Here is a 60,948-nt window from a genome sequence, read left to right on the forward strand (position 1 = left end):
GATTAAAAAGGAGGGATTTAAAAGGTAATTGGACCCAAATTGTATGGGCTGGACGGTTGGGCAAGAAAATCAGCAAAAAAGACAAGGAGAAACAAGGGCAAAATGAGAAATTTTGCAAATTAAACATATAAAACAAGACAAATTTGAAAAATCTAGAGATATCATCATTTTTCTTCAGCAAAAACGCCATGGGAGGTCTGAAAGCTGCTGGTTTTTCATACTTTGACATATGTGAGTTCAATTCTTACCCTTTTCTTTGAGATTTTTATGTTTTTGTGACATTTACAATTAGGTCCAAGTGTTTAATTCATTAGTTTTTTATTTTATGAACAAAATTAAAAGCTATCATTGATAAGTGTTAGCTGTTTATGATGAAATAAAATGAATTTGAAGCTTTGATTTTGTTGTTTGATGATTTTATCAAGTAATTTCAATAGATATTGATTTTAGGACCTAATTGTGAAAGAGTTGTGAATTAAGGTTTAGTGTTAAAATTCTGATTTTCAAAGATTGTGTAATAGTTTAGAATGATGGAATAAAATGTTAATTGAGAAAAATTATCTTCATAGATGGGCTAATTGAGCAAGGACTGAATTGTATGACCTTTGAAATTTAGAGGAAAAATGGTAATAAACATCTTGAACTAAAACAATATTGGACAGCTGAAGTAGACTAACTTTTAAAAATCACCATAAATTGTAGAAATCGAATTAGAAGATGAATTAAATATGAAATTAAAGCTTATTGAGTCTAGTTTTTCATAGAAGAAACAGTGTAAGCAATAGATTTGTAAATTATGAGATATAATGAATTTTGTGAGACAATGTTAGAATGAATTCGGGTTCCCCTGTTTTGACTTTGGAAAATCACCAAAAATTGGAGAAAATTAATTAGAGTCTCAAATTTATATGCTTAGAATCCTTAATAAGTCTATTTTCAATAGAAATCAATGGGAACATTATCTGAGTTTTGTACTGTGATATAATTAATTTTTAGTGAAGAGAGGTCAGAATTGTTGGATAGTGAAACAGGGAAACTTAAATGAATAAACTGTACTAATTGGCTAAACCAAAAATTCTTAAAATTTTATGGTGGAATGATATGTGAGTCTAGTTTTAGGGAAAATTTACAGATCTTAATTTGGAGCTCTGTAGCTCGAATTATAAATAATTGAGTGACTATGACTCATGTGAATAGATTGATGTGAGCATTAATAAGTAAATTGTGAAATCGTACTTACAAGAATGTTATATACATTAAGGATGTGGAATGGAGAGGAGGAGGAGGAAAAATATATATGAATATTCAGTTAGCATGGCTAATTTGCATGTTTTAAGCTCATGGACTAAATTGAATAAAAGTAAAACTTTAGGGGTAAATTTGTAAAAATGTCAAAAATGACCAAATTGAAGGGAATAAATTGTTTTATTATCTAAATTAATAAATTGAATGAAATTAACAATTTAAGATTGGGTGAAATTTGTGAAAATGGTAAATTACCAATATGCCCCTAAATCTTGGTATTTTTGCAATTTAGTCAGGTAGGTTCGGATACCCTGAATGAGCATGTAAATATGAAAATTTAAGTATTGTATTGTATTTATATGATATTTTGAATTGAATATATGAAAAGGATGTTACATGAAACATGAAAATGAATACTAAATAATATAAATTAATTGAAATTATTCTGAAAATTTTGGTAATGCCTCGTATCCTATCCTGGTCTCAGGTACGGGTATGGGGTATTACATGGCTGGCACCAGAGTACAAATTTTTAAAAAAAAAAATTTGGTGCTGGCCTGTCAATGGCCGACACCAAGTACAAAAAAAAATCAAAATTTTTTGATGCTGCCTTGTCAGTGGCCGGCGCCAGAGTACGAGTTTCATAAAAAAAAATTTTGGTGCTGGTCTGTCAATGGCCTGTCAACCTGATTGAGTTGTTCGCGAAGATAGTTGAACCAAATCCAATTCAAGTTGTAATTCTAACAAGCCAGCGCTCTGGAATTGATTTTGATCTTAACGTCTCCTGGGAAGATCAGTCGGGTTTTTGACGGTAAATGCCAACTCTCGAAAATCCAAACATCGGTGGATATTCGTATAATAGCACCAAATTTTTTTTTCAAACTCGTACTCTGGTGCTGGCAATTGACCTGCTAGCACAAAAAAATAATTTTTTTTTTGTACTTAGTGCCGGCCATTGATAGGCCAACACCAAAAAAAAAAATTTTGAAACTCGTACCCTAGTGCCGACCATTGACAGGCTAGCACCAAAAAATTATTTTTTTTAAAAAACTTGTACTCTTGTGTCGGCCATTGATAGGCCAGCACCAAAATTTTTTTTAAATACTGGTATTTTTATATACCAATATGATACGATTTAAAAAAAAATACCCTGGTGATGGCCATTGACAGGTCAAAACAAAAAAAAAATTTAAAGCTTGACACAATTATCAGGCAATAATAGGTCTAAAATATGAGTTGGTGGTGGCCATTAACAGGCTAAAACCCCTATTTTACTGTTCATTTTAAGTCATTTTTGTGATTATTTTTGAACCTGGTTCATTTTTATATATATTAAAATTTTTTGGGTCAATTTAGTAAAATAGTCTAAATTATTGATAGCACAAAAAAAAACTTAAAAGATTATTAATAAGAACAAACATAACCAATTCAGAAAACCATCGGTCTTAACCACGTTGGATTTGTATTTTACATGGGTGCAAGAGGAGACTCTCCTGTAACCTCGAAGCTTACCATAGCACTCAAAACATGACCATGGAGCATGTCAATCCCCAGCCAAGTCCTTATTTGCCCAACAAAAGGAACGAAGCACAACATTGAAACCATTTTGTCAAGTCAGTGTCGATGGTTGGGTAAAAGCCCATCAGAAGGCCACACATTAACCACTGTTGCTAAGGAAAGCCGCCACCTGCTACCCTCATCTTCTCCAAACAAAGGTGTAGAATGAAGAAGGCAGGCAGCTTTAGAAAGCAAAAACAACGTCAATTCTGCCCATCAAAGTCAGATCCCCACCCACAACTAGTGAGCAAGGTCAAAGAGGACATCATCGGCTACAATGAGACCCATGGCGGTTTACTTATTTTTCATTAAAAGCCGAAGAGATTACAAACCCAAGAGGTTCCGGTGAGACCTCCAAAGGAAGCCAGGCCCAGCCTCCGGTCCGACTATAAAATATCAAGTTCAAAGTTCCGGTGAGTCACCGTTAACAACCGAGAAGGGAGGAGAGTTGTCGGTGAAATCAACATCGTCAAGGCTGTTGTTCCCACGTCCAACAGATCACCGGAAAGGAGCCTAAGCCAAGGGCGGGTCCAGGATTAGAAGCTTTGTCTGTACTGAAGCTGTTTTTGCTTGTAAATCTCTTATATTATGTATATGAAAGTTTTCTCATTGCCCAAAAAAGGTATCCTCTGTTATGAGGCTAAGGCAAAGACCCAATTGCTTGGCGAGGTTCAAGCGCCGTTCCTTATATTTATTGCTTTGACACTTTCATCCCTTCATCTTATGTTAATAGAGCATCACTTCTGCGGATGGTCAACTTTTTAAGAGATTATCTCTTAATAGATATTATCTCATTCATTTAAGATTCAATTATTCATTTATAATACCAAACCAAATGAAATTTAAAAATATATAATTTAAACAGCAATTATTTTCTAATTATACATGAGGTTTCGTTTGTTTTTATTTCTAATCAAAATATTTTTAGAGCAATATAATATTAGCAGTAAAATGAATAACTCAAATCATTATTTAAAAATTATTAATAGAAAATATACATTTTTTTGTCGGCTAAAGGATTTTGATTTCTTGAAAGTGAAGCAAGAAAACTGATCTAACGTTTTCATTTTACTAGTATTTGTTTGTGTTTAAATTTTTTTTCCAACATTCACCCCACTATTTTCAACCCTCTCTCTCTTCTCCTTAAAAAAAAAAGCTAAACTTAAATCAAAACAAAGAAATACCCCCCAACTTTTTTTTTTTTCAGTTTTCACTACCAAGTCCCGACCAACTAAAAAGAGAATTAGAGAGAGAAAAACATTGAATTTTCAGACGCCTATTACGTGGCTCTCCTTAGATCCACCACGACTACGCTAACATTGTCCGTACTATGCCTGGCCAACGCCAGCTTTGTCAACAACATGGACGCATCAGCGCACGCCTTGTCCGAGATCTCTCCTCCCATCATCGACCCTACAACCGCCTCTCCTTCCGGCGACAATAGCGGCGCCTGTACATCACACTTTCCCCTCAAACACATGCGCGCCACCCCGCATGCAGTATCATTTGATACCACGTCCCATAAACCGTCACTCGCCAGAATCAAACATTCGTCCTCTGCCGTTCGATCAGTAACTGTAACCTCCGGCTCACAGCTCACGTAGGGTTTCAAGTAATTATCACCTGTGGCGTAGACAATGTTTTTCAAGTTAGCGGCGAACTCCTGATGTTAAATAGAATGAAAGTTATGATCTGCCTTTTAAATAAATTTTACCTATGGCTCTTGACATCGCGAGGACTCCCAGAACTCGAGGACCATCCCAAAAAATAACCCGACCTCCCGCTTCTTGGATCCGGTTCAGCTCATCCGGACGATCCGGCTGTTCACACGTAGGGGAGAAAGGAGGTTTTATTTACTTAATATCATATTATAGTAAACAAAATTCCAAATATTTCTTCCAAATTTTGGCAGTTAAAACATCGAAACAAGTCCAAACCATCAGATTAAGATTATCTCATTGTTTCCGCATGATATGCATGAGCAGTGCACCTAATCTATGTTCTACATTAAAAAGAAAAGAAGATATTTTCCGGAGAATATCTTATTCCTTAAAGCTTGTTGTTTGGTTAACCAGAAAAAGAACCAAATTTTTGTTATCAAGAAAGAAATACGGATACAGCTAAGAAACATTTTCTTGTAAACTGGTAGGATTTATCAGGCTTCAAACAATTAGAACTTTTTTACGTTAAATTAACAGAGCTAACTACCGAGTGCTAACCTTATGATCGGACGATAAAGCAACAGGCCTGCCGTTACGACACAAAACAGCTCTCGAATCACCACAGTTAGCAACAACAACTTTATCAGGCGTTACGATAGCGACAACAGCTGTAGATCCAACCGCATCACACTCGGGTGACTGTAACTCGCATCGGCAATTAGCACCATCCACGCTCTCGTTCCACTTTATCACTTCCTTATCCATGCGCGTGAAGCTACGCTCCATAGCACCTTTCCATTCCTCCTCACTGGCTAACTCTTCTTTCACCAGCTCATGTAAACGCTCTCTGCACCTCATCGCCACCTAATAAACAGTAACCAAAACCGCCAAAAGCATATTCAATTTCTTCAGAGATTAAAAAAAAACCAACAGAACATCTATTTTTAACTTCTAAATTTTAGAGTCTCGTACATGAGAGCAACCGTGACCATCATAGACGCCAAAATAGTGGCAGCCAATGGCGGCAGAGTCCTGGCCTTGACGATGGAAAGACGGATGAATAGCGACGGCGTCTTCCATGTCTCTTCTCCTACCACAAACCGAAGCAACACCGAATTTAGGATGTAACTCTGAATCGATTTCAGGTATCAAAAGCGAGGGACTCGAGTTACTTTTCACTATTGTTCCTTTTGTTTTTAGTCTTCCATTTTTAGGTTTAACAGTTCGCTTTTTTCCGTCCTCATAGGAGGCACAATTTTCTACAGCGTTTTCACAGTCCAGAGAAAATGATGCTCCGTAACCTTGCAGGTTCTTGCGTTTCCGGCCATTCTCAGCTTCAGATGGAGCCACGTCGACGATTTTAATTCGTCTAATCTCCATCCTACGCCTCCTTGCTGCACGTGAACTCGGCTCGCGCGGTATTGATGCTTCGCCTTCGCTCACAACTCCGTAACAGATCTCCGCCATAGCAAGGACTAGAACCACACCATTATTATCGTGAAAATCTACGATAATATCAAAAGATAAAACTTCTATTCCTAATTATCGCTTTTTTTTACCTAAAAAGAAAAAAAAAGGAACGAAAGAAAAAAATCAACGCAAAATCGAATACGAAAATGAAATAGAAAAGGACAGTCGCGCGCTCTACAGAGGGAGGCATTTAAACTGAAGAAGGTTTGGGTATGTGAAGGAGCTCCATTTTGGGTTGCCACGGGCAGCTGCCCGATATCGTCCCGGGTAGAGCAGAAAACAGGTAGTACTCTATTTTGTACCGTGACGTAGTGCTCTTGCCCCTAAATGAACTCATCTCCACCGCTGATCTCACATCTCTTGCTCTTTCAAATCGACCACGTGTTTCTTTTAATCGGTACCTTCTTACATGATCCAATCAGATTTCAACAGCGCTCTTCAAGGAGCTTCCTTTCCTGACACGCATGTGGTCCTCCCCGAAGATTGTTTTATTTTTAATCTTCCCATTTTGAACTCTTTTTAAGACGCGAGAGAGAGGGGATTAAAGAAAAATAAAAAAGAATTGGAGTTGCTATCCACGTGTCTTCATCGTGGAATACGAGATAGAGCATGATTTTTTCTCTCTCACTCAAAATTCCAACTTTATTCCGCTTAGGGTGTCGTGGGCCAATCAAACCCATCTACGTATCAGTTGATGATTTTGACTTGTGGGTCCCATGTCCATATAGTTGACGCCTGTGTAGATTAATATCAAGAGCCCGGTTTGGGTCATCAATCTAGAACACGTGTCTAACCCGACCCGAATCACGACTTTAATTTAAAAGGTCGGTCCACAGAATTTATTATTTTTACAGTTTTGGCCCCCCAAAAGGAAGAGGAAGAGACTCTTTACCGTACACAATTATAAAGGGGGAGCATATTTTCAGGTAGGCAGCAACAAAATCACACAAACTGGATTCTGCTGGACACGTGGGGAATATGGATTGGAAAACGTGTGAATGAGAGAGGGGAGAGTAAAGGTCGCGTAGGGACCACAGTGAGAGAACCCTTGGAGATGGGTACACGTGTAAAATCAAGCTGGCAAGCAAAACTTGTAGTAACTGAAGGGAGGTTTGCATGAAGTCGACACTTTGAAGAAAAAAAAAAGGTGAGGTTGCCACGTGATTGTTGGGAGTTAACATGTAAAAGGAAAATGGTAACCAGAGTTTAGTTATCATAGAACCACGAGTAGGAATGTATGGTTAAATTAGGTTGGGTTTGGTTTCAAAGGCCTAACTTCTCTTGTTTGGAAATGAAACTCCACCGAATTCTTACCTCAAGATGAAAAAAAAAAAGGAAAAGAGACAAATGGCCTTTGACAGAACAGAAGAAGATATTAATGAGGAGAGACTTGTTTAATATTTGTTGTTTCGTCTTTTCTCCTAGGGGAACGAAAAGGAGTGCCGCGTGGCTAAAAGGGTTTGAAAGGGAAGATAGATACGTGGAAAGAAGAAGATGACACGTATAGGGGTGGGGAGTAGGAAGGGGGAAAGAGGGCAGGAAAGGGTGTTATGGTTTGATGGAAAATAAAGACAAAAGTTTTGATGAGTTGAGGTAGGGGAGGGATTACGTGGTAAAGGGTGGGGGGGAATGCATGATTTTGATTACATTTGGCGCTACCGATCTAAACTTGCATGCATGCTTGCATGAAGAATAAAAAAGGTGGGGTTGTAGGGTTTTGCACTTGACACCTTGCATGTTATATCTGGCAACCTCGAACAAGCGGATTTTGCAGGGTTTTGGGGTTCCTTTTCTTTCTTTATATTAAATGTTTGTAGTTTTATATCATCTTTGACGCTCAGTTCCCTCGAGTTCGAGAGACAAAGCTAGTAGGCAATTAAGCTTTTAATACTTTTTTTCTTTTCCAAAAATCTAATGTTTCATCATTGTAATTTACACATTTCTAGGAGACGTGACCATGCATTTAGGATTTGAAATTTTGTAGAATGGAGTAGTTAACAATGCTGAACCCTTAATTAATTAATGAATTCTTATAGTTTATTTGGATAGTTGCAAATCCCAATAAAGCATTTATGTACTCGAAAGTTTTCCCATTTGATGATTATGTGCCCGAAAGTTATGTTAATGACTTGTTTTGAGAAAGTGATAAAAGAGTACTATTCATCAATTAAATGGCCATCTAAATCATTAATGAGGTTAATTTTAGTAATTTTGAAATTATATATTAACTACAAGAAATATGTATTCAGATTTAATTGCGAAAATATAAAATAATCATTAAAAACGTTAAATTAAAATTTATTCATACATATTAAAAAAACAAAATCATTGAAACCATATTTTATACAAATTTATATTATAAATAGCAAAAATATTTCTATTTAATAATTATATTTATATTGAAAATAAATTGTTAAAATTGAGACAAGTACCAATTATAAATATCTTGGTTTTGAAAAGAAAATAATATAATAAAATTAATCAAGGGTAAAAAGAGAATTGAAGGCCAGTGAGGTGAGTTTCCTCGCTAGTAGACATCCAAAGGGCTACTGTGTCGAGATTGAAAAGAAAAAATTCCATTACAAAATTGTCAAGGCTTCATCGCATCATCACACCAGTGAGATAAATGACCTTAAATATATATATTCATTTAAAAATAAGCACTACTAAAATAGATACAGCTTATTTGTAATTAATTGTAAATAACTATTAGTATTTCATCAAGAAGAGGAGATTTGCTTACATCAACATAAAATTGGTTGAAATTTTAAAATAGTTAGAAGCACGTACGTAGTTAAAAATAATGTGATAACGTTACCATGATATTGATTAATGGCACGAGGGTTGTCGTCACATGATTCAATTCTTCAACCAGCATTTATGCTCTCTATTGGTTTGTCAATAAATTATAAAGTTTTAGGTAGGCAAGTGACGTGTCACTGAACTTTTGTTAATTTTATGTAACTAAATGTTTTTGTTTTCTTACTTGTTATCGCATGTGTCATAAAGGCACTTGTCCTAAAAATCGGGTTGCTTACATACATATATATTTTAAAAAAGTGAAAACTCTTATATGGGCACCTGTTTAAAATAAGTTGATATTCTATTATATTTTGAATATTGTATATAAAAAATAAAAAAAGTTCATTCAGGGATCAAATTATAAGAATTATGAAAATAAAATGTTTGGTATAAACCAAAGGCGAATAAAACTAGAAAGGAATCGAGGACTTTAAAGTTTAAATTCCTATCAGATAAAACCCGAAAAGGCCTTGAAATCAGGCCTCTCCCTCCATTACTAGATGGAGTAATCACTTCTTTAAAAATATCAACCAACATTATTATCCTTGTTGGCGTTTAAATGGTTGAAAACGTGGAATATTGAATGTTGTAATGAGTTAGGTTTCCTCTCTCTACTGCCTCATTAAAAGAAGAGGCCCCTGCTTAGATTGAACTTATCTGAGGCTTCCTTAATCATATGCAAATGTCACGGAGGTTGGTAACCATTTATTTTGAATATATGTGTTGATACACAATGTAACGGCTTAATTTTTAATGGTGTTAAAAACGGTGATTTGAGATCATTAAATCCAACAAGTAAGATTGAACAAGATAGTAATTTAATATTTATGAGTCAAGTAAGGATTTAGAAGAATTTGTGAAATGGTAAATTTGGTGAATTAAAAGAATTTATTAGGGTAAATGGGTCAAAAATGAGTTATCGAGACCTCAAATTTGAAAACCAAGCCATAAATATTTTTATAAATATTTATGAAGTGTCATTTAGTTAGTATTAAAGTTTGGTTGAGAAATTTTAACGTTTGGGCAATCAATTAAAAAAAGACTAAATTGTAACAAATGAAAAATTTGCTAGAAGGTTTAAATAGCTCAAGTGTTAAAATAAAGAGGATTTAAAGAAAAATTAAGCCTAAAAGTGAATAGGCTGGACGGCAAGGGCAAGAAAATCAGCAGAAAAAGAAGAGAAATAAGGGAAAAATTGGAAATTTTACAATTTTAACATATAAAATAAGGACAAAATTGAAAAAACTATAGATCTCTTCATATTTTCTCAGCCAAAACGCCATAGGAGGTCTGGTAAAACCTGGTGTTTCATATTTTTACATCATGTGAGTTTAATTATTGCCTTTTCTTGATAATTTTTATGTTTTTATAACTTTTATAATTAGGTTCACTTATAGAATTCATTAGTTTTTTATTTTGGTGGGTGAAATTGGAAGTTACCCTAGCTAAGCAAGGGAAGTTTATGATGAATTATTATGAAATTGAAGTTCTAATTTCACATTAAAGTGGTTTTATTAAGTGATTTTGATAGAAGATGGTATTTAGGACCTAATTTTAAAAAAAGTTGTGAATTAGAGGTTGGTGTTCAAATTCAGAATATCAAAGGTTGTGAAATAGTTCATAATGATAAAATAAAATGTTAATTGAGAAAATTTAGTTCAATTGATTGGTGAATTGAGTAGGGACTAAATTGTAAAAAATATAAATTTTGAGGTAAAAGTGTAATTTTGAAAATTAAAGAGCATAAATTATGAAGTAAAATAGGAATGAAATAAATGCTAATTAGTGAAAATATTTTACATTATAGAATAAGAATCCAAAGAAGAACGAGGAAAAAAAAAGTTGTAAAATAATCCCTAAATTTTAATATCTTCTACAAACTAGCCGGGTAAGTTCATATGGTTGAATTTACATGTTTATTTGTGAATGATTGAATGATATAATGTGTTATTATATATGAATTTACTGTGGGATTGTGAAAATTATGTTAAAATGAAAGAATAAGGTGGAAATTCAAATTAGAAAAAACGTAGGATTGAGTACGTTCGTATTGTGACATGTGATGAATTGACGAATAAGACCACGGTTGATCCATGGCTATAATGACCCAAAATTCACGAGCATCAAAAAAGTGCAATATCGGGCCTCCGTTTTAGTGAAATGAGTTCGTAAATAGTTATTAGAAACATTTATGAAACTAGTGGTGTGCCTAATTAGGTTCTAATTAGGTGAATTTAGCTTAATTAAGAGTAATTAATAAAAAAGAACTAAAATGAATAAAGGGTAAAAGCTGCATTGTAGTTAAAAGAAAATAAAAATGATTAAAATGGCAATTAAGTCATTAACAAGAAATGAGGTGGCGTATATGTAATAAAATCTAAGATTTTTATGTTATATTTTAATTATATAATTAATTATTTAGATATAAATTATGTTAAATTAATTTAAAATAATTATATTATAAGATTTTTATATGATAAATAAATTGAAATTATGAGAAGTGGATGGTAATGATAATGTACAAATGTAAAATACATATGTTTACATTTGTAATACATATATTTGTTATTAAATAGATATTTATTATTATAATTATTAATCATTATTATTTAATTGATATATATTATTATGAAATAAATAAAAATAAAGACAAATGTATGGTAATAAAAATATACATGTGTAATAATTATATTTGTACAATTATATATTTATTTTATTATTTTTATTTAAGTAAATAGATTTTTATTATATTAAAATATTAAAATAAATAAAATAAGGACAATTGGATGGTGATGATGATAGACAAGTGTAAAATATATGTGTGTACAAATGTAATATAAATATTTGTTATCAAATAGATATTTATTATAGTAATTATTATAATATATATAAGATATTAAGTAAATAAAAGGGGAATGAAAATAAAGAAAAGAAAGAAACAGAAGGAAAGAACAGAATAGCAAACGGGAAAGAAAGAAAGGAGAAAAAGAAAAGAAAAAGGAAAAATTAGGGATTGTAAACTTTAAGCTTTAAAAGGTAAGTCAATTAAGTCATTTTTACTTAATTTTGATGTTTTTGAAGTTTTAAAACAAGGTTTTGATAAAATTAAGTTAATATTTTGGAAGTTCATAGGTTTTCAAATATAGCTCATGTTGAACAAAAATATGAAATAGGGGTTTAATTGAATGAATTTCAAATTAGAAGTGCTAAAGGGGTTAAATTACAAAAGAAGTTATAAGTTTTATGATTGAGGGATTAAATTGAAATAAATTTTAAATTAAGGTTTTATTATGAATACTTGATAGTTAGATTGAATTTGATAGAAATTTGAATAAGAATGAAGTAAGAATTAAGTTGGTAAAGTGAATGAGTTAATTAGGACCTAATTGAAAATTAGGTGTAAATTGAATAGAAATTCAATTATTTATTATAATTAGTACTGTAATTAATGATATAATAATTTTAATTTTTATAGCTAACAAGGAACCTGAGGCATCGGCATCGAAAGGAATGGAAAAAGTTGTCGAGTAGTAATCGAATAAATCTGGGTTTGTATTACTGTAATTTAAATCTATTTACTTAAATAAAAAGTAATTAAATAAATATATTACAATGGTACAAATATAATTATTACACATGTATATTTTTATTACCATACATTTGTCTTTATTTTAATTTATTTCTTAATAATATAATATCAATTAAATAACAATAATAATTAATAATTATAATAATAGATATCTATTTAATAACAAATGTGTCGTTTCAGGTACTATGTACCGTTTTAGGCACAATGTGCCTTACTGGTGTGTTTGGTTGGATCCGTGTATCCGTCTGAGTCCGAGTTATGTTAATAGGGTTGAGTAAATGAAATGAAAAAATCGAATGAATTTGATCGATTAAACTATAGAAAGTGTGAAAAAAGTGGAATTATGAAAAGAAATGTGAATTGTGAATTGAAATAGAGATATGAGATTGAAAGCTTCAACCAAAGGTTCATGAATTGATTAAAGATAATATAGATGATATATGATGCCATTTGATGAAAGACTATTGCCGAGATATGAAATTAAAGCATAATTAACACATATGGCTTATATTGTTACATGTTTGATGTCTATTATTTATTATAGTATTTATAATTTGAATTATGGTAATACCACTGAGTACAAACATACTCAACGTACGATTATATTACTATAATTCAAATTATTTATTATTAAATGTTAAATTTAAATTATGTATATGGTAAGAGAAGTATGAGTTAGTGATATTGAGATATTTGAAATGTGTTTATGATGAGAAGGAACTTAGAAATGCAAGAATAGAAGTTCATTATATGTATGTGATAATGTACGAAATGAGATAATCAAAAGTTGAGAAATGATGAAACGTGAATGAAATGAAAGTTTATATTGTGATAAACTTATCTCTGTTTGTGTGGCATTCATATGATATTATGTGTCTGACTTGTTTGGTTAAGTAAATGCTATGAGTAAATTTACTCAAAATTCATGGAATGTATGTTTAAGTACACTAGTTTGAAATGGATAATTGAAAACTTCGTGTAACATAATCATGTATGTTAATTTGTTTGAAGTGAATTATGTAATTGTGATGATATGATGTTGATGATAAACGCTAAGTTATATGTGTGTATTTATGAGAACTCAGTTAGAGGCTTTACGACCTCACCCTCTTTTCAATGTAGTATTTTATAATGAAAATTTACAAAAAAAAATGTTGAATAAGTTCACAAATGTGAAACTAATGAGTATAGTAATGGAATAATTAATAATGCAGACGGAGTTGAAAATAGTTTGACAAGTAAATACAGTTTTAAAAAAACAAAAGATATCAGATTATTCTAAAGATCATTCAGATTGCGTAATATCACGGTTAAAGAAAAAGTTAACCTCGGCTAGTCGACTTATTCAAATACAATGTCTGAAGTATGTGTTTGCTGAAATTTTTCCCGAATTGGTTTGTGTTAGTGAATGGAATGATGCGGGGTTCATGGTGACAGAATTAGTAAAAAAAAATGATAATTGAGTAGTAAAGATGTCTGTGTGTGATAGTTACAGTTGAAACGAATATGATCATCTTTTATGGGTATTCTATATATTCTTTTATCCTCAGAGATATGTCTGTGTGGTTGTTCAGTCTTTGGTGGAGTTCTGATGTTTTGAGAATGCTAGTTAATTATGATGTTAGACGAAAGCCCTATTGGTCTGGTCGGTTTATGGTCGTCATTTCTTCATCTTCTTGGAATTCTATTTTAATATGTTGGAAATGAAGTTAATGGTAAAAATTTATGTGAGACTATTCTTATGTTTCTACTGATTATGATTTTGTTTTATACATGCGGGAAATATATTATCTCTGTTATGATGGAAGTCCAGAGTCGGTAAGCAGTGTTTTTCTTCTGGCTTTCTTTGAGAAATTATCAAGATCTTTATTATCTTCTTGTGAGTTAGATGTACTAGTGATTGCACGAGCGTTACATAATATCTTTGAGTTCATGTTCAGATGTCTATTTGTTAGCAAGTAAGCCGAACATTAAGAACATTTAGGATTATTGCAGTCAATGATAATACTAGTGTGTTATGAGATAGAATGACTGTAGATTTCGAATTGGGATTGTCATTAACATCGGAAAGGAAAATGTTATTTAGTTTATGGTTGTTCATTTGACAAAGAAAGATCTGTATAATCATTTCAGTAGGTACAAAGTTTTCATTTGACAGATCAGCTGAGTATATGTATCCCTGAGAGGGTAATTTAGAATTTTGACAGTATGTTCCAACATTGTGTTCTAGAGTTCAAAGGTGAATGGAAAAATATATTCGAGGTTAAATCAAATTGTGATTCTGAGAAGTTAGTAAAGGTGTTTTATGAGTGTTGAAAGCAACTTCTTCTGGTAAGATTTTCGGGGACGAAAATCCCTAAAGGGGGGAAGAGTTGTAATAGCCTAATTTTCAGTGGTGTCGGAACAGTGTTTCGAGATCACTAAATCCGACAACTGAGTAGGAAATATTATTAATTTAGTGAGTATAAGTTAAATGTGAAGTTAGGAAAAATTTTGAAATAGTGAAATGTACAAAAAATATATATATTAAAATAATTAGAATTGAAAACGAGGTATCGAGACCTCGGGAATTTTAAATCGAGCCATAAATATTTTTATAAATATTTATGGAGTGTTAATAAGTTAGTATTAAAGTTTCGTCGAGAAATTTTAAAGTACTGATAGCTAATTGAACAAAAAGGACTAAATTGTATCAAATGCAAATTTGTGGGAAATGATTAAATACCTTAAATGATAAAAGAAAGAGGGTTTAAAAGGCAAATAGACCCAAGGTCTATTTGGGCTGGACGGAAAGAGCATGAAATCACCAAGAAAATAAGGTCAAAATTGGAAAATTGCAAAATCTACTTAATAAAGCTAGGACTAAAGTGGAATTATCTAGATTTCTCTTTATTTATCCGCATTCTCATCAGCAAAAACACCATGGAAGAGTTCCCTTAAGCTGGTTTTTCATATTTTTACTTCAATTAAGTTCAGTTCTTGATTATTTCTTGAATTTTTTGTGTTTTTGTGACTTTTACAACTAGGTCCATTTGTTGAATTCATTAGTTCTTGATTCTATGAAAGAAATTGAAAGTTTCTATGAATATGTGCTGGAATTATATGATGATATGATGTAGAATTAGAGCTTTAAATTGTTTATATGCTGATTTTATTGAAAGAATTGAATAGAAAGTGAATGTTTGGGACCTAAATTGTAAAAGAGTTTGAAGTTAGAGTTTTATGTGGAAATTCTGAATTTCAATAGTTATGAAATAACTTATAATGTCTAGGAAAAGTATTAATTGAGAAAATTAGTTTAATTGTGGGGTTAATTAAGTAAGGACTGAATTGTATGAACTGTGAAATTTGGGGCAAAATGAAAATCAACATTTTGCACTAAAACAGTTTTGGACAGCAGCAATAGTCTAACTTTAAAAAATCTCCAAAAATTTTAGAAATCTAATTAGAGGATGAATAAAATATGAAATTAAATCTTATTGAGTCTAGTTTCTTATAGAAGAAACGGTGTAAGCAATGGAATTGTCAATCATGAGATATAATAAGTTTTGTGAGACAATGCAGAATGATTTCGGGTTCCCGTGTTCTGACTTTTGAAAATCATAAAAAATTAGAGAAAAATAATTAAGGGATTAAATTTATATGTTTAAAATCCTTAAAGAGTCTATTTTCAATATAAATAAGCAGGAACATCATCCGAATCTCGTACAATGAGATAATTAATTCTTAGTGAAGAAGGGTCAGAACTGTCAGACAACAGAACAAGAGAAACTTTAAAGAATAAACTGTACTTATTGGCTAAACCAAAAATTATGAAAATTTTATGGTAATAAGATAAGTAAGTTTAGTTTCAGGGAAAATTAGCGGATCTTAATTTTGAGTTCAGTAGCTTAAGATATAAATAATTTAGTGACTATGATGCAAATGGACAGTTTTGAATATACATAAGTAAATAGTGAAATTATTGATAATGTTACTTGTTGCATGTTATATAAAATAAGGATGTGAAATGGAGAGGAGGAGGAGGAAAATATGTATGAATATTCAGCTAGCATGGCTAATTTGTATGTTTTAGGCTCATGGACTAAATTGAATAAAAGTAAAATTTTATGGGCAATTTTGTAAAAAAAATTAGAAATGAACAATTTGCATGAAATGAATTATTTTATTATTTAAATTACAAAATTGAATGAAATTATTAATTTAACTCAAGATCAGGGAAAAACATGTTTTAAGGATTAAATTGAAAAGTGTTAAAATTATGAAAAATTCTGACATTTTATGGAATTCATAGGTTGTTATCAATTTGTATGAGAATAACGGCTTGAAATAAGGATTAAATTGCAATAATTTTATTTTATTTTAACCTAAGGATGAAATCGTCATTAATTAAAAGTTTAGGGGTAAAATGATAATTTTGTTTAGAGCATTAGTTGAATGTATTATAACATGAAATAAATGAAAACGACGATCAAAATTCTTTATAAAGATCCGGATGACTTGAATACGAGACGTGAATGTGGAAAAGAAAAGATATCGGATTAATGAAATATCTGATAAATGAATCGGTAACTCCGGTAATGCTCCGTAACTCTATTCCGGTGACGGATTCGGGTTAGGGGCGTTACAAAACTAGTGGTGTGCCTAATTAGGTTCTAATTAGGTGAATTTAGCTTAATTAAGAGTAATTAAGAAAAAGGACTAAAATGAATAAAGGGTAAAAGTTGAATTGTAGATTAAAAGAAAATAAAAAGGATTAAACTGACAATCAAGCCATTAACAAAAATTGGGTGGCATATATGTAATAAAAATCTAAGATTTTTATATTATATTTTAATTATATAATTAATTATTTAGATATAAATTATGTTAAATTAATTTAAAATAATTATATTATAAGATTTTTATATGATAAATAAATTGAAATTATGACAAGTGGATGGTAATGATAATGTACAAATGTAATATTATATTATTATGAAATAAATTAAAATAAAGATAAATGTACGGTAATAAAAATATACATGTGTAATAATTATATTTGTACAATTGTAATATATTTATTTAATTACTTTTTATTTAAGTAAATAAATTTGAATTATAGTAATACAAACTCGGATTTATTCGATTACTCTTCGACAACTTTTTCCTTTCCTTTCGATGCCGATGCCTCGGGTTCCTTGTTAGATACGAAAATTAAAATTATTATTCCATTAATTACTGTAATAATTATAACAAATAATTGAATTTCTATTCAATTTACACCTAATTTTCAATTAGGTCCCAATTAACTCATTTACTTTACCAACTTAATTCTTACTTCATTCTTATTCAAATTCCTATCAAATTCAATCTAACTATCAGGTATTTATAATAAAACCTTAATTTAAAATTTCTTTCAATTTAATCCCTCAGTCACAAAACTTATAGCTTCTTTTACAATTTAATCCCTTTATCACTTCTAACTTGAAATTCATTCAATTAAACCCCTAATTCATATGTTTGTTCAACATGAGCTATATTTGAAAACCTATGAACTTCCAAAATATTAACTTAATTTCATCAAAACCTTGTTTTAAAACTTCAAAAACATCAAAATTAAATAAAAAAGACTTAATTGACTTACCTTTTAAAGCTTAAAGCTTCCAATCCCTAGTTTTTTCTTTTTCTCCTTTCTTTCTTTCGCGTTTGCTATTCTGTTCTTTCCTTCTGCTTCTTTCTTTTCATTCCCTTTTTATTTACTTTGTATCTTATATATATGTTATAATAATTACTATAATAAATATCTATTTAATAACAAATATTTATATTACATTTGTACACATATATATTTTACACTTGTCTATTATCATCACCATCCAATTGTCCTTATTTTATTTATTTTAATATTTTAATATAATAAAAATATATTTACTTAAATAATAAGTAATTAAATAAATATATTACAATTGTAAAAATATAATTATTACACATGTATATTTTTATTACCATATATTTGTCTTTATTTTAATTTATTTTATAATAATATAATATCAATTAAATAATAATAATTAATAATTATAATAATAAATATCTATTTAATAACAAATATATGTATTAAAAATGTAAACATATGTATTTTACATTTGTACATTACCATTACCATCCATTTGTCATAATTTCAATTTATTCATCATATAAAAATATTATAATATAATTATTTTAAATTAATTTAACATAATTTATATCTAAATAATTAATTATATAATTAAAATATAACATAAAAATCTTAGATTTTTATTACATATATGTAGCCTCATTTCTTGTTAATGGCTTAATTGTCATTTTAATCCTTTTTATTTTCTTTTAATCTACAATTCAACTTTTACCCTCTATTCATTTTAGTCCTTTTTCCTAATTACTCTTAATTAAGCTAAATTCACCTAATTAGGCACACTTTCTAATAATTATTTGCGAACTCATTTCACTAAAATGGAGGCCCGATATTGCACTTTTTCGATGCTCGTGAATTTTGGGTCATTACAATAGCAAAGTGTGAAACGTAACGTATAATATTAACTATACTGAGTTGTGAAACGTAGGTATGGTATCATCCATACTGAGTTGTGAAACGTAGGTATGATATCAACCATATTGAGTTGAGAAACGTAAGTATGGTATTATTCATACTGAGTTAAGAAACATAGGTATGACATTTCCCATACCGAAATGTGAAATGCAGGTACGGTATTTAAATGAGGCAAACCATACTGAGTTGTGAATCGTGGCACTGAGCAACGACGTACTCAATTTCGTAAGCCGTTTCCTAATTTGATAATAAGTAATACAAGAGGAGTGAACCAAATGAAAGAGATTGAGTAGTTGTTAATTTTGAGCTCAACTATGTGAAGTATTATAACAGTGGTTGTGAATGGTAGGGAACTTTAGTAAATGTTTTGTTATTGTTTGGAAATATTATGTTTGGTAAGCATTACTTTTAAAGCTATGAACTTACTAAGCTTCAATAAGCTTACTTGTGCGTGTTTGATATTTTTATGTAGATTGAATTAAAGGGAAGTTGGTAGATCGGATCATTACAATAGAGCTCACTATCCAGATCAATTCAGGTAGCTTTTTGTTTTATGTTTAAAGATTTATATGGCATGTATAGAGTTTAAATGAAATGAAGTAAAGATGTTATAAACTAGTTAACAATATTTTGCACTAAAACAGTTTTTGATTAGTAGCAGTAGTTCGACTTTGAAAATTCACCATAAATTTTAGAAATCAAATTAGAGGTTGAATAAGATATGAAATTAAAGCCTATTGAATCTAGTTTCATATAGAATAAACGTTGTAAGCAAAAGACTTTAATATTATGAGATACTTGAATTTTTGTTAGACAAGGTCAAAGTGATTTCGAGCTCCCCTATTCTGACTTAGGAAAATCATTAAAAATTGTTAAAGAATATTTATGAGTTATAACTTATATTTTTAAAATCCTTAATGAGTCTAGTTTCAAAATAAGCAAACGGGAACATCACCCGAATTTCGTACTAAGAGATAATTAATTTTTAGTAAATAAAGGCTGAAACTTTCAAATAACAGAATAATGGTAACTTTGAAGAATAAATCGTACTTTTTGGCTAATCCATAAATTCTGAAAATTTTATGATAGAAAGATATGTGAGTCTAGTTTCAAATGCTTTTTACGGATCTTAATTTAGAGTTTTTTAGCTTAAGATATAAATAATTTAGTGACTATGACTCGAGTAGACAACTTTGATGTGAATATAAGTAAATAATGGAATTTATGGGTAATTATTCTGTAAACTTCGGTAACATCTTGTAACCCTATTCCAGCAACAGATGTGGGTTAAGGGTGTTACATACAATATCAGTAGAAGTGGAAAAAGAGGGGGAAGGAGTTCTAATGAAGGAGCAGATAAGAAAAGGATAATAAAAATGAAGTATCTGGAGTGCCCTCCTCCTCAAGAGGGTTCTTTAGAAATATATATATAGGGGGTTTATCGGTTCAAACTTTGGGTTGGATTATAATATATTTTATTTTTTTTTACAATTGTCACCCCTATTCTAAATTAGTTTTTAAATTCCAAACTCTAATTATAATTCTAAATTATCAATATTATATCAATAAGGTCCTTTCGCTATCAAAACAATTAATTTAACTGTTAAATGGAACATCAAATTTATGTAGCTAAATTTAAAATGAAAGTTTAAATAATTAGAACGGAAAAAAACATTGAAAAAAAGAGAGTGAAAAATAAATTGTTTATAAAAGTTTCAGAAACCTCAAAGCTAAGATTTTTAAAATATTTATTTTTACAATGTTCAATTTTTTTATTATTTTAAATTATGTCGCATAAGATCTGATATATCATATAACATTAACAATTTTGGTAACGAAATGACTTAATTGATATATCTTCAATAGTTTAGAGATGCAATTAGAATGATTTGAAGTTTGGAGACTAATTTAGAATGAAGATGTTTGGTACAATTAACTTTAAGAAAAAAACGTTTCATAAGTCCGCTCATAATAAATTTATTTTTTAAAAATATTAATTTAACCTTAAGAGTTAGGTAAGAAGATAGTCTTTTCTATATTAATCAATGATCAAGAGTTCAATATTCGCTTTGAGTATGAAACAACTTTACGAGCTTATAAAATATGGAATAATAGTTACTGAATTCGCTTTAATGGATACCTTAATAAACAAGAAAAAACATTAAATTTATAACAAGTGAGAATTTTGGATAATTTAAAAAAAAAACTTTAAAATATCTTCATTAATTCTAGGTCTTAGTGTAATTATGTTAGTGTTGGGTGACGTAATCTTTTTAGTTAATGGTCGAAGATTCTTATCCGTTGGCTTTTATCGGCATTGCATGTTGCAATTGTATGAGCTATTTACCACCCTCAATGCACATGATAAAGGAGGTGAAGTTTGAGTCCTGGGATATGTAAAATAATTTTAGATGAAAATATAAATTTTATTCAATGTTAATATAATGAAGTTAAATAAATGTTTCATTATGTAATCTAATGATGATTTTTAGTAAGCTCTACATTATTATTTATATCAGCATAATAAATAAGAGGTGTTTATGATCTAAGTAATATTTTAAATTTTTAAAAATTCTTTCTTGAAGTTTAAGTTTAAATTTTTTTATACAAATTCACTTTCATGCTTATTCAAGATTGATAAAACAATTTGATTAAGTTAACTGTCAAATTTTTAAATAGTTTATTATTAGTGTATACGTATTATATTATTTATATTATTTTTTTAAAGATAAATTAATACATTTCTAAAGAGGATAACTAAGATGCTCATAGACTGGTCAAATTAGCTCGTCATAGAACATATAATTTATGCTTATTTGAGGTCTTCCCGTTAAGGAGTAATTTAAATTATGTAATTAATGTATTTACTCTTCCTTTTGTAACTTAACCTTTGATTATGTTAATATAACTTTTTATTGGCTCATAATTATACTCCATGAACATAAAAAATAAAAATGAAAACATATACTTTTGATTGAATGCCAAACTTTTTCTGTCGAAGGATTTCTTTAGAAAAAAGAGACTCGACCCATGCATCCTCATGCAAGTATGATTCACAAAGTTGACAAAATCTACTATGAATTATTTCATGATAGAGTTTATAAAAACCTTGGATAAATATCATTTAGTGGCGACGAGACACCATTAACAAAGACCTGCAATCCAGTCAGTGTTTGTTTAATGCAGTAATTTATTCAAAGGTTTGATCTATGAAAGAAAAACCCATTTGCTGTGAGCCCACCATCAACACAAATAATTTGGCCCGTTATGAATGAAGATGCTGGAAGGCAAAGAAATGCTACCAAATGGGCAACCTCTTCCGGCTCTCCAACTCGACCCAGTGGTGTTCGAGAGACCACAGCTTCCATGAACTTACTGCTACTCAGAACCTGCAAACAACAACTCACACTTGCAGTAATTCAATTTAAAAAAGTACTCCAGAATTTGAAGTATGGTGGTGATTGGTAAATTAAGACATTACTTGTTCAGTAAGCGGGGTTCTGATGAACCATGGGGCGACACAGTTGGTCCTGATGTTGTCTTTTGCCCACTCACATGCCAGTTCCTTTGTTAATTGGTTCATCGCTCCTGCTTGAACATACCGCTAATTACAGGGCTTAAATTCAACTAATATATATATAAAACATGATTTTAAACAGGTAATTACGTACCTTTAGTTGATCCATAGATAGATCCAACATTGATTGAGAATACACCGGCAACAGAAGAAACAAAAACAATGCTTCCACGTCCCGATGCTTTGAGAAGGGGATAAGCAAGTTGGGAGAAGTGGTAAGCCGATTCGAAATTGGTACTCAACAAAGTCGAAAGTTCTGTATTTGTATATTCCGCAGTTGGTTTCCAATCGTTTGTCCCCACATTGTTTATCTACGAAAGCCCAGCTCATGTCAAAAGCTTTACCTTTTCTCAACTCTTCGATTCATACAAGTGTTAATGTAATTTTTTATCCATGAATTTGATGATTAAGACTATTATTTGTATTTTTTTTCATTCGATAATTAAGTCTATTTTAATATATGAACTTATCGGTATCATCACTTAAAAAAATAGTATTTAAATTTTCATATGACACAATCTCAGAGTATCATGTCATCAAATTTGGATGGAATCCAAGTTTAAGAACAAAAATTAATCTAATTGCCAAATTCAAGTACATAAATATTAAGTTGAGGGGGAAAATTATATTAACCCTGCCTATAAAAAAGAGGCGAATACAATGACAACCTTGGTGTAATTTCTTACAAGCCCCTTACAAATGTTTTAAAATTCTACTAAAAAAATAAGGAAAATTTATGTTTGGCCCTCAATTTTTTAAATATCTTAAATTACAGAAGTAAAATAGGGAGTTATATTGTAAAATTGTTAAAAGAATTTTGGCTAAATTTAATTAATTAATATTAATTTTGTTACTTTACTCTTTAATCAATCAAAACAAGTATATTTTATGTTATTTTTAAAGTTAATATTGTTCATGTTAGGCTTATAAAAAAGTTAAAAACTATAATATTTAATACAATATATATACGCAATTTTATGTTTTTTATTGTAATTAAATAATTTTATAATATTTTAATTATCTTAATTAGATATAATGTTTTTGAATAATAAAAAAAATATTTTTATTTGAATCAAGTACGAAATATGTAATTATCAATATAAACATTTTTATTTTCAAATTGGGCTGCAGTAAATAACTTTCACAAAAGGGAACTACAGTATAATAGGTAAATCTCAATTTTGACCTCTCTTGATATTATTTCTAGATTTGTCTTTGCTATAAAGTATATACTTTTTTACATGTATTCAGAGACAAATAATATATAATTTAATTTTAGGTAAATTATTTTCGTATAATTTTTGTTAGGAGTTGACAAGCCTTCTATAAAGATTTGATATAAGTTTTATCTAAATTCTATCTAAATTTAGACATAATTAAATAAATAAGAAGTTAAGAAGGCATATAAGTAAATTAAATTGAGACTTGAGACTTGAGACTTCCTACCAAATATAAATTAATAATGAGAAAAGTATCCTAAAAATTAAATGTAACTTACGAGGATGTTAAGTTGGGCATTAAACATGGAGGAAACATTATTGATGAGGGCTTCCCTTTGAGCCGGAGACGTTGCATCACATACGGAACCGAAAACTTGAAAACCCTTCATCTTCCATTCTTTCAAGCATTCATTCAGCTGATCTTGGTTGCGGCTGCATGTGTAAACTGTTGCCCCCAGTGCTGCCAGCTCCTCTACAACAGCCAACCTAAAACCGCAAGTTGCAGCAACACAAACAAATGTTTTAACTCAAAGGTGGAATAATTCACGACTGAAACATGTAATCATTGTTAAGAGAGGGTTACCCAATTCCTTTAGTTCCACCCGTCACAAGAGCAGTTGTTCCTTTGAGAGACCATCGCCCTCTACTTGAAGTTGAATCCTTTGCCATTGGTTACCGGTCACTCTCTGTCTCTCCCATCTTTCCAGAGTCAACAGCTTGAGGAGTTGTTAAGTACAGCGAATTTTATGATAAGCCATTAGGTGGCTGCTTGTCTTATGCGACAAATAAACAAATTTATTAAAACCAGTAACATTGTTTACATACGTATTGCATTATGAATGCTTAATGTGTATATTACACACCACAAACAAACAACCAACACCTATATATATATTTTTATATAAATATATAATATATCCAGGGAGACTGTCGTTTATGTGTGCCAATATATATATATAATATACCTAGGAAGGCTGTCGTTTATGTGTGCCAATTGCAATTAGAAAAATGCTTGTAGACCATTAATGCCGCAAGATTCGACAAATTTGGTTGAAAACGTTACCTCTTATATAGATATGGTTAAAAAAATTCAAATATTTAATTTAATAAAAAATACCATAATTGCCAAGGAAAGTTTGCTTTGTAAGGATTTTAATGTTGGTAAGAAAAATATTTACTCAAGAAGAGGGAATCAACTTGTCCACTAAATTACTCAAGAAGGCTGATTTTTGCCCTGAGATATTACTTGGTGGAATGATTTACCTGTTCGATTGAAGAAGTTTGCTGATGAAGACCGACGGAAATCCGATCCGCCATTGGATTGACGTCTAGAATCGTTAATTAAAACTTCCTTGCAGATTTGTTTCTTTAGCAGAGGGTGAGAGGCGACATTTTGTTACTTGCTGGTAGCTTTTTGGTTAGTGAAGGATTGAGGACTGTTTTTTTTCTTTTCGTTTTATATGTTCTCTTTATTGTGCTTTTATTACTCCTCTTCTCTTCGTATGGTTCATTTTTTAATATTATATGGGCTACAGAATAATGGGAGAGAAATAGAGAGGTCTTAAATAACAAAATTGGCTACAAACCACCCCATTTTCCAATAAAAAACTAAGTAGAAAAGCAAGGGCACGGAAACTTTCCTCTCCAACATCATCAATTACAGAGCATATGACCAGTTGATCCTTAAGTCGATTTCTAGTAATTTGTTGGGTAAAAACCATTTACAGACATGCCACCGTCAACACAAATAATCTGACCGGTTATGTAAGATGATGCAGGCAGGCAAAGGAATGCTACCAAGGATGAAACCTCTGTTGGATCACCGAGTCGTCCAAGAGGAGTTCGAGAGTACACCTCTTCTAAATATTCTTTGTTGCTGAGTACCTAGAGAAAGTAGTGAGATCAAAACAAGAGAGTATTCCTAAAGCTCCAAAACACAGTGATTAGTATGTGACAGATTATGGAAGATGTTGATGTCGAGAGAGGAAGATTATAATCAGAAATGATGCTTCGGTTTTCATTCCTTAAATCACATCCGTGGAGCATTTGCTATTGACATTCAAAATGGCAAATAAGTCATTCCCTGTAAACCGCTTCATCGATTCAAGTATCATTAGCCTGGAGCTTATCTTGAAACTTGGCAAATTCAGGTTCACAATACCAGGAAACTGAGCTGTTAGAACTAGGACACTGTTTAATAACTAAGAAACGATTCTTTCCAAAAACGTGTATGGTGGAGTAAGTTTAAAAGTATTCTCTGAATCTCTTTAGTCACCATGTTCAGTACTATGTTAACTTGAAACAATCTAAGTATGAAATAAATGTTGAACAGGGAAACAAGCATGTAAGCTATCATGCCGACGAATCAAAGCCATTGCCTATTACTATTTATTACCATAATCCAACATAATTGTGAAAATATAATCAGGATCCAATTCAAACTTCAAAAAAAATTGTACGAGTGAAAAGAAAATTACTTGTTCCACCATGGAAGTTCTGATGTACCAAGGTGCAACAGCATTACTCCTTATGTTATCTTTTGCCCACTCACAAGCCAAGTTTCTTGTGAGTTGATTGATAGCTCCTAGGCATCAAAATACACCACAATACCCAAGTAAAACAAAAGGAAATAACCATTTGATTATACAAATTGGTTCCACATATCAGTATTTTCATTGAATTTATCTTAAATGTATACTACCTTTAGTTGCTCCTTGAAGTGACATGGACTTGAGTGAAACAAATCCAGACACTGAGGAGGTGAATACAACACTTCCTGATCCTGATGTTTTGAGAAGTGGATAAGCAAGTTGGCATAAATTGAAAACAGATTCAAAATTGGTTGCCAAAAGAGTTGAAACTTCTTCAACTGTGAAATCTACCATTGGTTTCCTTATATTTGTCCCAACATTATTAATCTGTAAAAACAAGCTGCAGTTTAGTTTTAACATATAAGAATGCAAAAAAGAAGACCCATTCATTGGTAAAAGTACCATGGAGGCCTTGTATCAAGTTGGATTGCATTTAGCCCTCTTTACTAAAAAAAAGCAAATTAGCCCATGAACATTAGATCAAATAGCATATTGATTATTGTGTAGAAAATTTCATCTGTTTTTACTCTTAAAAACTGGTCGTGATATGCCACATTAACTAGTTGGTTGTTCCAGTTTTTATCGGTAGAAATGGATAAATTTTTAACGGAAAGAACAGTTGAGACTAACTTGCTCATATTTTGAGTGAAATAAGGTAAAATGTAATCTTACTCCTTACTGTTCGTATTACTTTTAACAACCCCCCCCCAATCCGTTTTTAGCAATTAGTACACCAAAAACAAGCCTTATTTGGCTATATTGCTGTAACTCTCACAGGCAAATAAACAAACATAACAGATACATTCAAATGAGGAAAGACAGAAGCTTACGAGGATGTTGAGCTTGCAATCAAACAATGATGAAACCGTTTCCATTAAGCTCTGTCTTTGTGCTGCAATGGACACATCGCAAATAGAACCAGAAACTTCAAAGCCCAAACTTTTCCAGTCTACCAAAGCCTTGTCAAGCTCATTTTCATTACGTGAACAAGTGTGCACTCTTGCTCCAAGTCCCCCCAATTCCTCAACTATGGCACGTCTAACAAAACAGAAAAACAAAAACCAATCCAAAAAAAAAAAAAGCTCAAAGTTTACTGCTTGACATTACATGGCAAATACAAGGACAAGCTTTTTCATGTTTATAAAAATGGGGAATTTCTTGTTTTTACCCGATTCCACGTGTGCCGCCAGTTACCAGGGCTGTCATGCCTTGGAGTGACCATCTGTTAGATTTTATGTTACTCAGCGCCATGGTTCAAATTTGATTCAAAATTGGACTTCGGTATTGAAGTGAAAAGGAAGCTATGGGTTTGAAAACGAGAATCGAATGGGTGTTAAGTTGAGGTTTAAAAGAAGAAGAAAATGGATTTTGGGTGTGAGTGAGACCTGAGGAAGGTGAAATGAGAGCTTGTTTCATTGTTGAATGATGTGCTACGGCCTGAGGGGGCTTGGCTCAAGCTCTAACTCGCCTTCTAATAGAACAAAGCAGCAACTCGGTGATTAATGACCCAATAATTGTCACAAAAAAGAAAAAAAAAATCGCTCTCACTTTCTTTTAATCTTCCGCTATTGAAAAATGCTATGCTCTTATTCTTCCAAAGTTTTGATTCCCAATTATTTGGGTTAAGTATCTTTTGCTTAACTGGCACTTAAAACTCATACGGCCATCTTTATTTTCCCATGGGAATCACCAGTGAAATCTGCACCTCCTAGCACACTGATGCAAAATATGTTCAACTTCTTAATATTTCAACATTTGCTGAACATGAATGTGCTTAAAAACAATGAATAGTTGGAATGCTTTAGAAATCATATAGAAATAAGATCTAAAAATTGCGAAAATTCTACAAAAACTTGTGTTAATTTCAAGTCTCCCCATTTGTTATGGCCCAAAAAGGAAAACCGTACATGAAACATCGAGGTCTTACATATTACTTAGTTCTTTACCAAAAATATAAAAATGACTAGTATACTTTGCTAGCTTTTACGATGCACGATGAACCATACCTGCTTCTGTCTACACCATTAGTCAAGCTAGAAATGGAGCAGGGCCAATAATAGCAAGGGACCTGATTGTTGACTATATTATAAACATTCAATTAATTACTTAATCCTAAGCTGTCAATTACAGATACTATCTTTAATGGTAATTACATTACCTTCTTTTAATGACAAAAATTTAAAAAGAAAATTATAAAACTAAAGGGCAGAGGCTGCTTGTTCCTTATTCAGGCCCGAGTCTCACTGAAATTTGGGTTTATTGGATTTTATTTGTTGGGTTGTGTTGTGTTGAAGGCTTAGAATTGGACCAAAAATTGTAAGAATTACCCTTATTTATTCCAGTCAAAAATAAAATACAGCCATTGTGATTCTTAGGATTAAAATAAATTGTAAAAATAATAATATGAGTGATTTTGGGCGAAAAACTCGATGAATTTATTTTGAAAAATAAATGGGACATTTAATTGAGTAGTTCAATAAATTTATTTTTAGAAATAAATCTAATCACTATTGATCTTTATAAAAATTCCGACTAAAAAGCGGTTTTTACATGAAAAAAAGTAATTACTAAAATAAAATAAAAACAAATTATTTACAATAATGTATCGTTTTTTACATGAATAAATTAATTACGAAAATAAAATAAAAATAAGTTGTTTACAAGAATGTATTATTTAAAAGACAATAATATTTTAAGAAAATAAATAATAGAATAATAATTTTATTTTAAAAGGGGTGTCGCCAACAAAGGGGTGGCACTCCTTTTATATTTTCTAGTTTTATAATATAATTTTATATTTTATTAGCTAGTTTTATATTTATATTTTGTAGTTTTATAATTTTATTTTATTTAATAAAAAATGTTTAAGTTTTTTTTATTTTCATATTTTTATTATTCTTTAATATTTTATGATTATAAATTTTTAAATATTTAGAATAATAACTAAATTGATAATTTTTTTTGTAAAATTGACATAAAAACATTAGGGTAAGGTACTTAAATAGTCACTTAAGTTTTTTAGCGAATTTTTGTTTTGGTCATTGAAAATTTTTATTATTTAAGTTTATTAAGTAAATTTTTTAATTCTAGTTATTTCACCATTAAAATGTATTTGGTCACCAAACAAAACGATATAATAACAAATTTTACCCCTAATATTTTATAAATTCTATTAAGTTGATTCTATTTCTAAAAAATTCGATACATTTCGCCCTCAAAGAATACACATTATTAAAACATTCAAAAAATTATAATTATAAAAATAAAACCACTCAACCATTTTTTATAAAATTAAATTAAATTATGAAATCTATAAAATATAAATATAAAACTAACTAATAAAATATAAAATTATATTATAAAACTAAAAATATATATATAAAAAAAAGGAAGGTGGTAAAAGTATGGGGAAAAAGAAGTGCCGCCCCCTTGCTCGCGACACCACTTTTAGAATTAAAATATTATTATTTATTTATTTCTATTAAAATATTATTATTTTTATAAATGGTGCCCAATGCTCAAAATAATCCATTCCTGTAAATAATATGTTTTTTTAACCTGTTTTTGTAATATTTTTGTATTATTTAAGTTTAAAACCCGACTAAACGATTTTTTTTTATTCAAACTATTTGTCAGATCATAAGCGCCGGTATTGAGAGCTTAGCGTAGTTCTAGAAAAAGCGCATGTTAACAGAAAAATAAAAGAAAAAAACTGAAGAAGCACTTGAATTGCGCCACGTGGCTACAGCCTTATAAACGGATGCAAACCTATTTATATTGCACTCTTTTAATCTCCTTTTCTCGTCCGCCCCTTTCTTTCTATCCGTTCTTTCTGTTAAGCTCCGATTCATTCTCCAAAGTCCAAACCCTAGCTTCCCTTTCTCTAATTTCACTCCTTCCTTCAAATTCCATTCACATGCTTCTCTTCTTTTTCTCCTAAATCATTTTCCTATAAAATAAATCCAACAATTATTTCTTTGTTCCAATAATTGAAGAAAAAAAGGAAACCGAGGAGCTAGATAGAAGATTCGAGAAAATATGACGTCGTCAACAACGAGCGCGGTTTACATCCACGTCATCGAAGACGTCATTAACAAGGTTCGCGACGAGTTCATCAACAACGGTGGACCAGGCGAAGCTGTCCTCAATGAACTCCAAGGAGTAAAAGCCTTCTCCAATTTCCTTTTTATTCCATTTTTCTAAAATACGATTTTTAGGGTTTGATTATTTGTTTTGGAAACTAGTAGGTTTTGGGACTTTATGAGTTTAGATTTGATCTGATTGAAACTTTAGGGTTTGTTAATAATGTTATTGGAAGGAAATGATCTAGTTGAATTGATTACATGGAATATTGGGTTTTAGCTTTGGGAGACGAAGATGATGCAAGCGGGGGCAATATGTGGTCCTATAGAGAGGTCTACGGGTCAGAAGCAACCCACTGCTGGTGGCCCAATTACGCCAGTGCACGATCTCAATGTCCCTTACGAGGGGACTGAGGAGTACGAAACTCCTACGGCTGATATGCTTTTCCCTCCGGTAACGGCTCTATTTTGACTGTTTTTATTCGATAAAATTGCGGTGATATTTTTTGTTTGTGATTTTTAGATATGGGGGTTTTAATTGTGTAGACTCCGTTGCAAACACCTGCTCCTACACCGTTGCCAGGAAGTGCAGATGGCTCTATGTATAACATCCCTACTGGAAGTAGTGATTATCCTACACCTGTGAATGATGGTGCTAGTAATGCTGATGTGAAAGGTGGAAGGCCAAGCCCTTACATGGTAAATGCTTTGTAACTACCAGTCTACCACTTCCTTTAGGGAACATTGTGCTACAGTAGTTGTAATTTTCTAATTGCCACAGAAAGGAAAAAGTAGCTGTTTGGCTTGTTGTAGATTTATTTCTGATATATTTTTATTGCTTTTTTGTTCCGCAGCAATCTCCTTCTCCTTGGTCAAATCAAAGGACCCCACTAAGCGTAGATGTTAATGTTGGTTAGTATGACGTTAAAAGAGCAATCAGTTCTAATGCACATGGTTTGTTGATGCTAACTACTATTTCTTGTAGCTTATGTGGAAGGGCGGGATGAGGTGGACAGAGGAACCTCAAATCAACCCCTGACACAGGTAACTCCTGTTATGAGCAACATTACAATTCCATAATGGCATCTGGTTTTTTTATGGTTTGAAAACTCATGGGTCATGTGAAAAGGGATTGGTGTCGCAACACTTTAATCTGAATTTTCTGGGAAATATGTCCATCAAAAAATGAACTGTTGTTGCGTAAGTTGGTGATTAATTTTAATATTGGAGAAAATACCAGGACTTCTTTATGATGCCTCCTGGAAAGAGAAAACGTGAGGATTTTGCTACACAATATAACAACGGTGGATATATACCCCAACAAGATGGAGCTGGGGATTCTACATCTGAAGTTGCAAAGACAGAGGTTAGTGGTCCTTTGTGTAATATATCTACAAATCCGCATTTATATTTCGTTGAAATATCTGGGTTAAATAGTAATATTGAAATTAGAGTTTTATGATTTTTCTGATTCATTTGTACTTCCCGTTGTTCTGTAAAGAACATTCCCAGGATTAAAAGAATGTGTTCTTTAGTATCTTTTGGTTGACCCAGAATGCTCTCATAGGTTAAAGGTCTTGGCAGTCAGTATGTGGCAGGTCTTTGAGATAGTGTGACAAGATGAGGTTGCTTTTCTCAACTTATAATGATCCCCTAACGTTTTAACCTGAATTCTTTTATCCATTATTGTTAGATCTGCTTCAGACATGTTTTCTTTTTTTTTGTCCCTTCATTCTTTTCTTTTTTTTTTATTACACCTTTTATCTTTTTAAAAATGGAAAAGCAAACTTACTTCAGGCTCTGAGGTATAAGATGAATATTCGTAAGGATACTTTATCATTCTAATTGTGGTCATTGTGATAAGATGAGGTTGGTTTCCTCCAGTTATAAATGATCCCTCCACCTGTTAGCCCTATTTTCTTTTTCTCCATTATTGTTAGATCTGCTTGTGACAAGCTGTTCCTTTTTTCTTTTATTCCTACGTTCTTTTCTTTTTTTGCTTATCTTCTATCTTAATAAAAATGCAAAAGAAAACATAGTTTAAGCTCTGAGCTATAATTTGATAAATGTTTATAATGAGACTTCGTTATTCCAGAAGGGTACTTCTGTACCAGAATCGTTGTTGGAATATGTGAGTTTGGATTTGTTCTACACCATTCTTAATCACATAGTTCTGAACTTCAGGGAAGTAAGGGTTGTAATTTCCTGGGTAGACATGACTCAGCAACCACTGGCAAAACCAATATATTAGCTCACTTTGTTACATCATCACCAAAGATTTCTCAACTGGATGGACCAATTCCTGATCCATTTGAAGATATGCTTTCCACTCCCAATGTAAGTATCATATACTTTCTTAAGTCAATTCCTAATCTAATTTGTGTAATTCTACAACTGACACCTTATGCATATGTTTTGGAATCTTTGTTTCTTGTATGCATCATTGGAGAGTTTACTAACTTACAGGCTGTTGCCTTTTTATTTTCTTCTTTCACCTTAAAGATATACAATTATCAAGGAGTTGTTGGTGAAGACTATAATGTAGCGAACACGCCGGCTCCCAATGGTAATTTCAATGGGTGAACTGAAGCTTGCATCTTTTATATGGCTACTCTCTCTCTCTCTCATCTAAGCACCTTATTTTTCTGGTTGACCTGCTTGTTTGTTTCATTGCCAGACCTTCAGGCTGCTACTCCTGCCCCTGTTGCCCAAAATGATACAGGAGACAACGACGATGATGAACCATTGAATGAAGATGACGATGATGATGATTTGGATGATGTGGACCAGGAGGAGCTGAACACGCAGCATCTGGTTTTGGCTCAATTTGATAAGGTGATTTTGCTAATTTGCAGCATCTATCATTGCTTCCCATAGCCTATTCGGTAATTTGTATTTCTGCAAGTTTTGATAGTCACCTTGTGCTGACTATAAACAAAGTTGTTGTGCATTTTTGTTAACAGGTAACACGTACAAAGAGCCGATGGAAATGCACCCTGAAGGATGGCATCATGCATATAAACAATAAGGACATTCTCTTTAATAAGGTGTGCTTCTTACTGAATGATATGTGGCTTGTTATTTCACTTGGATGCTTTCTGGCTTTGAGTCACTCTTCCTAAATCCAAGTTTCCTTTGCTAAATGCTTATGTTTTTGCAGGCAACAGGCGAATTTGACTTCTGATTTTGTTAGAGAAATGTCTACTTTGCCATATTATATTGCAGCAGTTACTTTTAAAGAGAGAGTCCAGGGGTATTACTGGGTATTTCGTAAATTTTCTTTAATTGAAATTAAAGTGAGAGCTTGATGGACGGGCATGGGATTCCTTTATTTTTAATGTCTTCCATAAGACTTTGGTTGGATGATTGTGGTATTGTACATAAACAATGAAGAGCTTTTTCGGCATTGGAATGGATTACTAGCTGAGATGCTCCATTAAGTTCTAAAAGTTTTCTGCAATGAAATACCTAATTTCGTTTATGGCATACTTCATTTCTACTTATCTTGCTATTAGCTGAAAAAAATTACGATTACACTGATCGGAACTTATCTAGTCTTGATTGAAGCATTAACAGATTGATATTTGTTTGGGGGCCTAATGCTAAAATACAAAACCATCAAAATGCCGGCAGTCCTGTTATTGTAATGCAACAACATAGAGTAATTGTGAGAATCCGATACTTGAGATTGTGAAACTTAACACGAGCTTAAAATCAACAATGATATCACTTGTAACACAAATCGAATGATATTCGTTCTTACAAGCAAAAACAGCAGGCAACAGCTGATCATTCAACTACTTATCATAGTATTGACCATGGAGAAAAGAGCCCTATCCATCATTTATGAACAAATCTCGTAAAATCAACCTCATAGCTGGGAAAAGCACAAAGGGTGAAGTGGTAAACCATATATAGATAAAATGCAAAAGCATAAACATCACTGTGCATCATTGACAAGAACACATCTGGTTTGGAACAAAGCGAACAAAGTGGAAGCGTCCACATATGGTGCCCCACCCCCAACTGGTTCTTTCCAGGCAAATGCTGTCCGTACAGGTTCTGCAGCAGCTTTCATGTCATCAGACTGTGGGAAGGGATGGGGGGATAAGGCGAGCGGTGTGAGCAGGGGAATTGGAGTTGCAGCAGCCTTACAAGTCCCAGCAGAAAACCCAAAATCTGGTTTGACGTGATCAGTCTCAAGCGATGCCGGGGCATGCATTTGTAGCCTGGTCCTGGACATGGTGGGTTGCTTCCCTTCTTTGCTATTGCCCATTCCCATAAATACGTTGTCAAATATGTTGCTGTTACCCCCCTCCATTGAATTTGAAACTTGGCAGAGAATAATTGATATGAATCAATTGTTAAATTACGAAAGGGATGATTGGGTGAGTGAATCAAGAACTTGTCTTGGAAACCGGGAAAATGGGCTCGTTATAACAGGGTGGGTTATTTCAAAGAGAGTTATGAACTGATGGGCAGCGGTCACTTAACTCATAATTATTAACATTTAGGGGATTATTTTATTTTAGTGGCTAATAATATTCTTCCATTAAAGAATGAACAGTTATCCAAAGTCAAATATTTGATCGTTGTTTTTCCATACATGTTTTCCTTTTAACCGCAACAAACAAATTGCTTTTGTTTCTAAACAGAAAAAAAAAGGGCTTGTAATTTCAAGTATTTTTTTAGTAAGAACCAACAGAAGAATGATTTAACAAATTTGGGTGCAAAAATATTTTAGCTTAATTCAAAGTCAAACTCATTCATTCAACAGCTAAATTGTTTTGCGGAAGATCTGTTGTAGCCTCAACTTTTTATTTTTGGGGTAAATATAAATTTTGCTACCTGTACTTGACGTCAGGGTTCAAATTGGTACATAAAGTTTATTTTTTATCCAATTAGATACTTAAAGTTTAGCTTTATGGTTCAATTTAATTTAAAGTTGATTTATATATAATTAAATACTTGAATTTGACCTTTTAATCCAAATTAGTAATTAATTATTTGAACTAATTTGAACTATGAAATCAAGTTCAAGTACCTAATTTGACAAAAAAAATTAGTACCAAATTAAACCTCAAGTTCAAATTTAAATGCTTAATTGGACAAAAAAAACAATATTCAGTTAGATGCTAATTTTAATGGAAGGTTAGGAGACTTTGGTCTTGCCCGATTATGTGATCATGGTTCGACTCTACAAACTACTAGTCCGGTTGGGACTATAGGATACATAGCACCAGAGCTAACTCGAACTGGCAAGGCTACTACCAGCACTGATGTGTTTGCCTTTGGAATCTTTATGCTTGAATTAGCAAGTGGAAGGAAACCCCTGGAGCCACAACTAGAGCCTGAAGAGACGTTTTTGACTGATAGGGTTCTTGAATTATGGAAAGCAGGAGCTATTCTCGATGCCGCCGATCCTAGACTGGAAGCGAATATGCGGCAGATGAAATGGAGTTCGTTTTGAAACTAGGCCTTCTCTGTACAAACCCCATAGCAGCAAATAGGCCGAGCACGAGGCAGATGGTACAATATTTGGAAGGAATTGTTACCTTGGCGCCCGGGATACCGTTGGATGGTGTTACTGTTAGAACTGATAAGATGACAGTTGAACACACAGCATCTACAGATTGTGTTGTGTCTTTAGCGACATCATATGAAGAAAATTCAGTTTCTGCCAATTCCTGTTCTAGCTCCATGTCCATCCTAAGCAGCGGCCGTTGAATCCATAACGTCGATCATCTTGGTAAAAAATAAGTGTTGTGTCAGTTAAATGCAAGAACGAAAGATGAACATCAGCAGTGTATAGTTAGCCACAGTTTATAAGCTTCTATTAGCCAATATTATGCTACATTCAAAATATACGAATTCAATGTCAATATATACATTTACATCTTTCTTCAGTTACAGTTAGAATCTTATGCATTACTAGTGCTAAGAATGGAACGTTAAGTTCCCCTCTTGATGACATCCTGAATTTCATTCCACCAGCGGCCACACTCAACTAGTTTTTTAACTACTGATTTCTCTTTAGATCTCTATAGTCATAGCCTCTCTCTCTCTCTCTCTTTTTCTTTTTTGCTTTATTAAATGAGATTTTATTCATACAAAGAATCATGCAAGCCTGCTGTAATAGCAGTGATTATTACGTAAACACCCAAAACAACTGCAAAAGTTCATCAAAACTGAAGTTCGAATCCCCCGATATTTGCATAATCTTTTTCTATACCTAAAGTAAACTACGGCCTTCTTTGTAACAAAAATTGTTGATATTCCGGATATGGTGTTTGCTCGATATCAGATATTTTTTAGTGTCGCATACAAATGAAGTTGGAGATAAAAGAAAAAAAAAACTTGAATGAGGGCTGGAAAACTTGTTATGGAATTTATGTAAATGAAACCTGATTCTGTTTTTTTTTTTTTTTAATATGAGGAAAGCACAATTGTAATTCGCTTAATAACTATTTCACCTTTATACAGTAGTACAATTCTCACTGTTGGTCTTTTTTTTATTTATTATTTTATCACTTTATCTATTTATTTTCATTCCATCTCTCAGGTTAGCCTTTGAACATTTTTATTAAAAAATTCACCTTGCTATTTAAATCAATCAAATACCAACATGTGAACAATACACGTGGACATTTTATTAAGCCTATCATTAAGGGATGAACAGGGAATACATTTTTTTTAATGAAAGTAAAAGAAATAAAATGACAGAAAAAATGATAAAAATATAAAAATGAGAAATTCGAACCAAAAACATGCATTAAGCTTCTTTTTTTTTTAATTTATTACGTGAAAAGCACAAAATAAGAGTTTAGAGGTAGTTTAAAGATTAATCACCCACCAGAGAGGACAAATAGTCAATGTTAAGGATGAGTAGTTGTTATTCCAGCCGTTAGTGTTAGCTAAGTTTGTTACGAGACTGTTAGCAAGTCTGTTGTAGAGCTGTTAATTCTAAAGCTCTATAAATACTGTCGTCTAAGTGTACAAAGGCAGATTTAAGTCCAAATACAAAATTTGATTTCTTCTTCAGTCTTTAGCATAATTTTCTTCAAGTCTCAAATAGTTTTAGTGCTTGTAAGTCTCAAGCTTACCTGTTTTTCTTCAGTCAAGATTGCAGCCAAGCTTACAAAACATCTATAGGTTTTGTAAGGTGTAAACAAGCCCATCGATGGCACGCATGCTATATATCAGTCAAGATTGCTGAATATCTGTAATTTTCTGAGTATTTCTTTACATATAAGAAGGGTGTAATTAAACAAATCCATCGACGACATGCTTGCTATCAGCAAACTAGTGGAAGCCGTAAGTTTAAGCAGATTTGGGCTTTTTTTTTGGGTTAATGGAAATTTTAATCATCCAAAAGAAGTCCAAGATAGCGCCGAAAGATTTTCCTTTACAGTTTGCTCTATCTTGCCATGAGCCAAGAACAGCATTATAGGAGCAACCCTGCAAATTTCATTCCAAAACCTATTCCAAAATGGCAGCTTACAATTTCTCCTTCATCTGTCATATCAGGGTCATCTAAACCTATTGGCAGATGGCTTAGTTCCATCTGGGTTAGCCTTGCCTTCCATATATATCAACTTCCTCAAACATCACACAAGGGGCTAAGCTTCAAGCTCCTTTTGTTTATGTGTAGATCACTCCTGGTCTCAGTGAAACCATTTCAAAGAATGAATCTTCAGTTCCTTTCGTGGTCCATTGCCGTCGGTCGAAGAATAAAATATCTGAAACCTTCTACTTGTTGAACTCACTTACCTTGTTGAGTTGAACTACATTGGCTGGTAATCTATCACCGCCAGTGAGAAGGGTGGAAATGGGAGTGATGCAGAGGCAAGCGCGAGAGGTTTGAAGAGGGAAGTGGAATTTTGGGGTTGAGGGTAAAAAATTGTTTGGCCTGTGTGTGGGTTACTAAATTAGCTTATCGGTTGACATGGGTAGCTTAATCAATAAAATCTTAAAAATGACTCTATTGAAGCAGGTGATGGTGTCACAGTGTGACAATCAACTTTCTCTTCCTCGGATAAATTCACGTTTCTACCAATGCTCAAGCTGGTTGTTCTTGCAGTACTGTGATTTCTTTCAAACAGAAACAGAACTCCATTCATTAATTAATCAACATAGTGATACTCGTTTGGTTCTTACCATCCTTAAAATGTGATACTGATAAATTTCAATTCTAATATTCTTATTGTCAATGATCTCTCTCTCTCTCTCTGTGGTTTTTTTTAATGTCTTGCAAGACAAATGTAAACCAAGGCAGCGGCGATACCTGTGTTTTAGGATGCTTTTTAAAGAATCAATAAAGAATATATTATAATGGTGGAGGGAATTAAGCATTTTAGTAGTTAGATAATAAAGAAAGATATAAATAAGTGTGGAGAATAATGGTAAGATATAGTGTATTTTTTAATAAAAAAAATAAACTTAAATCTTAAAAGTAATATTATTGAAAAAATTAACTACCAACTTAAACACTAATTCTAAACATGCCAAATAAATTAAAGTGGCGAAGCTTAGGGTTGCTCGCGACTTGCAGGTATGTGGAGAACTTTTGTCTTAGGTTCGACAAGCTAGAATATCCAATGGTGATTTTATTTGTCTTGTAATTTATGTTGTGTACTAACGAGTACATTGAAAGCTAAAAGTTAGTCTGTTCATCCAAGTATCATGCTATTTAAGTGTTTGAAGTTTCTAATTAATAGTTTCATAAATTAATTTTATGCTTGTTTTCAATTTAAAATATTGTTATACTTTCATTCGCGTCAAGACACGTGGCAAGTTAGAAAGGTGTCCAAATAATTAGACTATTATTAACAAACTGGAAGGTCACTTACAAGTTTTTCTTTTCGAGATGACCATTCAAACAAGTGCAAGCCATGCACTATCCGAATACCTAAGCTTCATTGGAAATAAGAAATTGTTGGTCACCAAATATTACGTAGGTTTAACTGTTCCATACCATCTAGGTAGAATAAATGATAAGATCTGTCTTATCACATATATCATTGTCTCATCAAAGACATCCACCCCATGCATCTCGTAATGATGGCTTAATGCAAGTCCAATACATTAACGTGACCTTACTCGAATCCTTCCCTATAAATGCCTCTTGGAATAAGGAAAAAGAGATCGACTCTCCAAGAAATCAAATCTATATTCTTCTAACTTACCTTTAGGCCTTAGCCTTCATATTCCACTTATCTTCACTCTTTGTAACCTTCGACTCTTCACCCTGACCGGATAAATCGGCCTATATAGTAACCATCATTCTCTCATTCATATTCCCCCACTCTTTGTAACTTCCGACTAGAAAAACCAACTTCCATAACAATCATCACTCTCTCATCCATATTCCCTCCTTATTGTATAATTGTATCAACAAATATCAACATCATCAAATCTAAAACTCTCAAACTTTTGATCTTAAAAAAATTCACTAAAATTGAATTTAACGTCAACTACCTTAATATACGTTACTCAATAATGGTGAGGCCTCCTTTTCTGAAACTTTGTTCATAATAAGAAGAAAAAAGAATTCCCCACTCAAAGGAGACCAACATTTTTCTACCTTTTTACAGTATCTCAACTGCTCAACAATAAAGTTGGCTAACTTTGACAAATTTGAGATTGTTGTTTTAATTATTACATAAAAATGTTAAATATATTATTGGTCCCTAACTCTTTACCAAATTAAAATTTAATTCTTATATTTTTATTTTTTAAGAATATAATCTTTTTATTTTTCAAATTTCAAAAATAAAATTCAATTGTTAATATTTCGATTTGCATGTACCAACCAAGATTGTATAACAGACTATTTCTCAATAAGTTACTAGCTAAATAAGGATTGAAAATTATTTGTAGAAATTTTATAAAAATATTATGGTAAGGAAGTGGCTAAATTTGTGAATATCTACTTGCATGCCCCAGTCAAGGTTGCAAAACATCTACCTGCAAGTATTTGTTGAGCTGGGTAAACAAGGCAATGATGGCATGCATGTTCTGACAAATTCTCGATGGTTGCAAGTTAGTGAGATAAGGATTCGAGGATTTCCTATATTAATATAATTAAGGTGGTTGAGAATCTGTAAAGAATGCCTGAATTTGTCAATATCCTGATGGCTAGTGTGTTCAAATTATTGAACCCCCCTTGCTCTACATAGGTCAATGTTTTTATTTCCTAAATACAAAAATAATTATTTAATGACTAAACCACCTTCTCTATCAAACATCTACACTTGTGTCTTCTCTACTTCCCCTTTTCACATCAAATTAATTATTATTTCTCCTCTATAAATCCATGCCAAAAATACGTTATTAACTTATATTATATATAATAATTAAAAAAATATTATCAATTGAGTCTTAATCTGATGAGTGTGGATATTATTTTTGTCAATATAGAAGGATGTATACTGAAGTACATTATCTTCTTATTTATACATTGGAGAGGAACTATAGATAATTTTAGACATCGTGCTAAAAAAAATCAAAGTTAAATACAAAATATATCATATTAATTTAAATTTATTGATATAAAAAATAAAAGTTTCTCCTTCTTATGTAAAAAATATTCGGATATCTTAGATAATGATATATGACAAAGAAGAAGACATTTTTAAAAAGGAAAATATAAATGGACTAGTTACTGTCCAATGCTCCATATTTATACCTCAGCTTTACAAAACAGAACAGAAACCAAAGAAGTGAAGCCAAGCCGCCCTTGGCTCTTCAACATATGCTAAGGTCATTACTCTTTTATTCTATCCTTCTTTTTTCGGAAAAAAAAAACTAATTAGTGATTTAGAAGATAATTATTTTGAATAAATGCTGATTTACTTTGGAAAAAAATGGACCAATTGATGACATCATCTATCTATAATAATGTAAACTATGTGGTGGCTGAATTAGGAAGATGCTTTGACAGTGACATAAAAATCCATTAGAGGGAAGAAAAAAATTAATTGCATGCCTCATGCCTTTGAGCTTTGACACATAAACAAATAACTAAATCAACTTTAATAATGATAATAATAATGATAATATAGCATAAAGAATTGCAGCCGGAATCTGGTGAGTGTTTTATATTGGTGTAGTTATTTTTTTATACATTTTAAAAATATGCTTATATTCTATTTAAATATGTATAAAATAATACGAATATTCTAAAAAACGAAAAATTAATTAGAAAATATAGTTTTTAAAAACGAAAAATTAATTAGAAAATATAGTTTTTTTATCACGTGTAAATAAAAATAATAAACGTTATTAGATCGATTTGCTTATTTCAAACTCTCCAATTTCAAAATTAATAAGCTTTATTTGAAAAATATATATAATACTAAATTTAGTTCTTAATGCTTATTGTTTTTGTCACTTTGACCATTATTTTTTAGCTAAATTTAACTCTTAACTTTAAAAAAAATTAAATTTAACTATTAATATTTCTAAAAGAAATAAATTGTTGTTCTTTTAATGAAAATATTTATTAAAAAGTTATTTTTTTAAACATGATGGCTTGAATAATAATATACATGTACTTCATGCTAATTTTTTAAAACTTTTATGAAATTTTTTAATAATTTTTTGAATTTAAATATTTTTATTTTTATATTTTTAAATTTATTTATTGAGATAAATAATGTCATGTCAACATAAAAATACACGTGGACTACGGTGTGGATTGTCACACCAATATTGTTTAAAAAATCAATGTTTTAGTTAGTATCTTCGTTAAAAAGATAATTTGACTATTTTTTAAAAGGTTGAAGATCAAATTTAATTAAAAATAATAATAGCTAAATTGACAAAAAATGTAAATATTGTGGGTTAAATTTGACATTATATAAATAATAATTATAAGCTTTTAGGCTCAATGATACGAAGTTGTCTCAATTAAATGTCTTTTATCTATTTAAAGGTTTATAAATAAAAGTTTATTGCTTGCACGATAAAAGTATTATGAAGTTTATTGTATTAAGAATTAGATTGCGTTTTGTCTATTTGCTCAAAAAATAGAAAATTTTGTCTCTATATGTTAAATAAAAAAAATAAACAGGTTTTTTAAACTAAAATTTTTATTTATTTTACAATTAAAAACTAATTTAAATATGTTAACATGAGGAATACACGACACATCACATGTAATTATTTGGTTATTCTATCAATTACATTGATTTTTAACAATAAAAATAGATGAAAATTTTAACAAAAATAATTAATTTACTTATTGATATAACATATAAAAATTTATTTATTTATCTTTTAATAAAAAATAAAATATAATAAAACTTGTAGTTTAAATTTTAAACCCAAAAGTAGTGGAAATTAAAGTAAAAAAAATCTAAATTCCCCGGTACGCGGATGAGTGGAAAGGAAACTTTTTCAAAAGTCAAACATATATATTTTTTGTCACTACGGCAATGTGTTGTAATTTCGAAAATTGCACGAAAATGTTTGCCAATTGTTGGACTTTTTTCCCTTTAGAAGTTCTTTGGTAGTGTATAGTGTAAACTTCAAATATATATATATTTTAATTTTTAGAAAGAAAAAAAAAGCTTAATTTTTCTTAAACCATGTAGCGGGCAATTAAGTTGGACCCAATGTTTAGGTGAATATAACCTAAATTTTCCCTTTGGTGTGACATGCATGATTTCGATAATTTTGTCTATTGAATCTTTCAAAATTAAAATCGTTGAATTATTATGCATAAGATTATTCATGACAGATTCATTTAATAAATTGCTGCAAATTGTTGGTCCAGGAAATAAACAAAAAGTATATGTTATGCAGGTTGTTCTCTTAAACAGTAACACCTAGGAAGCTTTTCAGTCTTTTAACAATGGCTCCTGCTTTTACATCAGTCCATTTTTGGCTGTTTTCGTGCCTGGTGGCTGTGATTTCCATGGCAAAGGCTCAAGAAACTGAAGAATTCATTTATAACCATGGCTTCCGTGATGCGAAACTACAACTTGATGGGAGTGCCAAAATCCGATCCAATGGTCTATTGCAGCTCACCAATAATTTAAAACTGCTGCAAGGCCATGCTTTCTACCCATCTCCTATAAACTTCAATGTTTCTTCGTCTTCAAGTTCAGCTGGATCGCTTTCCTTCTCCACGAATTTCGTAATCGCCATCGTTCCTGGATCCAAAGAATCTAGTGGCCATGGACTTGCCTTTGTCATATCAGAATCCACGGATTTTAGCCATGCTCAGGCAGTCCAATTTCTGGGACTCGTTAATGAGTCAAACAATGGCAATTCCTCCAACCATTTCTTCGCTGTGGAGTTTGATACCATCTTCAGTATTGACGTGGGCGACATAGATGACAATCATGTAGGAATTGATCTGAATGGCGTGAAATCAAACAAATCCGTTAAAGCAGGATATTTTTCCAATGAAGAAAGGAAGAATAAGACTTTGGACCTCAAAAATGGACATCCAATACAGGTTTGGATAGACTACAATGGTGAAGAAGAAATGCTCAACGTAACCTTGGCACCAGATAAAACCCCAAAACCAGACCAACCTCTCTTGTCGACATCAATCGATCTCTCGGGTATTCTAAAGGATGTCATGTATGTTGGTTTCTCTGCTGCGACTGGTTCAATTCAAAGCGCTAGTAGTATCCATTATATTCTAGGGTGGAGCTTCAATAGAAGCGGAGAAGCACAAGGCCTGGACATATCCAAGCTTCCAAAGCTTCCCAAAAATGGTGGACAAAGAAATACAGTTCGATTGATTTCGATCATTGCAGCTGTTGCTTTGCTGTTAATAATCATTGGAGCAGCATATGTTTACAGGATGAAGAAATACGAGGAAGTACATGAAGACTGGGAAAAGGAATATGGACCTCAAAGGTTCTCTTACAAGACACTGTACAAAGCGACCAAAGGTTTCAAAGACAAGCAACTTCTTGGATCGGGAGGTTTCGGGAAAGTTTATAAAGGTACACTCCCTTATTCCAATGAACAAATTGCAGTAAAGAAAGTATCCCATGAAACAAATCAGGGGATGAAGGAGTTTGTTTCAGAGATTGTTAGCATGGGAAGGCTAAGGCATAAGAACTTGGTGCGGCTTCTTGGGTATTGCAGGCGTAAGAAAGAACTCATTTTGGTATATGATCTTATGGAAAATGGCAGCCTTGACAAGTTCCTCTTCGACGATTATAAACCCACCCTTACTTGGTTTCAAAGGTTCCAAATCATCAAAGGGGTGGCATCGGCTCTTCTTTATCTCCATGAAGAATGGGAACAAGTTGTGCTCCATAGAGACGTCAAAGCCAGCAACGTTCTCTTAGATTCCAATCTAAATGGACGGCTCGGAGATTTCGGTCTTGCCAGATTGTACGACCGTGACGGCGATCCACAAACGACTCGCCTCGTAGGAACACTAGGATATATCGATCCGGAACTCACCCGAATGGGAAGGGCTACTAAAGCTGCCGATGTGTTTGCTTTCGGGGCTTTTCTTCTTGAAGTTGCTTGTGGGAGGAAGCCATTTGAACCAAATGCACCACCCCAAGACATTTTTCTAGTTGATTTAGTCAATAGGTGCTGGAAAAGAGATGCCATTGTTGATGTTATCGATCCAAGATTACAAGGCAATTACGGGGTGGAGGAGATTGAGAAGGTTCTGAAACTAGGCCTGCTTTGTTCCAACCCCAAACCAGATTTGAGACCCACCATTAAAGAAGCGGTGAGCTATCTGGAAGGCACTGCCAGTTTGCCTGACATACCACTTGACAATGCCCAAAATAATCCATCTTCTATCCTTCAAACCTTACCATTATCTCCTCAGAGCACTGCTATTAACGTATCTTTAGCAAGTAACGTAGCCTCAGATTGTATAGTTTCTTTTTCTTCATCAGTTGGGACGGGTCTTTCTGTGAATTCCTTGTCGAGTACAGATACAGTTCTTCATATAGGTCGATGATGAGTGCTTTAATGGAAATTTGTTCCTTCTGTTTTTTTTTTCTTTTTTTAGGATTATAAATATTTTGAGAGACGAAAATGGAATTTTCCCTGTATTAACTGAAAATTTTAGTAACTGCTTGAAAATGCAAAGAAACATTAGAGAAAATTGCCCTCTAATCTGTTTGTAATCAAAATTCCATAACCCTTAAGTTAAATTCAATTATGTGATCTTATTGAACAAAAATAAAATTAATCATGTGATCTTAATGTTCCATAAAACCTATCCTCAATGTGTTTGAAGTCCTTGGATTTCCTAATTTTCTCGATTAAGTAACAATAATTACAAAGGTTTGAATATAAAATTAACCTTTAAACTATATTTAAAATTTTTTTAATTAAAAGTGGCACCTAAATAATCAATTTCATCTCATTTTATCTAAGCTGGTATTATGTGTATGTCCAACAAGAACATGTCATGTGTTGTGTTCTTATTGATTAGTATTATATTTTGGGGGCAAAATGATATAATTTGAGAAACAATTTTATAATTAAATCTTTAAAAAAAAACATCAATTATTTATTCTCCTTTTTTAAGTCAAACAACAAAATGAGAGCTAGAAAATTTGGAATTCAATAGTCAATTCTGGCAGCTGACGATTATAAGAGATTAATTAAGTCTAATAGAAATCGACTTCAATCTTATCACTTCACATTGTTTACTTTTTCTGTAAAGTCGTATTTTAATATAAATATCTGTGTGCAATCATTTTAGGTTATGTTTAATAAATATTGATTAAATTTCAAGTTTTACAACTTTATTATTTTTTAAAATGTTAGATTACGTATTCTTCATAAAAATATACATATTTGTTTAGATTTATATTATGGTAACAACCACCTTTCTTTATTTCTTAACTGACGTGAGATGGAACAATGAGTTTAAACATTAAATACAACATCATTTGAGAAAGTAAAAGTAAATGATAGAGTAGCTGCATATGTAGCTTTTTAAAATTAATTAATATTGTGATAGTTTGTGTGTTGATCTAATGGTTATTAGAACCTTTACCGCCTCTGATGTGACTGGATTTGAGTCGTGCTAGTTGCGTTGCTGTTAAGACTTGTCCTACTATAAAGTTCACCAAAAAATTAATTAATTTACAAAATATAGTGACATTTTAACTACTATTCAGATTAATCTGGTCATTAACCAAGATTGATGGTGGGTAAGTTTTGGATCAATCAAATAATAACTCGTATTACAGATTAAGAGTGATGGTAACTAAAGGGTAGGATGATAAATAAACAAACTAAAAGATCAAAGCTTTGCTCACAATGATAAATTCAAATGATCTTACAATTAATATTTTGTGTTTGAAAAAAAATACTAAACATATATTTTGCTACTTCAATTTGGTTTCAAGGCTTAAATTGGTATTTAAGAACATACATCTCTGTGAAGAACAACTTGCTCCCACTCTTCATGAAGGTAAAGCAGTGCAGATGCTACTCCTTTAAGATTCTGAAACCGTTGATCCCAACTAAGGTTTGGCTTTGAATTGTTAAATAGGAATTTGTCTAGACTTCCATTAGGCATATATTCATTTCATAGACCAAGAGAAGCTCTCCTTTTCGCCGGCAGTAGCCGAGGAGCTGCACCAAGTTCCTATGCCTTAACCTTCCCATGCTCACAATTTCTGAAACAAATTCCTTCATTCCTTGTTCTGAATTATGGGAGATTCTCTTGACTTCAACTTGTTGGCTTGAAGACGGTAACACTACTCTATAAACCTTTCCGAAACCCCCACGTCCTAGTAGCTCTTTCTCTTTAAAACCCTCTGTTGCTTTATAGAGATCCTTGAAAGAAAATCTTTGAGGGCTATATTCTTTTTCCCAGTCTTCGCGTATCTCTTCATATGTTTTCCTTCTTACAACATATGCAAATGCACCACCAAAGATTGTCACAAGCAAAGCAATCACAACTATTACAGGGATAATAATTTGTAAATCTCCATTCGCCTTTAATTTTCTCCGAGGAAGTGAAGGAAGCTTTGAGTAGTCTAGGCTTTGAGCTTTCCCAATTTTACTGAAGCTCCACCCCAGAATATACTGGCTGCTAACCACTTCACCAGTCGATGAAGAGAAACCAACATACATAGAATCCAATAAACCATTAGAAAGATCAACGGTTGTTAATAAAAGCAGTTGGCTCGGTTTGTTGCTTCCCATAGGAGCTAGTGTTACATTCAGCAACTTGTCCACTTCCTCGAATCGATCCACAGCTGCATTGGATTTCCATTTAAGAGTTCCAAGCTTCTATTTTGCCCTTCATCTTCGACGAAGTATGCTGTCGAAGCTGTTTCCAAAGATCTCAAGTTGTTCACGTCAATGCCAACATGACCCCCGTTGATGTCTCCAAATTCAGGGCTTTGAACTGTGTCTAGCTCTATAGCAAACACATGGTTTGAAGAAAGGCCATTGCTTGAAGAATTAAAAAGTCCCAAGTATTGGTTTGAAATAGCCCCTGTCAGCTCCATGGTAGGTGCAATAGTGAACGCAATACCATGGCCACCAATAGGATCGGTCTCTTCTGGGACAATGGCAAACACAAAGTTGGTCGAAAATGAAAGGGAATCAGAGATGTTAGATGAGGATTTGTTGAACTTGAGGGGAAAAGGGAAGAAAGCACGGCCGATTTGTCTCTTTGAAGTGTTGGTTAGCTGTAATAGACCATTGGGTTGAATCTCAGCAATCCCATTGTGATGCAGGTTGGCTCCATTAAAGCCATTGAAGATGAACTGGTTTTCCACTAGGGAATGGGATAGCGCAAACTGCTCTAACAACATAAGAAATGTCATCAGAATAGGGATTGATCGAAGAACTGCAGTAGCAGCCATTGATAGAAGAAAAAAAAAAGATGGCAAAATCAATTTTTGTTTATATCAAGAATCTAACTGTGAGTTCTTTTCCGTCCTTTATATTTCCAAGGATTTGCAACAGTCAATAGCTTTGACTTAATCTCTCGGAGCTTTACTTGGTCTAAATTTTATCGCCAAAATAGAAATATCCATAATTTCGTAGATGCCCTCGTTTTATGTAAGAGTTGAAAGAGCAATAGAAAACTTTAGTCTCCATTTGAAAGGGTATGCTTTTTTCTTGAAGTTGGCCTGCATGCAGCACATGAAGCAGCCAAGAAGCAAAACAAGCCGCCCAAGCTATGCATGTTGCAGTTGAAGGCAATGCTGCTGATTTTGTTACTTCAAATTGATATTTTGTAACTTAGTTTGATTAGAACTAGGTTGGTAATGTACTTGATGTAATTTTGTTGACGTTTGAGCTGATAAATCAGCTTTACCAAGTGTGCAAGTATAGGTTATCATGTTTCAATGTAATTAGTGGAGGTAGGTAAGTGATCAGGTAAAATTTGCTTAGTTTTTTACTAGCTTATGTTTGGTATATGTATTGGCATTATGCCATCTTTGAAAAGGTTAATGAAATTTATCAGAATTCATCACAAAACTCTTTTTTCCTTTGCTTTCATTTATCATTCAAGCAAATTCTGTTTTGTTTGTTCACCAAGCAACGAGCCTTCAAGCTCAAGGTTCTGTCAAACCTTCGTTCATCTTTGTTCTTAGTTCCAACATTTTTTTTTTCCATTTTTCATGAAGAAAGTTTCGAAAAGGAGGCCCCAGCATGAGATAGACTGGCTTTGATATGGAATCTTATTAGATTCATCAATGTTGAGAACAGTGTAAAGGATATAGAGGTGATTACCGAGCTAGGTAACGTATATTATGATTGTTTACATTCAATTCAATTTTGGTGTATGTAGGACCGGCGACTTGGGATCTAATAAATACTAATATTTTTCAATCCTTTTCATTTTCTTGTAGGGAGTGCTTTTCTCTCAGCATGCTAATATTTTTCAACAGATTAGGGGAGAAGTTATTTCTTGGTTACAAATTTGATGATGTTGAACCTTCAAACTGAGATTTTCGGCAATCCAGAAATGAGAAAGGTGTCTTGGCATCAGGGATTAAATTTACCCTTCACTTGGTTCCAATATTATTTTCCTTCCTATTCATAACCGCAATATACAAGAAAAAAAATTGAGGGGGCAGGGATCAATTTAAGTTACCAGATGACCTACATCAACCTCACAAATTTTCAAATAATATTTCAATAGTTATAAATAGTCATAATTATTTAAGTAGATATTTATTAAATAGTTATGTTTATTGCTAAAAATATGACTATTCATGTAATAATCTAATTTTCAGTGGTGTCGGAACAGTGATTCGAGATCACTAAATCCGACAAATGAGCAGGAAATATTATTAATTTAGTGAGTATAAATTAAATGTGAAGTTATGAAAAATTTTGAAATAGTGAATTGTAATACCCCATACCTGTACCTGAGACCGGGATAGGATACGAGGCATTACCGAAATTTTCAGAATAATTTCAATTAATTTATATTATTTAGTATTCATTTTCATGTTTCATGTAACATCCTTTTCATATATTCAATTCAAAATATCATATAAAATACGATACAATACTTAAATTGTCATATTTACTTGCTCATTCAGGGTATCCGAACCTACCTGACTAAATTGCAGAAATACCAAGATTTAGGGGCATATTGGTAATTTACCATTTTCTTAAATTTCACCCAATCTTAAATTGATAATTTCATTTAATTTATTAATTTAGATAATAAAACAATTTGTTCCCTTCAATTTAGTCATTTTTGACATTTTTATAAAATTGCCCCCTAAAGTTTTACTTTTATTCAATTTAGTCCATGAGCTTAAAACATGCAAATTAGCCATGCTAACTGAATATTCATATATATTTTTTCCTCCTCCTCCTCTCCATTCCACATCCTTAATGTATATAACATTCTTGTAAGTACGATTTCACAATTTACTTATTAATACTCACATCAATCTGTTCACACGAATCATAGTCACTCAATTATTTATAATTCGAGCTACGGAGCTCAAAATTAAGATCTGTAAATTTTTCCTAAAGCTAGACTCACATATCATTCCACCATAAAATTTTAAGAATTTTTGGTTTAGCCAATTAGTACAGTTTATTCATTTAAGTTTCCCCTGTTTCACTATCCAACAGTTCTGACCTCTCTTCACTAAAAATTAATTATATCACAGTACAAAACTTGGATAATGTTCCCATTGATTTCTATTGAAAATAGACTCATTAAGGATTCTAAGCATGTAAATTTGAGACTCTAATTAATTTTCTCCAATTTTTGGTGATTTTCCAAAGTCAAAGCAGGGGAACCCGAATTCATTCTAACATTGTCTCACAAAATTCATTATATCTCATAATTTACAAATCCATTGCTTACATCGTTTCTTCTATGAAAAACTAGACTCAATAAGCTTTAATTTCATATTTTATTCATCTTCTAATTCGATTTATACAATTTATGGTGATTTTTCAAAGTTAGTCTACTTCTGCTGTCCAATATTGTTTTAGTTCAAGATGTTTATTACCATTTTTCCTCTAAATTTCAAAGGTCATACAATTCAGTCCTTGCTCAATTAGCCCATCTATTAAGCTAATTTTTCTCAATTAACATTTTATTCCATCATTCTAAACTATTACACAATCTTTAAAAATCATAATTTTAACACTAAACCTTAATTCACAACTTTTTCACAATTGGGTCCTAAAATCAATTTCTATTGAAATTACTTGATAAAATCATCAAACAACAAAATCAAAGCTTCAAATTCATTTTATTTCATCATAAACAGCTAACACTTATCAATGATAGCTTTTAATTTTGTTCATAAAATCAAAAACTAATGAATTAAACACTTGGACCTAATTGTAAAAGTCACAAAAACATAAAAATCTCAAAGAAAAGGGTAAGAATTGAACTCACATATGTCAAAGTATGAAAAACCAGCAGCTTTCAGACCTCCCATGGCGTTTTTGCTGAAGAAAAATGATGATATCTCTAGATTTTTCAAATTTGTCTTGTTTTATATGTTTAATTTGTAAAATTTCCCATTTTGCCCTTGTTTCTCCTTGTCTTTTTTGCTGATTTCCAACCGTCCAGCCCATACAATTTGGGTCCAATTGCCTTTTAAATCCCTCTTTTTTAATCACTTAAACTATTTAATCACAATTTAATAAATTTCACACTATTTTCAATTTAGTCCTTTTTAATTAATTGACTAACCAAACGTTAAATTTTTCTAACGAAACTTTAATACTAACTTAATAACACTCCATAAATATTTATAAAAATATTTATGGCTCTGTTTATAAATCCGAGGTCTTGATACCTCGTTTTCAACCAAATTTACCTGATTAATTCTTTTAAAATCGCAAAATTCACTAATTAAAAACAATTCTTTTAAGTTCGCACTTGGCCTATAATTATTATTTGTTAAAATTTCTAAACATACTCGTCGGATTTAGTGATCTTGAATCATTGTTTCCGACACTACTGAAAAATTTGGCTGTTACATGAATAGTGTACTAAAAATAAATATTAAAATAATTAGAATCGAAAATGAGCGATAATTTTAAATCGAGCCCTCGATAATTTTAAATCAAGCCATAAATATTTTTATAAATATTTATAGAGTGTTAATATGTTAGTATTAAAGTTTCGTCAAGAAATTTTAAAGTTATGATAGTTAATTGAACAAAAAGGACTAAATTGTATCAAATGCAAAATTATGGGAAATGATTAAATAGCTTAATTGATAAAATAAAGAGGGTTTAAAAGGAAAATAGACCCAAATTCTATTTGGGCTGGACAGCAAGGGCATGAAATCAGCAAGAAAATAAGGAGAATTAAGGGCAAAATTGGAAAATTGCAAAATTCACTTAATAAAGCTAGGACTAAAGTGGAATTATCTAGATTTCTCTTTATTTTTCTGCATTCTCATCAGAAAAACGCCATGGAAGAGTTCTATTAAGCTGGTTTTTCATATTTTTACTTCAATTAAGTTCAATTCTTGATTATTTCTTGAACTTTTTGTGACTTTTACAACTAGGTCCTATTGTTGAATTCATTAGTTTTTGATTCTATGAAAGAAATTGAAAGTTTCTACACATATGTGCTGGAAGTATATGATGATTTGGCATGGAATTAGAGCTTTAAATTGTTTATATGTTGATTTTATTGTAAGAATTGAATAGAAAGTGAATGTTTGGGACCTAATTGTAAAAGAGTTTAAAGTTAGAGTTTTATGTAGAAATTCTGAAATTAAATAGTTATGAAATAACTTATAATGTTTAGGAAAAGTATTAATTGAGAAAATTATCTTAATTGAGGGGTTAATTGAGCAAGGACTGAATTGTATGAATTGTGAAATTTGGGACAAAATGGAAATCAACATTTTGTACTAAAACTGTTTTGGACAGCAGCAGTAGTCTAACTTTGAAAAAATCACCAAAAATTGTAGAAATGGCATTAGAGGATGAATAAAATATTAAATTAAAGATTATTGAGTCTAGTTTCTTATAGAAGAAATAATGTAAGCAATGGAATTGTAAATCATGAGATATGATAAATTTTGTGAGACAAGGTCAGAATGATTTTGGGTTCCCCTGTTATAACTTTGTAAAATCATAAAAAAACTGGATAAAAATAATTAGGGGCTTAAATTTATATGTTTAGAATTCTGAATGAGTCTATTTTCAAGAGAAACAAACGGGAACATCATTCGAATCCTGTACGAGGAGATAATTAATTTTTAGTGAAGAAGGGTTGGAACTGTCAGACAGCAGAACATGGGAGACTTCAATGAATAAACTGTATTAATTGGCCTAACCAAAAATTATGAAAATTTTATGGTAATAAGATATGTGAATCTAGTTTCTGGGAAAATTTATGTATCTTAATTTGGAGTTCTGTAGCTCAAGATAAAAATAATTTAGTGACTATGACATAGATGGACAACTTGAATATTCACATAAGTAGATAGTGAAAATTATAGATAATGTTACCTACAAGTGTGTTGTTTATACTAAGGATGTGGATGGAGAGGAGGAGGAGGAAAATATACAAAAATATATGAATGACTCGTGTATAAACTGATCACATGCCCGATTATAATCGATAAGTGTTGAATTAGAAACGATATAATGTTTTATTTGGAATATTTATTATGAAATTATGATTATCGCTATAATACAAAAATTGAACTTGCGAGTTTATATAACTAAATTTAGTGCCCATTTGTTAATATTATTAAATTTCAATATTATTTTATGAATGGTGATTAATATTTATGTATGTTAATTGTTGAAAATAATTAAATTATGTACAAAAGTTATGAAATTAAACTGAGAATTTCGGAGGAACGGAACGCAGGAAATGAGTACAATCTTTCAGTGAAAAAGATGAATTGACGGTAAATTACCCAAGTAAACCGAGATTCAGCATTTGTTGCGAATTCTCGTGTTTGCTTTCCGTTTAGCTCGTACGAGCTTTCGTTAACACATATGAGTTTCAGTTAACCCTTTTGGGGTTTCAGTTCAGCTCTGATGAGCTTCAGTTAGCCTCCGGGCTTCCGTTTAGCACTTATGTGCTTCAGTTAGCCTCGGGCTTCCGTTTAGCACTTATGTGCTTCAGTTAGCCTTCGGGCTTCCGTTTAGCACTTATGTGCTTCAGTTAGCCTCCTTGATTTCGGGCTTCAGATCACGATGTACTCAAATCCGTAAGCTGTTCCTTGGATGGACAAGTTGGTAAGTCGTAAATGTAATATGTGGAAAACGAAATGTAAGTAATGTTATCATTATTATTATTGAGCTAAATTATATGATTTTATCATTTAGAGGTTGTGTTTGACATGATATGTTAGTAAATTATGAGTATGTGAATCAAAGTGACAGAATTTAAACACCTAATGAGGTTGAGCTGATTCACACGAATTTGTCATTTGAAATTGTGATTGACAGGAAGAAACAGTGAATTAAATGTTTATCAATGGTTACACATAATTATCTGAAAAACAAGAAAAATGACGGTTATTAATATATGGAAATGTAAGACATTGATATATGAATGTGGAATATGTTTGATAAATGTGTTCATTCTTAACTATGGAATTATGTACCTCATGTGTGCTATTTGCATAAAGATGATATTTCAAATACTTTGGTGAGTAAAGCTTAAATATGAAATAGTATGAAATCGAGACAAGTTGTTATGAAAATATATTTAAATTATCTGTAAGTGTTTTGTACTCCTCGGTAATGCCTCATACTCTGTTCCAGCGACGAATACGGGTAGGAGGTGTTACAATTCATTTGGATAATTAACTAGTTTTAATCTTATGAAGAGACATAAGACTTTTTATAAATAGGAAGAAAATTATATTTGTATGACACACCCAAAAGCTTAGAAACAAAGTTTTTTTTTTCTATTATCCTATCATATTTTATATTTCTAAATTGTTTTATAAAAAAATATTACAAAATTTTTTATAGAAATTAATATTCTTTCTATGCTCCGTTCAATGTTTAATGAATTGTTTTCGTCAATGCAAAGCGTAGACAGCCAAAGGTTTCATTGTATCATCAAGGTTCATTTGTAATAACTCTTTTATATACCATAATATAAGTAAGGACAAAAAGAATCTTAAAAGAAAGTTATGTTGATACAAGTCTTAAAGCCTTCGTTAATTTCTAATAAGTTACTTTCTATCCCACACACCAATAAATATGAGAAAGGATTATAGATATGAAATAGAAATTGAAATTTGTTTGTGTGCAAATATATTGATTTGACAGTTGGCCATAGTTCAATGGGAAATTGTATTTTTAATCGTAAAATTGATTCGTCACTGTTCAATGGAAGGTTATATTTTAAACCTTAAAATGGATCAATAAAAATCTATCTAAAAGAAAAAATTAATGAATAACATCAATGCTTTAAAAATGGAATCCATGATTAGATCGTTTTAACGATACTTAAATAAATAATAAAGAATTTATAAAATAAAAATATTAAAAAATTATATATCAATTGGGTAAACTACAAAAATAATCACTTTTATTTGCCTCAGATTTTATTTTAGTCACTTATATTTGAAATGTTACGTTTTAGTCACTTATATTATCATTTTGTTACGAAGCGGTTACTCTACTATTAAACTCCGTTTCCTCCTTAACAGTAATCCTATATAATAGTCCAAATGAATTTTAAATGCCAATTTGGATGTCCATTTGCTGAGATAAAAATATGTTTTTAATTAAATAAATTTAATTTGAACTATCATATAGGACTGCCGGTAAGTAGGTAATAGAGTTTAACAGTAGAGTAACTACTTTATAACAAAACGACAATATAAATAACTAAAATATAATATTTTAAACATAAATCATTAAAATATAATTTAAAACAAATAAAAATATCTATTTTTATAATTTATGGTGAAATAATTCAATCCTCAATTTTTATTGGTTGGTCCAACCGTCCAACGGGTCTGACATGCTGGTAAATGTAAACTAAAGCTATCAAAGTTTTGTGTCTAATTACATTGAAATCCGCGGTTAAATGTAAACTAAAACTAAATCGTGCCGTGTTGCCACAACTGGAGACATTGTAGATGTCGCCCAATCTGAATGAACCCAAGGGTTCAACCATGATTCATAACGAAGCTTAGTACTGCAATGAACGACTCCCTTTCAGTCTTTAGCCACTCTCACCCACTCTCCTAAAACCTGTTTCCGAAAGCAAAGAAATTGGTTCAAGCTCACAGTGTTTCCTTTATTTACTCCTCAAACCCATAAAAAAAACTTGAAAACGAAATGCATTCTTTCGCTGCCCAATCCCATCTCCTTCCCTCTTCCATCCGCCGGCAATGGCCTGCTTCTTCCTCCTGCGCTTCCCCACGCCCCACCAACCTTAAATGTCTCCTCCCTTCTCGAAACCCTGAACCCCAGAAGCCCACTTCCCTCTTCAGACCTCTCGCGCTTGCCTCCTCTTCCGCTGCCACTCTCTTTATCCGCATCACTCCCATTTCCACCCTTCTCAGTGTAGGCGGCGGGGGATACAATTTTGGCGGAACCGGCGGTGGAGGAGGTGGAGGTGGAGGTGGTGATTCTGGTGGCGGTGATGGAAGCAGCGGCAACTTTTGGGAAAAGTTCTTTGCGCCTTCGCCGGCAATTGCGGACGATAATAACCAATCCCAAGAATGGGATTCTCATGGATTACCAGCCAACATAGTAGTTCAACTTAACAAGCTCAGCGGGTTCAAAAAGTACAAGCTTTCAGATATTTCATTCTTCGACCGACGGCGATGGACCACGGTTGGAACTGAAGATTCGTTCTTTGAAATGGTTTCGTTGAGACCAGGAGGGATCTACACAAAAACCCAATTACAAAAAGAGCTTGAAACTTTAGCAACTTGTGGAATGTTCGAGAAAGTTGATATGGACGGCAAAACTAACCCAGATGGAACCTTGGGATTAACCATTTCTTTTACAGAAAGCACTTGGCAATCAGCTGATAGGTTTAGGTGTATAAATGTGGGGCTAATGGCTCAATCCAAGCCTATTGAAATGGACCCTGATATGACAGATAAGGAGAAATTGGAGTATTATAAGAGCCAAGAGAAGGACTATAAGAGAAGGATTGAGAGAGCTAGGCCTTGTCTGTTGCCGATGCAAGTGCATAGAGAAGTGTTGCAGATGTTGAGGGACCAGGGGAAAGTGAGCGCTAGGTTGTTGCAGAAGATAAGGGATAGGGTTCAGAAATGGTACCATGATGAAGGGTATGCTTGTGCTCAGGTTGTCAACTTTGGGAACCTGAATACTAAGGAAGTGGTTTGTGAGGTTGTGGAAGGGGATATTACACAGCTTGTGATTCAATTCCAGGATAAGCTTGGGAATGTTGTTGAAGGGAACACCCAGCTTCCTGTTGTCAGGAGAGAGTTGCCTAGACAGGTAGAGTTGATGGCTATTGCTTGGTTTTTATTTTCTTCCTGTTTTGAATGTTTTAAGGGTAGTTTCTGAGCCACTAAGAAACTATTGAAGGGTCACATTTTGCACTCTGATAGTTGTTATGGTTTTTTACCTTCAATGCTCGTTGTATTAGGTTTGATCTTTGCCCTTCAATTATATAACTCTAGAAGCATATATTTAAATTTTTTTCTATATTCAGAAGCTGCCAAAAATCAGAGAAGAAAACTTGATATAGCTGAACAGAAAATAGCAGATCAAATGTAGACGCGCGGGAGGGGGGGGGGAGGGGGGGATAAGAATTATGTGAATAACAAGTAAAGCACTGGCTTTGCTGCTCATGAATAGGCTCTCTGAAACTATAGATTTGCTGATAAGATATGTGTCTTCATTTCAACTAGTAATGAGCTATCTTTTGTTGATTGGAGTGTTCAGTTTCGCACTCCTGTGGATGGATTGCTAGTTTATACCTTCAGTTATAGAGTTGCTAAATATGCCTGTTTATTCAGTGCCTGAAATATTGTATTCTTGGTTCCTCTTTTAAATTTTCACTGTTGAAGGTGATTAATTGTTGATTTATGTCTGTGCTTTTGATTACAGCTTCGACAAGGCAACGTCTTTAATATTGAAGCTGGGAAACAAGCCCTGAGGAACGTTAACTCACTTGCTTTGTTTTCAAATATCGAAGTGAACCCACGACCTGACGAGAAGAATGAGGGAGGCATCATTGTTGAGATAAAGCTCAAAGAGCTGGATCAAAAATCAGCTGAAGTCAGTACAGAGTGGAGTATTGTACCTGGACGTGGGGGTCATCCCACATTGGTATGCGATTCTAGTTATATGTTTTTACTCTGTGATTCCACACATAGATGATAAGCTATTGTGGCTTAAACTAAAAAGCTCTGACTTAAGTTGTTTGCATACTATGCTTTCGTTTTCTGTTCAGGCTTCACTTCAACCTGGTGGAACTGTCTCTTTTGAGCACCGAAATCTCAAAGGTCTTAACAGATCCATTCTTGGTTCATTAACCACCAGCAACTTTTTTAATCCTCAGGTGATTTCTCTTGAATATTCATGTTGTCCTCTCTCTCTAGGTTGAGGTTTTTTTAATTGAGTAGTTCACCTGTGATTAGTGGAAAATTTTCATCCTAGGGTGTTCCGCTTATTCTTTTCTTTTTTCAGGATGATCTTGCTTTCAAGCTAGAATATGTGCATCCTTATTTAGATAGTGTTTATAATCCACGCAACCGGACCCTTCGTGCAAGCTGCTTCAACAGCAGGAAACTGAGCCCAGTTTTCACTGGTGGCCCTGGAGTTGATGAAGTCCCACCAATATGGGTTGACAGAGCTGGTGTTAAAGCTAACATTACCGAGGTAATCTGCTATATCAATAACAGTTCCAGAAGTGATTTTTGGATTATATGTACCATTGAATCAGTTGTACTCAATCTGACTCTCGCAGAATTTCACCCGTCAAAGTAAATTCACTTATGGACTTGTGATGGAAGAGATAACAATGCGAGATGAAAGCAGTCATATTGCCTCAAATGGTCAAAGGGTGCTGCCAAGTGGTGGCATCAGTGCAGATGGACCTCCTACTACCCTCAGTGGTACTGGTGTTGATAGAATGGCATTTCTACAGGCAAATATCACACGTGATAATACTAAGTTCATAAATGGAGCTATAGTTGGTGAAAGGAATGTGTTCCAGGTTAGCCCATATATTTATATTGTAAATCTTTTGAGTGAACTAGGTAGTCTCTCGTCTCTCTTGGCTGATATTTTTCAATGTTGGGAATGAGGTGACAGCTTTGATAGTATAACACATTTCCTTGAAACATGTTGGTAAATGGACCTTAATATATCAGATTTATTCTTAGACAGGTAACAACATTTTAGCATTATAGCGATTCCTTATGGAATAAGCATAATTGCCCCAGTTTTCTGGTTGTTGGATATTGGCATTTTGAAATTGCTCAAATTTATCTCAGAAGTGACCTATTACCTACAAAAGTCGTCTATTCATAAATCTACTTTCATCTTTGCTTAAAATTTTGCTTCCAAGCTTATTGCTGGCATTTATTTACTCAATGCAGGTGGATCAAGGACTTGGTATTGGCAGTAAGTTTCCATTCTTTAACCGCCACCAATTAACACTTACTAGATTTCTCCAACTAAAGCAAGTGGAAGAAGGTGCTGATAAACCCCCACCACCTGTTCTAGTCCTTCATGGCCATTATGGAGGCTGTGTGGGCGACCTTCCAAGTTATGATGCTTTTACTCTTGGGGGCCCCTATTCTGTGAGAGGTTATAACATGGGTGAATTAGGTGCAGCCAGAAACATTCTTGAGGTATAATGCTTTCCTAATCTCTTCTTTATCTTTTGATGTCTTGATCCAGTGTTTTTCATGGGAAAATGTGAGCTGAAGGGGAGGATTCTGATAACAAAAGAACCGTGGGGGAGCTAGTTAACTATTTACATCACATGAAATGACTGTATTTATCTGAAATCCCTTTCCTGATGTTACCTGCAGCTTGGAGCCGAGATCAGAATACCAGTGAGAAATACACATGTTTATGCATTTGCAGAGCATGGGAATGATCTAGGAAGTTCAAAGGATGTAAAGGGGAACCCAACAGAGGTATACAGGCGAATGGGCCATGGTTCATCATATGGTGTTGGAGTCAAGCTAGGTCAAGTTCGAGCTGAGTATGCTGTTGACCATAACACCGGAACTGGTGCAGTCTTCTTCAGATTCGGAGAAAGACATTAATATGAGATTTAGGGTCAAATTTTGCAATGAGATGCAGGGAACTAGGTATACCATTTAATCGGCTTTCTTGTTTGAAATAATAATTTCTAGTTTTAGATCACAAGGAAATTGTTGGTTTGTGAGTAACACTTCCCATAATTCCCGAAGCCCCCTTTACCTATTATATGTATATATCTTCCAAAAGCAAACTCAGTAGAACTTGTCCATGGTGTGCTGTCATGGACTAAGTTTTGTCTCGATCCCCTTGTGTATTTGATTTGAATTTTTGATCTTGAATATCTTCTCAAGTAATAAGCAAGTCACAAGTTGGCCCAGAAAACCGCTCCCTTTTTATCGAATTGCTTTACCTTTCTGTTATTTGCTTCTACTACTTCATCTATGCTGAGCTGTTTCTTCAGAAATTCCTCTCCAATAGCTTGCCAAGGCTGAATTCAACTAGTTAAGCAGGACTCTTCATTCTTGATATTTGATCAGAGGATCAAAGACGTATGAATTTGTAATCCACATAATTTACAGTGAACCAAAATTTTTAATCATATATTGGTACTGCAAAACACGATAACATCATGTGATAATTTCCTCTCCCAAGCTTTTTGGCTTCATGTGATAATTTTCTTGTTAGAATTGTGTGACCCAAATTCTAAGAGATTGCTTGCAAGTCAAGTTAAACAAAAATATATTTTATTTCTAGAAGATTTAGTATTTATTAGTATAATATATTTAGCATTTATTAGTATAGTTTATTTGACTTACTAATTTAGCCTATAAATAGGCTCCTTTACAATCTTAGAATTAATAGACACCCATTAGATTAGAACTCATAACACATTCAGAGAATTTTGTGTTTACGTTTGAGGGTTCTTTGTTTTTCGGGTTTTCGGGGTTTAGTTTTTATCTTCATCTTTTGTACTCTTCATTCT

General features: G+C 32.3%; 7 protein-coding genes across 8 annotated transcripts; 3 read left to right on the forward strand and 4 right to left on the reverse strand.

The window, feature by feature from the left end:
• Nucleotides 1-3,838: 3,838 nt before the first annotated feature.
• On the reverse strand, nucleotides 3,839-6,293 carry LOC107959142 (probable protein phosphatase 2C 24). Its single transcript, XM_016895129.2, has 4 exons — nucleotides 5,436-6,293; nucleotides 5,022-5,327; nucleotides 4,517-4,622; nucleotides 3,839-4,425 (listed from the first exon to the last, which is right to left on the reverse strand). The coding sequence occupies exons 1-4, from the start codon at nucleotides 5,928-5,930 to the stop codon at nucleotides 4,082-4,084; spliced, it is 1,251 nt and encodes a 416-aa protein (XP_016750618.2). The 5' UTR covers nucleotides 5,931-6,293; the 3' UTR covers nucleotides 3,839-4,081.
• A 15,586-nt stretch (nucleotides 6,294-21,879) lies between these two features.
• Nucleotides 21,880-24,971, reverse strand: LOC107959141 (tropinone reductase homolog At5g06060). Of its 2 annotated transcripts, XM_041113213.1 has the most exons (6): nucleotides 24,953-24,971; nucleotides 24,273-24,388; nucleotides 23,968-24,175; nucleotides 22,564-22,780; nucleotides 22,374-22,480; nucleotides 21,880-22,281 (listed from the first exon to the last, which is right to left on the reverse strand). In XM_041113213.1, the coding sequence occupies exons 2-6, from the start codon at nucleotides 24,356-24,358 to the stop codon at nucleotides 22,087-22,089; spliced, it is 813 nt and encodes a 270-aa protein (XP_040969147.1). In that variant the 5' UTR covers nucleotides 24,359-24,388; nucleotides 24,953-24,971; the 3' UTR covers nucleotides 21,880-22,086. The 2 variants fall into 2 exon arrangements, with proteins under 2 accessions (XP_040969147.1, XP_016750617.1); XM_016895128.2 differs by lacking the exon at nucleotides 24,953-24,971 and having other exon boundaries at nucleotides 24,273-24,437.
• Nucleotides 24,972-25,263: 292 nt separating this feature from the next.
• Nucleotides 25,264-28,030, reverse strand: LOC107959140 (tropinone reductase homolog At2g29260, chloroplastic). The gene is made up of 5 exons (XM_016895126.2): nucleotides 27,449-28,030; nucleotides 27,111-27,318; nucleotides 26,391-26,607; nucleotides 26,167-26,273; nucleotides 25,264-25,573 (listed from the first exon to the last, which is right to left on the reverse strand). The coding sequence occupies exons 1-5, from the start codon at nucleotides 27,529-27,531 to the stop codon at nucleotides 25,385-25,387; spliced, it is 804 nt and encodes a 267-aa protein (XP_016750615.2). The 5' UTR covers nucleotides 27,532-28,030; the 3' UTR covers nucleotides 25,264-25,384.
• A 2,034-nt stretch (nucleotides 28,031-30,064) lies between these two features.
• Nucleotides 30,065-33,843, forward strand: LOC107959139 (transcription initiation factor IIA large subunit). The gene is made up of 11 exons (XM_016895125.2): nucleotides 30,065-30,441; nucleotides 30,643-30,816; nucleotides 30,909-31,061; nucleotides 31,217-31,274; nucleotides 31,348-31,406; nucleotides 31,603-31,728; nucleotides 32,547-32,699; nucleotides 32,865-32,928; nucleotides 33,040-33,197; nucleotides 33,326-33,409; nucleotides 33,523-33,843. Exons 1-11 carry the CDS (start codon nucleotides 30,319-30,321, stop codon nucleotides 33,544-33,546), a joined length of 1,176 nt encoding a protein of 391 aa, XP_016750614.2. The 5' UTR covers nucleotides 30,065-30,318; the 3' UTR covers nucleotides 33,547-33,843.
• Nucleotides 33,844-43,057: 9,214 nt separating this feature from the next.
• Nucleotides 43,058-45,579, forward strand: LOC107959138 (L-type lectin-domain containing receptor kinase SIT2). Its single transcript, XM_016895124.2, has one exon. The coding sequence runs from the start codon at nucleotides 43,219-43,221 to the stop codon at nucleotides 45,310-45,312; it is 2,094 nt and encodes a 697-aa protein (XP_016750613.2). The 5' UTR covers nucleotides 43,058-43,218; the 3' UTR covers nucleotides 45,313-45,579.
• Nucleotides 45,580-46,573: 994 nt separating this feature from the next.
• LOC107960834 (L-type lectin-domain containing receptor kinase IV.2-like) lies at nucleotides 46,574-47,690 on the reverse strand. Its single transcript, XM_016897104.2, has one exon. It carries the CDS (start codon nucleotides 47,520-47,522, stop codon nucleotides 46,872-46,874), a length of 651 nt encoding a protein of 216 aa, XP_016752593.2. The 5' UTR covers nucleotides 47,523-47,690; the 3' UTR covers nucleotides 46,574-46,871.
• An 8,135-nt stretch (nucleotides 47,691-55,825) lies between these two features.
• On the forward strand, nucleotides 55,826-60,347 carry LOC107959137 (protein TOC75-3, chloroplastic). Its single transcript, XM_016895122.2, has 7 exons — nucleotides 55,826-57,239; nucleotides 57,855-58,076; nucleotides 58,201-58,308; nucleotides 58,437-58,628; nucleotides 58,717-58,965; nucleotides 59,351-59,605; nucleotides 59,789-60,347. The coding sequence occupies exons 1-7, from the start codon at nucleotides 56,103-56,105 to the stop codon at nucleotides 60,026-60,028; spliced, it is 2,403 nt and encodes an 800-aa protein (XP_016750611.2). The 5' UTR covers nucleotides 55,826-56,102; the 3' UTR covers nucleotides 60,029-60,347.
• Nucleotides 60,348-60,948: the final 601 nt, after the last annotated feature.

Source organism: Gossypium hirsutum, chromosome A05 (assembly GCF_007990345.1).
Source record: "Gossypium hirsutum isolate 1008001.06 chromosome A05, Gossypium_hirsutum_v2.1, whole genome shotgun sequence".
Taxonomy (NCBI): Eukaryota; Viridiplantae; Streptophyta; class Magnoliopsida; order Malvales; family Malvaceae; genus Gossypium; species Gossypium hirsutum.

Bases quoted from the DNA above. Each gene is read 5' to 3' on its own strand.
- LOC107959141 (XM_041113213.1), bottom strand. From the start codon at position 24,358: ATGGCAAAGGATTCAACTTCAAGTAGAGGGCGATGGTCTCTCAAAGGA. The intron at 24,176-24,272 runs GTAACCCTCTCT...TTGCGGTTTTAG, and splicing joins GGTGGAACTAAAGGAATTGG to GTTGGCTGTTGTAGAGGAGC. The intron at 22,481-22,563 runs GTACGTAATTAC...ATGTTCAAGCAG, and splicing joins TATCTATGGATCAACTAAAG to GAGCGATGAACCAATTAACA.
- LOC107960834 (XM_016897104.2), bottom strand. From the start codon at position 47,522: ATGGGAAGCAACAAACCGAGCCAACTGCTTTTATTAACAACCGTTGAT.
- LOC107959142 (XM_016895129.2), bottom strand. From the start codon at position 5,930: ATGGCGGAGATCTGTTACGGAGTTGTGAGCGAAGGCGAAGCATCAATA. The intron at 5,328-5,435 runs GTACGAGACTCT...ACTGTTTATTAG, and splicing joins ATGGTCACGGTTGCTCTCAT to GTGGCGATGAGGTGCAGAGA. The intron at 4,426-4,516 runs GTAAAATTTATT...TCTACGCCACAG, and splicing joins CGCGATGTCAAGAGCCATAG to GTGATAATTACTTGAAACCC.
- LOC107959138 (XM_016895124.2), top strand. From the start codon at position 43,219: ATGGCTCCTGCTTTTACATCAGTCCATTTTTGGCTGTTTTCGTGCCTG.
- LOC107959139 (XM_016895125.2), top strand. From the start codon at position 30,319: ATGACGTCGTCAACAACGAGCGCGGTTTACATCCACGTCATCGAAGAC. The intron at 31,275-31,347 runs GTTAGTATGACG...TATTTCTTGTAG, and splicing joins AAGCGTAGATGTTAATGTTG to CTTATGTGGAAGGGCGGGAT. The intron at 32,929-33,039 runs GTAATTTCAATG...TTTCATTGCCAG, and splicing joins GAACACGCCGGCTCCCAATG to ACCTTCAGGCTGCTACTCCT.
- LOC107959137 (XM_016895122.2), top strand. From the start codon at position 56,103: ATGCATTCTTTCGCTGCCCAATCCCATCTCCTTCCCTCTTCCATCCGC. The intron at 58,077-58,200 runs GTATGCGATTCT...TTTTCTGTTCAG, and splicing joins GTGGGGGTCATCCCACATTG to GCTTCACTTCAACCTGGTGG. The intron at 58,966-59,350 runs GTTAGCCCATAT...TACTCAATGCAG, and splicing joins GTGAAAGGAATGTGTTCCAG to GTGGATCAAGGACTTGGTAT.
- LOC107959140 (XM_016895126.2), bottom strand. From the start codon at position 27,531: ATGGCGCTGAGTAACATAAAATCTAACAGATGGTCACTCCAAGGCATG. The intron at 26,608-27,110 runs GTAAGCTTCTGT...TTGTTTTTACAG, and splicing joins ATTGCAAGCTCAACATCCTC to ATTAATAATGTTGGGACAAA. The intron at 25,574-26,166 runs GTAATTTTCTTT...TACTTTCTCTAG, and splicing joins GAACTTCCATGGTGGAACAA to GTACTCAGCAACAAAGAATA.